The following is a 72,089-nucleotide window of genomic DNA, read 5'->3' on the forward strand; positions in this document are numbered from 1 at the left end:
TATTTCAGGCATGGAAAGCCAAGACACTCTGGCAAAAAAAACAAACAAACAAACAAACAAACAAACAACTAAATGAATGATCTCTGTGAGATCCCAGTGGAAAGAACAGGTCTTCAAAGAAGGAGGTACCTTTCTCTGAAGGGAGGAGAGAACCTCCACTTTGACGATGATCTTGTCTAAACAAGATAAGAGTCAGAGAGCTCAAGGGGCTTCCATAGCCTTGGAAACTCATGACTGGTGCATAGGGAGATTACTGATGCCATAAACAAGAGTGTCAATTTGTAAAGTCAACAACAGGAGTCACTGTGCACTTACTCCTCATGTAGGATCTCTGTCCTTAATGTGCTGCACATTGAGAGTTAATGCTATAACGAGTACTCAAACAGTATATTTCACTTTGTGTTTCTATGGGGGTGAAAACTGTTGAAATCTTTACTTAATGTATACTAAACTGATCTTCTGTAAAAAAAAAAAAAGAGAAGAAATTATCAATTCCCAACTTGACTCTCACTGGGATTAAACATGACAATAGGTCTGATCTGATTTCATCATCATTTAAAAAATCATCTATTATTTTTCACTTTATGCTTCTGTGTGGGAGCAAACTGTTGAAATCTTTACTTAATGTATGCTAAACTGATCTTCTGTATATAAAGAGAATTGAAAATGAATCTTGATATGAATGGAAGGGGAGAGGGAGTGGGAAAGGGGAGGGTTGCAGGTGGGAGGGATGTTATGGGGGGGAAACCATTGTAATCCATAAGCCGTACTTTGGAAATTTATATTCATTAAATAAAAGTTAAAAAAAAGATTATGTTTCAAATTCTGACTGCATAAGAAAACTGGGTAGAAATTTAACAATTGCCTACACAAACACAATGTGGAATGCTTTTACTCTATTTTTATAGATTGGATTTTACAAGTACTAATTTGAACAATATGCAATGATATTTTAAAAGCTAACTTTAATGACAATATTAAATTATTTTTTTCCTAGCATTAATGAGTATGACTCTCCTATTAATGGGTCTGAGAACTCTCATATAATATCTAAAATGCTGTATCTACACAGTCTTTCACTGTATTTCAGTGAATAATATTCATAAGAAATAGTAGAAATACAGAGTTATGTATCATTTCATAATAACATAAAATTTGATGTTTTAGTTCTAGGACACTCTAGGTTTATCAATGGCATCTATTCTATGTGTTCTATTTTAACACGGCATCATCAATCATATTGTTTTGGTCAGTGATAAACCACATATTTTCATCCCTCTTATAATTTCTCTTACTATCTTTTCTCTTACTACTAACATTATATTTCATAGAAAATTTCAATTGCATTTTATAGTAGTGACTGTAGCCATAACTCTGGAAGGATTTAACTATCCAAAGCAGTGGTTTCTCTTATCTGGGAGATCCAAAAAGCAGGACATTTAGAACTAAAGGAGAAGGACATTTCAAATCAAATACCTAAACAAATTTTCTCAAATTTTCACAGGAAGGTGTGAAAAGGGAAAAAAAATGTAAACACAAGCAACTTAAACAGCTCATTTAAGTTTTGACAACGGGGAGATTTATAATACAGTGATCAGATGTTAGTCTTCCAATGACTCATATTTGTTCATCTTTCTCTTTTTATAACTGATTTCTTTTTTTTTAACTTTTATTTAATGAATATAAATTTCCAAAGTGAAGCTTATGGATTACAATGGCTTTTTCCTCCCATAACTTCCCTCCAACCCGCAACCCTCCCCTCTCCCTCTCCCTTTCCACTTCCGTTCACATCAAGATTCATTTTCTATTATCTTTATATACAGAAGGTCAATTTAGCATATATTAAGTAAAGATTTCAACATATAACTGATTTCTTACTGAACAGATTTTTATTATATGGTAAGAAATTGTCTATATGGTAACCAGTACTTAGTTATTCTGAATACCTTTGAAGCCAGTTGATTTTGTAGATTTTTTTTGATTTATAAATTTTTTTAACTTTTATTTAATGAATATAAATTTCCAAAGTACAGAATATGGATTACAATGACTCCCCCCCCATAACTTCCCTCCCACCCGCAACCCTCCCTTTTCCCTCTTCCTACCCCCTTCCATTCACATCAAGATTCATTTTCATTTCTCTTTATATACAGAAGATCAGTTTAGCATATATTAAGTAAAGATTTCAACAGTTTGCACCCACATAGAAACACAAAGTGAAAAATACTGTTTGAGTACTAGTCATAGCATTAAATCACAATGTACAGCACACTAAGGACAGAGATCCTACATGAGGAGTAAGTGCACAGTGACTCCTGTTGTTGACTTAACAAATTGACACTCTTGTTTATGGCATCAGTAATCACCCTAGGCTCTTGTCAGGAGTTGCCAAGGCTATGGAAGCCTTTTGATTCATCTTTCTCTTTTTTTAGGTTTTTATAGTCTTACAATTAATTTGAAAGGCCTAGTTATAGAGAAATGTAGAAGAGACATTTCACTGCAACTCTGGCTCCATGTGCATTTTTCTTTAATAATTCATTCAGTAGTAGGTACTGACAATATTTCTGGTTATTTTTCCTCAGTTAAGGCCTGTGTTTTGCTTATTTTCCATTCTAGTCTTCTTATTCATCTCACTGCATCTATCCTTGGCCCTCATTCAGAATTTAGAATAATATATTCTCAATGAAAATATGACCATTAGCGATTATTTAAAACCTTAACTTTGAAGCATGAAACATTATGTGTTATGCTTTTAAAATCTATATTCTGTCCAACTCTACTTCTTATTCCTTTCCTGCCTACCCACTGCTTTGCCATTACTGATCTGTTTATTATTACCCTTCTCAGTATCTATATTTTATTTTGTCCATATATAAACTAATATTCTACTTAACATTATACAAATTTGAAAATTAAATAACAAAATGAAAATGTGTACCTTTTACAAGTGTGAGATTAATTAATTAAAATTAAAATTTAAGAATTTGTTTTCTTGAGTTTAACTTATTTGACTGCTAATAATAAAAATAAATTTTTCCTGTTAGTAAACTTTAGAAAAATGCCAAAGTGAATTGTGAGTACTCATTATTAAGGATATGGTGAAATAAAGTATTTTAAAGTGAAGAAACTATTCTTTTCTGTTCTAAATATTTTATTATTTTTGTAATAAGGTAATAAAATAGTGTGTCTACATTAGGAAAATGGAAAATGCAAATAAGTAGAAAATAAGGCATTCATAACCCCACCAGTAAGAAACTCTCTATTTCAATCCTTCATAAACCTTCTTATTTCTGTATCTTCCCCTATGAATGTAATTGCCTGTATTATAGATTGTCTCTTCTTTTCTAGATTCAAAATATGATAATGAGATTTGAATAAGAGAATAATGTAGCAGTGGTAAGAGCATCAGGTTAAACATATAAAGATGACAAAGGTATGTCAGAAAAATGCTACTTCAAAAATTTTCTAAGCAATATACCAGCATTAAAGCCATATCAGAACAAAACAACAAATGATTTCTTCAGTTAATATGCCTAGACTGAGTTTAGTCCTCAGTGTAACAATTAAAGTTGGATATGGATCAAGAAGACATTATGACTACATTCATTTGAATACAAAGATCAAGGAGGAACATGCTGATAGTGTTGTTATAGGCCCATAATCCCTTGTCCATGCTGTTTAAATCTGAAAGACCCTGATAGTGTGGGCCTTTGGCACAGTGGTTAACATGTCACTTGGGAACCCACATCTCATATCTGGAATTTCTGAGCTCAAGTCCTGCCTTCAGTTTCAGCTTCCTTCTAACATCCTTTATCTGATGGTTTAAGTGTTTGGCTCTTGCCTACTATACATGAGACTCAGATTGAGTTCCTAGTTCCTGGCTTCAGCTTAGCCCAGCCCATTTCCATCTGCCAAGCAGCCAGAGAGTAAAGTAGAAGATAAAAGATCTCTGTAGATCTCTCTCTCTCTCATAAAATGAAAACAAATAAACATTTAAAGCCCTGAAAATCTGGTTTGTCAAATAACTTTCAGTGATTAAATTGCACCCCAAATGACCTGATATGAGCCTCCATGTGATTCATAAAGCTACTAATATGATGCTATAATCAAATATTATATAACTGAAACCATTTTAAAGTCAACAATTATTATGAAATAAAAAGTAATTTTATAAATGACAAAGCTATCATTGTTATGTCTTAATTAATTGTGATTGATCAAGGCAATTGATTGACAATAGATTTTGACAGTTTTTTTTAGACAGTTAAGCCCTAGAAAAATAAAATGCAATCTCTGCTGTGCTAGGCTCTCTCATACTAATGTCAGAGAGCAGATGATTGGCCCATTCTCACAAGGTGTGTGGATTGTTCCTTGTGTTTCTTTTGTGGAAATACCATAGAGTAAGGTGTTATCCCATTTCTCTTCCCATCTTTCCATTCTGGTAGTTTGGAATTGGTCACAGGAGCCATATTCATGTAGTTCTTTTGACCCCATTTCATGTGAATATTTAGGCTTTGCTGCAAAGGTCAATGTGCTTGGCTATGGAAAATTAACTGTGTTTCCACTTGGGGAGAGACATATTTACTACCTTTCTAAAACTGAAACAATCTGAATACCAGAATCACTGTCTTAAGAATTTCAAAGAGATTATAGGCTGATATTATCTTCAAAAGAAAGAGAAAATATGATGTTGCAGATGTATCATTTGAGTAGATAGAAAACAGTATTCTCAAAAGGATATGTTTAACAACCCACTGAGACTGGCCAACAACCAATCAAGGGGATTTTCTGCCTTTAGTAGTTCACAAGTATCCAAGATATTTCACTATCAGATCAAGCTATAAAGTATATTCTCCACTCTAAATTTTCACTGAGAGTTGATTGGGTAACAAAAGACTTGCTAAGGTAAACTGTTCATAACTTGTAATTGATTGCTCATGGAAGCAACAAGTCTGGCCATTAAAAGAAGTGTGGTGAACAGTGTAATAAAGTAGAAACATAAGTGATGTGAATATGTATGCTAGTCCTTTTCCATGCATGATTGAGCCTCTCCCCAAAAGTGTTGCTGAATGTACCTATTTATCACCAAACTGAGAAAGATGGGATGAACTTGCCACAGTTCTCTCACTCTAATACAGTGTGGAGGAAAGCTTAGCACTTAGTCCTATGAATAAAAGTCTGGATTTGTATACCAGCTTTGCTTCTCTGTTGTATGTAAATGAATCTCCCTGGATGTTAGTAACTTCATTTGTAAGATAAAAAAGCTGAGATTAGCTCCTTTCTGAGATTTCTTCCTGCTGTAGCATTCAATTATACGCCATTATCAATGTCATACATTAATTTGAACACAATAGAGAACATGCTGTGAGGGCCATATTACTTCTGAGAACTTAATCATGGACTCTAGATGTTTGAGCCTAAGAATGTTTTACAATACATTTTGAGCTAAGTTTTGAGAGTGTGAACATTTTGTTAAGACAGTAACTTAGAGTACACATATTTCCATAGCTGACTTTACAGAAAGGTACATGAAATCTGTTCTTGTTTTAGCAAGGTAGCTTCTAAGCTGCAGGAATCAGCCCTGGAAAAATAAAATGCAATCTCTGCTGTGCTAGGCTCTCTCATACTAATGTCAGAGAGCAGATGATTGGCCCATTCTCACAAGGTGTGTGGATTGTTCCTTGTGTTTCTTTTGTGGAAATACCATAGAGTAAGGTGTTATCCCATTTCTTTTCCCATCTTTCCATTCTGGTAGTTTGAAATTGGTCACAGGAGCTGTATTCACACCAGGGAATTGGCAAATACTAAAAGTCATGGCTTGATTTATTATTTTGTTGATTGTCTTAGAGTAATGAAGTGATATTAATCATGCAAATGAAACTTTAAAACTTAAAATGTGTTGTGCTGTAGCCATTACATGTTGAATTGCTTCTTGAGGTCATGCTTTTTCAATATTTGCATGGTATTATATGATTCAATCACAAGATTACTGTGTTGTTGACAGATGAAGTTAAACTATGTAACTCAACTCACTCCTGTTTCAGTCAGTAACATAGACAAATGTTAACATTCATGCCACAAATACACTCATTTCTAAATGACATAAACAGTGTCTTTACTTAGTTGGGTAATTATCAGCCATTTATTCATAGTCCTTAAGGATAGTGACTCCCAAGTTTTAGTGTGCTTAGGATTCATCCACAGAAATTTCCAATTAGCAGATTTCAGAACCTCATCCCAGGCATTCTGAATGTTACTAGCATAAAGTCCAGAAATAACTTGCTAGTCAGTTTGAACCTTATAACTCCAGTAATCTTAGGCTGCAGTGTCTGGGAATGCAGAGACATGTTGCCTATTTACTTTGGAAGTTCACATAGACACACTCCTTCCTAGAATACCCTCAGATATATACTAGGATATCTTGTGTTAGCATAACTTAAGTTAAAAAAACTTATTTGGGAGAAAAAAGAGATAGTATTTTTACATTTCAAATTGATGTTCATTCTTTGAAAAGATTTGCAATAAGTGTCCATTAAAAGATCCAGAAACCCATCAAAGTCTTGAAAATTGGATGTTATTTTAAATATCATTTACATTAAAGTATTCTGGAGCATTGTTGTTGTTATGTTCCTTAAAGTTCACATTCATATATAAATTGCCCAAAAAAGTAACATTAATTCCATGGTAACATTAAAATACTGAGGTTTATCATATCACAATGGTAGTTTATCAATTCTGATCTAATATTACATCATCATGGTGTTTATGACATCACAATTGATTATGAGACAAAAATGGTAGCTTAGGACATCACAGTGCTTTATAACATCAAAATAGATTTTGATTTCACAATGATTTCTCTGATTTTATTGATTATAACACAATAATAGTTCATGGCATCACAATAGCAGTTTATAACATCGTAATAGTGACTTATGATATTGCAATTGAATACTACATCACAATGGTAGATTTGTAATGCCACAATGGCTTTTATGGCTTAAAAATTCAATCAATAATAACAACACAATACCTGGTTTGTGAAATCACATTTTCCATTTATCACAGTAGAAATCGTAATATTGGTATATGTCATCACAGTGATTTTATAACATCAAAATTGATTATGACATAACACCCGATTATAAAATCACAATGGTGATTTATGGAATCAAAATTGTGACATCACAGTGTTAGGTTTATGATGTCACAGTGGTATTTATGGCATAATGCTTGATTATGACATAACAATGATTGGTTTGTGATATGACAATTGCTTGTTTATTGCATCACAATATTGGTTTATGAAAAAACAATGTTTTTTTTGACAGGCAGAGTGGAGAGTGAGAGAGAGAGAGAATGGTCTTCCTTTTGCCATTGGTTCACCCTCCAATGGCTGCCGCAGCCAGCGCCACACAGATCTGAAGCCAGGAGCCAGGTGCTTCTCCTGGTCTCCCATGTGGGTGCAGGGCCCAAGAACCTGGGCCATCCTCCACTTCACTCCCAGACCATAGCAGAGAGCTGGCCTGGAAGAGGGGCAACTGGGATAGAATCCGGCGCCCCAACCGGGACTAGAACCCGGTGTGCCCGCGCCACAAGGTGGAGGATCAGCCTATTGAGCCATGGCACTGGCAAAAACAATATTTTCATTATATAAATTATCATGAAATCATATGGTAGATTTATGACATAACAATGATCATTTGACATATCCCAATCGATTATGCCATCACAGGGATGTTTATAATACCACAATTGATTATGACATAACAATGGTTATGTGCTTCCTGGAAACACAATGGTATATTATATCATCACATTATTGTTTTATAGCATCACAATATATTTTATGACAACACAATTGGTTGTAACATGATAATGGTGGTTTATGGCATAACAATTGGTACAACATCACAATAGTTTATATGGCATAAGAATTGCTTATGATATCACAATGACAGTTTATGGTACCACAAACTGATTGTGACTTTATATGTATGACATCCCATTGGTTATTTTTTTGTTAATTGATTATGACATCACAATGATAGGTATATGGGTTATCAATCCTAGTTGATTGAGAAATTACAAAGATTTTTATGAAATCACAATTAATTAAGACATAGCAATGATAGTTTTATGTCATTTATAAAATTACTTTTTATTTCATAATAATTGTTGACTTTAAAATGGTTTCAGTTATATAATATTTGATTATAGCATCATATTAGTAGCTTTATGAATCACATGGAGGCTTATGATATAAAATTATTGATTCATCATTTCAGAATTGATGATAACACCACAATGAAATTTCATGTCCACACAGTGGTCATTTTTGGAATCATGAATACACATATATTTTCATCATGAATATACAATGTTTGGTCTATGACATCACAATTATATATTTATGGCAGCACAATATTAGTGCAAGGCATCAAAAAGATTTTCACAATATCAGAATTGCTTATAACATCAGTATTATGGCTTACAACATCACATTTTATTATGCCAAAACAACAATGGTTTATGATATAGTAATTGACTAAGACATCATAATTATAGGTTTATAACATCACAATGCTTTTTATGAATTCACAATTGAATATGAAATAATAATTATTAGTTTATGGATTCAAAATTAATTATGATACTACAATTGTAATTTATTAAGTCCCAATTATTTCAATGACTTCACAATTGATCATAATACAACAATGACTGTTTATGATGTCACAGTGGTCATTATGACATCCCAAAGGTCATTTATGGCATCACAATTGATCATAATATAACAATGATAGGTTTGTGACACCAGTATGATTGGTTTATGTCATCATGAGTATTTTATGATATCACATTTTATTATGACATAAAAATGGTAAGTTTTTTGCAGTACATTGTTTTTATGACATCACAAAACTGATATTTTTATATGTTGTTTTTGTATAATGTTTGTATGATATCACTGTTGATTATAGCAGCTCACTGTTAGCCTATAACATCTCAATCTATTATGATGCCACATCTGAATTGTGATGTCAGAAAGGCTTTCATGACTTGACAATAGATTATGACATCAGTTATTGGTTTATGATCTGACAATAATGGTTTGTTAACTCTTGGTTTATAATGATATCACCAGGGTTTTGACAATGTCCCAATTGATTATATCATAACAACAGTAATTTTGTAAAATCACAATGATTTTACATGTCACAACTATATATTTAAAATTCACAATCATTCTTACCATTTTACAACATTGAAATTGACTACGATATGATAATATTGGTTACTGACATGAAAATTTAATATGACATCAGAATGCTCATGACAGCACAATATTGGTTTTTGATATAATAATTTTTGACATCATTATTGATTTTGATATTGCATGGAGGTTCATAACTTCACAATCAATTATAATGTCACAATGGTAAGTTTTGATGCCCAGTTCAATGTTTTCACAATTTATTATGAGAACACAATGGTAGTTTTATAGCATCATAATGATCATCATGAGACAACAATAGTTGCTCATGACATCATGATTCAATATTACATCACAATGGTAGATTGATGACACACAATGGATTTTACAAATTCTCTGTTGATTATGACATCACAATAGCAGACATTGTCACAGTTTTGGGCATCATAATAGTGGCTTATGGCATCGCAATTCATTATGACTTCATAATGCCATGGTTATAATGTCACAGTTTATTTATGATTTCACAATTGATTATGACATCACAATGATAGTTTAATGATAAGAGAATTGTGGTTTATCACATCCAAAGATAAGATATCACAAGGAGTTTTCAACCTAATAATTTATTAATAAATAAGAATGGTAGCTTTATTTATGTCATACTATTGTTTTATGAAATTAGTGGGATTAATGACATCACATCAGAATATAATATAATAATTGTGTTTTATGACATCATAATTTATTATGACATCCAAATCTATTACAACTGGTAGGTTAATGATACACTAATGGTTTTGATGACTTCACAATTAATTTTAAAGTTATCATGATTTTTATATCCCAATAGATTTTGACTTCACCATGGTTTTGATAGCACCACAATTATGATATTACAATGTCAGACTTATTATTTCACAATGGTTATTTGTTGCATTCCAAAAAGTTATGGCATGAAGAGGATCCTTACATTATAAATTACTGTAACATAACAATGGTAGCTTTATGATATCACAATGGATTTTATAACCTCACTGTAGACTTTGGGATAACAATTAGATGTCAATGTTAAGATGTCACAATTTGTTTTTTTTCTTTTTTCTTTTTTTTTTTTTGACAGGCAAAGTGGACAGTGAGAGAGAGACAGAGAGAAAGGTCTTCCTTTGCCGTTGGTTCACCCTCCAATGGCCTCCGTGGCCAGCGTGCTGCGGCCGGTGCACCGCACTGATCTGAAGGCAGGAGCCAGGTGCTTCTCCTGGTCTCCCATGGGGTGCAGGGCCCAAGCACTTGGGCCATCCTCCACTGCACTCCCTGGCCACAGCAGAGAGCTGGCCTGGAAGAGGGGCAACCGGGACAGAATCCGGTGCCCCGACTGGGACTAGAACCCGGTGTGCCAGCGCCGCAAGGTGGAGGATTAGCCTAGTGAGCCATGGCACCAGCCAAGATGTCACAATTCATTTTAAAATCATAGTGGTGGCATGGGGCCTGTGCTATGGCTCACTTGGTTAATCCTCTGCCTGTGGTGCCAAGATCCCATATGGGCACCGGTTCTAGTCCTGGTTGCTCCTCTTCCAGTCCAGCTCTCTGCTGTGGCCTGGGAGGGCAGTGGAGGATGGCCCAAGTGCTTGGGCCCTTGCACCCACATGGGAGACCAGGAGGAAGCACCTGGCTGCTGGCTTCGGATCAGTGCAGAGCCAGCCGTAGCGGTCACTTGGGGAGTGAACCAACAGAAGGAAGACCTTTCTCTCTGTCTCTCTCTGTCACTGTTTATAAATATACCTGTCAAATAAATTTAAAAAAAAATCATAATGGTGGCTTATGAGATGACAACTGATTATGATATAACTATGGTGGCTTTATAATATGAAAATAGTTTTATGGTATCGCAATTAACTATGGAATTACAATAGTGATTCATGAAATCATAAGTTATGATATAACAAATTTAATGAGTCCTTGATTGAGTGATATCAATTTACATATATGACATCACAATGGTCAATTATTGGTTTATGTCACCACAATTATTGTTATGACATCAAAATTGATTGTGATGTTACAATTGGAGCTTTGTGATATCACAATTGCTTTTATGTCATAATGTTTATGAAATCACAATGGATTTTATGCTAACATAATTACAAAACCCTATTTGTGGCTTATGACATCAGAATTGGTTATTGCATCACAATGAGGGATTTATGGTGTAATAATTGACTTATAACTTCACAATTGGTTATGACAATAAAATGGTTGGTTATCACATCTGAGTTAATTTTGATATCACAAATGTTTGTCAATATATCACAATTGATTATAACATGGAAATAACAGCCTATGATGCCACCATGTTTTTTGCATTATAACAATTTATTTTTGACCTCAATCATTTTCATGAAATCACAGTTCATAATAACATCATAATGGCTGCTTTATTACATCACAATGGAAGTCTATGATGTGACAGTTGATTGTAATTTTAGAGTTGTTGGTTATGTTGTCATAATAGTTGTATAACTTTGTAATCCATTATGACAGCACAATAGTTTATGACATTGTTTTAGTACTTTAAGGCCTTATAATATCTGTAAGGCATCAGAATTGATTATTACATCATAATACTGGTTTATAAATTCATAATTTCAACATACAACATACATCATTATAACATCATACATCATTACATCATACATTACATCATACATCATTACAACATACATCATTATAGTTTATGATATTATAATTGAATATGATGTTCAATGCCAAGTTTATGAACTTATAATGGTTTTATGAATTTACAATTCTATGAATTCACAATAGTGTGTTTCTGATGTCACAGTGATTTGGTTGACTTCACTGTAATTATGAAATCACAATTGTGGATTTAAATCACAATCACACTTTATCACATCCCAATTGATTATGATATCACAAATGGTTTTGCATCACAATTGACTAAGAAAAAGGATAGCTTATGACAAAACAATGCTTTATGACAGCATAATATGTTTTTAAATTACTGTAGTTGTTGAGACCACAATTACAACATCATAATGATAGATTTATGACAACATCATTATTGGTTTATGACATCATAGTATATTTTCAAAGCACAGTTGCTTTTGCCATCACAATTATTGGTTTATGACAGCACAATAGTACACTAATTACATCACAATATGGGTATATGATGTCACAATGGCTTTCAAGGGATCACAAATTGATTATAAATTCATAATGATGGTTTTTGACATTCAACTGATTATGACCTCACAATGGTGGTTTATGCATCACAATTGATTATGTCACAGTAGACTTAAGATTTTGATTGTGATGTCATAAGCCTACTCTCATGACATCACAGTGGTTGGTTTATGGTGTCACAATAACAGTTTATGAAATCACAATGGATTTTTATGATATTACTATTGAGTATGATATCACAATGGTGGTTTATGAAATCAAAATTACTTTGTAATGATATATTTATGATATCACAAGGTTTTAATATATTTTTCAATTGATTATTACATCAGAAATATAGGTTTTTGATACAATTGTGTTTTTTATTATCCCAGTTGATTATGACATCACAAGTGTTTACAACATCACAATTGATTATGACATGAAAATGATAGATTTATAAGAACACAATGGTTTTCAAAATAATCAAAATATTGGTTTATGACATCATAATTGATTTATGATATCACAATTGATCACATCATAATATATGTCTATAACATAACAATTGATTATGAGAGGTCCTGTGATTCTTTTTTTAATTCCTTCCTGTAGCTACTTCCATTAGTGGCTGAGCTTGGCTCATCTGGGCACTCAATAGTAGATTTGGTGTCACTGTTTGCAAATTTGTTCTTGGAGATCATATTGGCAGCTTGAAATTGGCCTTGGGTGGGGATATTTACACCAAAGTAATGGTCTGGTGTTGTATCCCAGTGGCTCTTCTCCACCTATGGAACAGATTTATCAGCATGGTACAGCACTAATCTTTGGTCTTGTTTCTCACAAAGGCCTATATTTTCCTATCCACAGAGTATATTTAATTTTCTATTTCTGTTTGTTAGTCAAAAGCTAGTTTAAACTTCAATTTCTAGACTGGGGATAGAGTATTCATTTCTGCCTGTCTCACAGGTTCAGACCCTGTGCAGATTAAGCATTATCTGCCAAATCAGCAACAGGAGTCGCTGTGCACTTACTCCCCATGTAGGATCTCTGTCCTTAATATGTTGTACTATGTGAATTAAAGTTATAACTAGTACTCAATAAATTTTTCAACATTTCTCTTTACCCCCCAACTAGGATCCTTTACCATGATATTCAGAAAAGAATCTCAGTTGAAAACAGTTAATTCTCCAAGTACAATGACCAGGAGATGGAGGAAACACTGGTTTCATTGTAAGAAGTGTTTCCCCTTCTGATTTTAGAAAGCCATATTTCCTTCCAAGTATGTCTTTCTCTTTGAGGCTGAAGTTTAAACCCAGAACAGAACCCATTCAATGCCTGCAGAGACCACGGAAGTACTGAATACAAGTACCAGTTTACAGCTTTGTCACCTAAACAGAAATAAAACAAAAGGGAGCAAGAGATTTTTGTCAATTCATATATAGCTTGCCAGCAAAATAGGACAAATGGAGGTGAATTTACAGACCTCCTTCTTAATGTTTCTGCTGTGGCCCATATATTTGGTACAATGTATTGTCTTCATTTGTGGAATGAAAAGTTTTGTAATTATCAGTTAAATCCATTTGATTCATAGTGTAAATTAATTCTGTTGCATCTTTGCTGAGATTCTCTCTATTTGATCTGTCCATTTCTGAAGGAGGGGTGTTGAAGTTCTCCACTGCTACTGTATTAGAGTGTATGGCTCCTTTTAGATCCATTAACATTTGTTTAAATAGCCAAGTACCCTGCCATTAGGTGCACATACATTTATTATAGTCACATCTTCCCACTGAGTTGATCCTGTAGTGATTACAAAGTGTCTTTCTTTATCTCTTTCAACAGTATTTGTGTTAAAGTCTATTTTGACTGATATTAATATGACTACAGCTGCTCTTTTATGTTCTGTTATCATGGAATATATTTTTCAAACATTTCACTTTCCATCTGTGTGTATGTTTGCTAGTGAGATGTTTTTCTTTTATGCAGCAAATAGATGGAATAGATTGTTTTTAATCCATTCAGCCAACCCATATCTGTTAACTGTAGAGACTGGATTGTCAAGGTGATTAACATTCAAGGTTACTGCTGATAAGTAACAACTTTGTCCTGACATTTTCCATAAATACTCCTATTATTTGGATTTTTTTCAACTTTTATTTAATAAATTTAAATTTCCAAATTACAACTTTTGAATTATAGTGGGCTTTTCCCCCCTTAACCTCCCTCCCACCTGCAACCATCCCATCTCCCATCCCTCTCCCATCCCATTCTTCATCATGATTCAAATTCAAATTAGTATATATTACATAAATTTCAACACACTGCACCCACAAAGACACACAAAGTATAGAGTACTGTTTGAGTATCAGTTTTACCATTAATTTGCATAATACAACACATTAAGGACAGAGTCCTACATGGGGAGCATGTGCACAGTGACTCCCATTGTTGGTTTAACAACTGAAACTCTTATTTATGATGTCAGTAATCACCTGAGGCTCTTGTCATGAGCAGCCAAAGCTATGGAAGCCTCTTGAGTTCACCAACTCTGATCTTATTTAGACAAGGCCATATTCAAAGTAGAAGTTCTCTCCTCCCTTCAGAGAAAGGTACTGTCTTCTTTGATGGTCCGTTCCTTCTGCTGGGATCTCACTAACAGAGATCTTTCTTTTAGGTCATTTTATTTTTTGCCACAGTGTCTTGGCTTTCCATGCCTACAAAACTCTCATGGGCTTTTTAATCAGATCTGAATGCCTTAAGTGTTGACTTGGAGGCCAGAGTGCTATTTAGGGCATATGCCATTCTGTGTATCCTGCTTCCCATGTAGGATTATTATCTCCCTTTTAATTCTATCAATTATTATTTGCAGGCATTGGTCTTATTTATGTAATCCCTTTGACACTTAATCCTAACTTTTTGATCAATTATGAACTTAAACTGATCACCTTAACAAGTAAGATGGCATTGGTACATGCCACCTTTATAGGACTGAATTGGAATCCCCTGGCACATTTCTAACTCTACCATTAAGGGTAAGTCCAAGTGAGCATGTGACAAATTGTACATCTCTTCCCTCTCTTATTCACACTCCTATATTTAACAGGGATCACTTTTCAGTTGAATTTAAATGACTAAGAATAATTGTGTGTTAATTAAAGAGTTCAAACAATTGTATTAAGTACAACAAAAATACTAAAAGGAATAAAATAGTCACTTGGTCCTCGAACAGTCTGGACAAATGCTGATCAAGATGTTGCTTCTCTTAGTGTCCATTTCACTTCTACATGTTTCCTTTTAGGTGCTCAGTTAGTTGTCACTGACCAGGGAGAATATATGATATTTGCCCTTTGGGACTGGCTTATTTCACTCAGCATGATGTTTTCCAGATTCCTCCATTTTGTTGCAAATGATCGGATTTCATTATTTTTACCACTGTGCAGTATTCTATAGTTTACATATCCTATAATATCTTTATCCAATCTTTTGTTGATGGCCATTTAAATTGATTCCATGTCTTAGATATTGTGAATTGAGCTGCAATAAACATTGAGATATAAAAGAGATAGCTCTTTTATTTGCCAATTTAATTTCCATTGGGTAAATTCCAGGGAGTGGGATGGCTGTGTGATGTGGTAGTTCTATATTCAGGTTTGTGAGCAGTCTTCAAACTGACTTCCATAGTTGCTTTACCAGTTTGCATTCCCACCAACAGTGGGTTAGTGTCCCTTTTTCCCCACATCCTCGCCAGCATCTGTTGTTGGTAGATTTCTGAATGTGAGCCAATCTAACCGGGGTGAGGTGAAACCTCATTGTGGTTTTCATTTGCATTTCCCTGATGACTAGTGATCCTGAACATTTTTTCATGTGTCTGTTGGCCATTTGGATTTCCTCTTTTGAAAAATGCCTATTGAGGTAGTTGGCCCATCTCTTAAGTGGGTTGTTTCTTTTGTTGTTGTGGAGTTTCTTGATCTCTTTGTAGATCTCGTTATTAATTCTTTATGTTTGCATAATTTGAAAATATTTTCTCCCATTCTGTTGGTTGCCTCTTCATCTTCCAGACTGTTTCTTTAGAAGTACAGAAACTTCTCAATTTGATGTAATCCCAATTATTAATTTTGGCTGCAAAAGAAACAGGAGAGTGAAGAGACAACCGACAGAATGGGAAAAATATTTGCAAACTATGCAACAGATAAAGGGTTAATAACCAGAATCTACAAAGAGAGCAAGAAACTCCACAAAAACAAAACCAACAACCCACTTAAGAGATGGGCCAAGGACCTCAATAGACATTTTTCAAAAGAGGAAATCCAAATGGCCAACAGGCACATGAAAAAATGTTCAAGGTCACTAGCAATCAGGGAAATGCAAATCAAAACCACAATGAGGTTTCACCTCACCCTGGTTAGAATGACTCACATACAGAAATCTACCAACAATACATGCTGGCGAGGATGTGGGGAAAAAGGGACACTAACCCACTGTTGGTGGGAATGCAAACTGGTCAAGCCACTATGGAAGTCAGTCTGGAGATTCCTTAGAAACCTGAAGATAACCCTACCATTCGACCCAGCCATCCCACTCCCTGGAATTTACCCAAAGGAATTTAAATTGGCAAACAAAAAAGCAGTCTGCACCCTAATGTTTATTGCAGCTCAATTCACAATAGCCAAGACCTGGAACCAACCTAAATGCCCATCAACGGTAGACTGGATAAAGAAATTATGGGATATGTACTCTTTAGAATACTATACTGCAGTAAGAAACAATGAAATCCAGTCATTTGCAACAAAATGGAGGAATTTGGAAAACATTATGCTGAGTGAAATAAGCCAATCCCAAAGGGACAAATACCACATGTTTTCCCTGATAGGTGACAACTGACTGAACACCAAAAAGGAAACCTGTTGAAGTGAAATGGACACTATGAGAAACGGTGACTTGATCAGCATAGCCCTGTTAATGAACAACTTAATACATTATCCTTCTTAGTAGTTTTTTTTGTCTGTTCTACTTAATATGACTGGTTTAATTCTGTAATTAATACACAGTTATTCTTAAGTGTTGAAATTTAACTGAAATGTGATCCCTGTTAAACATAAGAGTGGGAATAAGAGAGGGAAGAGATGTACAATTTGGGACATGTTCAAGCTGACTTACCCCAAATGGTAGAGTTAGAAACATACCAGGGGATTCCAATTCAATCCCATCAAGGTGGCATGTACCAATGCCATCTCACTATTCCAAGAGATCAATTTCAGTTCACAATTGATCATAATGAAAGGACTAAGAGTCAAAGGGAGCACATAAACAAGTCTAGTACCTGCTAATACTACCGATAGAATAAATAAAGGGGAGAGTGATCCAACATGGGAAGTGAGATACTCAGCAGACTCATAGAATGGCAGATGTCCTAAACAGCACTCTGGCCTCAGAATCAGCCCTAAAGGCATTCGGATCTGGCTGAATAGCCCATGAGAGTATTTCAGGCATGGAAAGCCAAAACACTCTGGCAAAAAAAAAAAAAAAAAAAAAAAAAAAAACACCACCACAACTAAATGAAAGATCTCTGTGAGATCCCAGTGGAAAGAGCAGGTCTTCAAAGAAGGCGGTACCTTTCTCTGAAGGGAGGAGATAACCTCCACTTTGACTATGACCTTGTCTAAACAAGATAAGAGTCGGAGAACTCAGAGGGCTTCCATAGCCTTGGAAACTCATGACTGGAGCATAGGGAGGTTACTGATGCCATAAACAAGAGTGTCAATTTGTAAAGTCAACAACAGGAGTCACTGTGCAGTTACTCCTCAAGTAGGATCTCTGTCCTTAATGTGCTGTACATTGAGATTTAATGCTATAACGAGTACTCAAACAGTATATTTCACTTTGTGTTTCTATGGGGGTGAAAACTGTTGAAATCTTTACTTAATGTATACTAAACTGATCTTCTGTAAAAAAAAAAAAAGAAATTATCAATTCCCAACTTGACTCTCACTGGGATTAAACATGACAATAGGTCTGATCTGATTTCATCATCATTTAAAAAATCGTCTATTATTTTTCACTTTATGTTTCTGTGTGGGAGCAAACTGTTGAAATCTTTACTTAATGTATGCTAAACTGATCTTCTGTATATAAAGAGAATTGAAAATGAATCTTGATATGAATGGAAGGGGAGAGGGAGTGGAAAAGGGGAGGGTTGCAGGTGGGAGGGACGTTATGGGGGGGAAGCCATTGTAATCCATAAGCCGTACTTTGGAAATTTATATTCATTAAATAAAAGTTTAAAAAAAGTCAATATTTCTCTTTTTAAGTAAGAACCTTGAATACCTGTTGAATTGACTCTTTAAATTTGTAGATCCATTCTTTTGAAATGATTGCATGATATTCTCCTTTCTTGTGTAATTCCCCCTATTCTTCCACCATGCAGTCATCATCCTCACCCTTCACCTGCAAGGGACACCCAGTGCCTGCAGGGTTTATCTGTGAAGCTGGGGATGAAAAACTGACTTTTAGAAAATAAATATCCTGTGTGTTTGTTACAGATGTAGCATTAAAGTCCATGCTAGTCTGATACTGTGTCTTTTTAGAAATGATAAATGTTTCTGTCATTTATTTAATCCCAGGCACTATAAGATTTAAAAATGGTGACATATGATGTATTATTGCTTAATTCTGGTGTGAGCAGGGAAGCCATGGCCAATCCAGTTGGAAAACTTGGTGCTGAGGAAAACCATGGTACCTGAAATCTAGTCACACAGCCTGCTCCATGGCCCTCATTTACTGAACTCTTATAGCACTCCTGGGTCTGGAATACATTTTGTCAGGTGTATGATAGTTAAACAGAGAGAGTTCACTTGACACTAGTCCTTGACTTTAGATTTGGACAGGGACCATTCATGCACGTGCCATCAATATATGAGAATTTTTTAGTTTAATCCATTTAAGAGAAATGGCATTATTAACATTATAATGAAGATTAACAGAAAAAAGAATCATACCCACTTTTATTTCCTACCTTAGCATTTAATAAGTGCTTACTATGCACTGGGTGAGTCCTTCATTGGGAATCACTCTTTTGTAAGATTTATTTATTTATTTGAAAGTCAGAATTGCAGAAAGGGAGACACTGAGATGAATCTTCCATCCACTTGTTCATTCTCCAAGTGGGTGCAATGGCCAAGGATAGGTCAGCCTAAATCCAGGAGACATGAGCTTCTTCCTGGTCTCCCACATGGATGCCCAAGCCCAAGTAATTGGGCCATCCTCTGCAGCCTTCCCAGGCACATCAGCAGGGAGCTGGGTCAAAAGTGGGGCAGCTGAGAATCAAACTGGTGCCCATATGGAATGCTGGCAATACTCACTATGCCACAGTACCAGGCCCAGAAATCACCCTTAAATTCACACTAACCCTGAGAAAGGACCATTATCTTGTCTACTGCTGAGATGAGGAAACTGGGTTGTGGAGAGGTTAGGTGTGTCCTAGACATCATACATTAGTCAACAACACAGCTGGCATATTTAAATGAACCCAGGTCTTATGCTCTGTACTGCTAAACTATTTGAATTGCATCTTGTGCTATGAGCTCCTTGTGTTATACATAGCAATCAGTGAGTCATAGACGGTTGGGCTGGAAATGACATAAAATTCTCCTTTAGTTCACTGAAGTTGGGCTTTCCCTTAAATGTCCTTTAAGACAAAATCTATAAATTCTTACTTGAAAAGAAAATGTCAATAATGAAAAATAATTAGAAGGGGCTGGCACTGAGGCATAGTGGTTAAAGCTACTGCCTCCAGGGCTGGAATCCCCTATGAGTGCCTGCTGGAGTCCCACCTGCTCTGCTCCCTGTCCAGCTCTTTGCTAATTTGCCTTGGAAAGCAGTGGAAGATTGCCCAAATTCTTGGGCTCTTGCATTTGCATAGGAGATCCAAAAGAATCTCCTGACTCCTGGCTTCAGAATGATCCATCTCTGGCCATCACAGTCATTTGGGGAGTGAACGAATGGATGGAAGATATCTCTCTCACACTCACAAACATACACACTCTCTCACTCTCTTTCTCTCTTGCTCCCTCTAACTGTGCCTTTCAAATAAATGAAAAAAATCTACACACATACACACATGCACATACATTCATACACACATATATATGGGGGGAGGCTAGAAGCAAATGACTGTTTTCAAATTTCCTTAACTAATCACCTGGAACAATCTATTTGTTGAATATATACAAGTGTCCTTCAAAATGCCTTTGAAAAACTGAAATTTAAAGATAAGTTTATTTTGTTACAAGAAAAATATAAATCTATGCATAGTTATTTTCACCGCAAGCCATCCAGGAACTTTTTGAAATCCTTTCATAAGCAAGGATTTCAAAAGAATTCATGCAGTAAGATGAACTCACTTTTTAATTTTTTCCCATGAACATTTTGAAGCACTTCTTAGAGTGGGGTAACTCAAGCCAGTTTACATCCCCCAGTCAATACCATCCCCAAACTGTTTATCTGAGGTTCATAGTGTATTTAAAAATTATTTTAAAGATACTTTAAAAAGAATTGTAAAAATTCCAATGATTTCTTTAACATTTTTGTTTATTTTATTTCAAAGAAAGAGTGAAAGATGAAGTTAGTTAAAGAGAGTTCATCTAACTGCTGGTTCACTCCCCAAATGCCTACAATAGCTAAGGCTGACTAGGATGAAGCCAAGAGGCAGCAGCTCAATCCAGGTCTCCCACATGTGTATCAGGAACCTAAAAACTGAAGGAATCACTTTCTGCTTCTCAGGAGCACCTTAGCAGAAAGCCAGAATCTAGAGCAGAGCCAAGACTCAAACTCAAGCATGCTGATATAAGATTCAGGTATCCCATGGAGCATCTTAACCACTGTGACAAATGCTTGCTTTGAATATATTTTAATACATCTGTTCATCATAACACATTTAACACCAAAAATTGTAATTTAGTACAGTTATGCTAGTCACAAAATAGAATATTTTGGGGGAAAAATGTATAGATGCAGTTCAATGATGGAATAAAAGCTTAAATTTTTATGATGCTTATCTATATTAACTTATTTGGAGACAACTTCAAAAGTCCAAATTAGATCCTGTAAAGCCTGTGTTTACTTGTTCATTCAACATTTATCAAAATCTGTGCCAGACACTGTCCATGGGGATGAACACAGCAGAATGAACAGCTCCCCATGGAGCTTACAGGTTGGATTTCATGAGAGGTGGGCCCCTCTTGGGAATCTTGAGGGCATTCCATGCCTAAGAACTGACACTAAACTGTAAAGTGGTCAAGCTATGATAACTCTTGATTGAATCAAGAATGTGATAATATGAGTCGAAGTGGTCCTGTGGTGAAGTATTGTTGATTAAAATGATGATATTGATATATCAAAGGGTCTTGTTTTATTTTCAGGGCCAGAATACACCAAGTTCTCGTTCACCTTGTTGCTCTGTCCTCCCAAAACGTCATTTAACTGAAATCTCTATGATCCTTTAAGTTTAATTTAATGCTCACCTACTCCACACAGCTTTTGTGCTTGTCTAGCTAGAATTGACATAAATTTTTGAATACAAAATATAGTTATTTTCTTATTTAATTTTATTTCAGCAATTTTTTTCTTTCTTATTTATCTTAGTACCAATTTTTGAGTCATTAAATATTTTAAAGGTTTGGTGAAGGCATTTCTTCTTCTTTTTTTTTTAACTTTTATTTAATGAATATAAATTTCCAAAGTACAGCTTATGGATTACAATGGCTTCCCCACCCATAACGTCCCTCCCACTGACAACCCTCCCCTTTCTCACTCCCTCTCCCCTTCCATTCACATCAAGATTCATTTTCGATGCTCTTTATATACAGAAGATCAGCTTAGTATACATTAAGTAAGGATTTCAACAGTTTGCTCCCACACAGAAACATAAAGTGAAAAATACTGTTTGAGTACTAGTTGTAGCATTAAATCTCAATGTACAGCACACTAAGGACAGAGATCCTACATGAGGAGTAAGTGCACAGTGACTCCTGTTGTTGACTTAACAAATTGACACTCTTGTTTATGGCATCAGTAATCACCCTAGGCTCTTGTCATGAGCTGCCAAGGCTATGGAAGCCCCCTGGGTTTACCAACTCTGATCATATTTAGACAAGGCCATGGTCAAAGTGGAAGTTCTCTCCTCCCTTCAGAGAAAGGTACCTCCTTTGATGACCCATTCTTTCCACTGGGATCTCACTCGCGGAGATCTTTCATTTAGGTTTTTTTTTTTTTTTTCCCCCAGAGTGTCTTGGCCTTCCATGCCTGAAATACTTTCATGGGCTTTTCAGCCAGATCCGCATGCCTTAATGGCTGATTCTGAGGCCAGAGTGCTGTTTAGGACATCCACCATTCTATGGGTCTGCTGTGTATCTCACTTCCCATGTTGGATCGTTCTCTCCCTTTTTTATTCTATCAGCTAGTATTTGCAGACACTATTCTTGTTTCTGTGATCCCTTTGGTTCTTAGTCCTATCATTATGATCAATTGTGAACAGAAATTGATCACTGGGACTAGTGAGATGGCATTGGTACATGCCACCTTGATGGGATTGAATTGGAATCCCCTGGTATGTTTCTAACTCTACCGTTTGAGGTAAGTCAGCTTGAGCATGTCCCAAATTGCACATCTCTTCCCTCTCTTATTCCCACTCTTATATTTAACAGTGATCACTTTTCAGTTAAGTTTCAGCAATTAAGAAGAATTGTGTATTGATTACAGTATTCAACCAAAAGTATTAAGTAGAACAAAAAAAAATACTAAGAGGGATAACATATTAAGTTGTCCATCAACAGTCAGGGTGAGCGCTGATCAAGTCACCATTTCTCATAGTGTTCATTTCACTTTAACAGGTTTCCTTTTTGGTGCTCAGTTAGTTGTCACCTATCAGGGAAAACATGTGGTATTTGTCCCTTTGGGATTGGCTTATTTCACTCAGCATAATGTTTTCCAAATTCCTAACAGGGATCACTTTTCTACGGCCATACCACCCTGAACGCACCCGATCTCGTGTGACATTTCTTCTTCTTAGATAAATTGTAAACAATAACAAGAGACCATGTTTATACTTCTCTTCATAATGAATGTTTCCTATAACACAAATCTATGTGTGTAAGGTGTGGAGGAACAGAAAAAACACTCAAGTAGGAAAGAGGAGATGATGGAGAAAGCCCCACTCAGGACTCAGAGCATGGCTTGCTACATCAAGGGCAGCAGTTCACCTCCTCGGTTTTGGAAACTGTTTCCAGAAACAAATGGAGAGTGGTTTAATCTAAGACGCATGCATGAATGAGTTTGATGAATAAATTCAGAACATCAATCTGATAATTCACAGAAAGAAGTGAACTGCCATAAATAGTCCTATGTGCAAATCCCAATATGATCATAAGCTTGCTGAGAGAGGCCAAAGTCAGATCAAGGGAAACTGCTAAGTGATTTGAATATTTAGTGGCATCATGGGAAGAGAGTTTGATGCAGTTATCTCTGTACTCATAATGATCCTGATAATGGAATAACACTCCTGAGCATATTGTTCTCAGGCTACTGTGTAATGTGTTTATCCAGAGTTTTATAATCTGGGATAATACTTTCCTTTTAGTAACCAAATAAAATACTCCATGGGTCCGATATGGCCTGACTATTGACAACTCAGCACCTCTCAGGTATTTATGAGTTTCTCCTCCTGCTTCTCCTGTATGATCTCTTTTTTTTAATTTTTATTTTTTATTTTTTTGACAGGCAGAGTAGACAGTGAGAGAGAGACAGAGAGAAAGGTCTTCCTTTTGCAGTTGGTTCACCCTCCAATGGCCGCCGCAGTCGGTGCACCACACTGATCCGAAGGCAGGAGCCAGGTGCTTCTCCTGGTCTCCCATGGGGTGCAGGGCCCGAGCACTTGCGCCATCCTCCACTGCACTCCTGGGCCACAGCAGAGAGCTGGCCTGGAAGAGGGGCAACCGGGACAGAATCCGGTGCCCTGACCGGGACTAGAACCCAGTGTGCTGGCGCCACAGGAGGAGGATTAGCCTATTGAGCCGTGGTGCCAGCCTTGTATGATCTCTCTATTCTGCTGCTCCCAATCTCTGCTTACCATCTCACAATTCCCTCTGTGTTGCTTCAGTTCTCACTGGTCTACTTTGTCTCTTCACTTGTCTCTAACATTTTCTGAATTCTCCAGGCCAAGAAGATACTTGACATAACTAACTAGATTGCTATATATCTGTGTTACAAGGAAATTTGAAAAGAGTAAAGGAAAAAGTAATCAATCCAATCCCATTCTCCTGGAGTTTATTATCCATGATTCATAGCAGATTATGGCATTTCTCCAGTGTTGTTGGGAAACCACTGGTCTATTCAAGTCAGAGATCTCTTTTTTATGTTATCTCTTGCTCATTTTGGCCCCCAAACTTATAAGCTACCTTGTCCAATCCATGTGGAAGAGGCATAGCCCTCATTATATGATTAGAATATCATTTCCAGAAAATACTTACTGAGTCCTTACTAGATCCCAAACATGTTCTCAGAAGTATTAATCCACATACTGACACAAATGAGAACATAATTATAAAGTGAGGTTAATATTCTGAGATAATAAATGTGTTATTTTCCATTTACATTTAAAACATGTATTTAACAATGGTATCTAGTCTATGCTAAGCATCAGAGAGGTCCTCTGTCAGGGAGTCATGAAGACACCATCCATGGGCAATTAAGATATGAAGATAGAGAAAGTAATTGAAAGGAGCCCTCAAAAGTACACTGATGCCTGTAGGTTACTACATTTTCTCCAACTTCACATGATGATATTTAAAGGGGCAAGAATTACATGTTAAGTTTTATGTTCACTTGAGATTAGGATAATGCCAAGTTAGACAACTAAAAAACTTCTTACGCACTTCAAAATTAGAAAGCTAGAAAACAATGGACAATCCAGTGCCAGAGATATTATATGTCAGACAACAAATTAATAACAGGTATGAAAGAGGCAGGGAGGACAGATTTGCCAGAATGATATTGAAAACAGTTCAAGACATTATGTGTGTGTGTGTGTGTGTGTGTGTGTGTCACATGGAAAAAGTGGAGTTAATTATGGTGATTGAGCTATCTCTAAAAAATAATTTTCAGTAGCATTGTGGCTAAAGCCACTGTCTGTGATGGCAGAATCCCATATGGGTTCTGGTTCAAGTTCTTGCTGTGCCACTTCCAATGCAACTCTCTGCCAATGCACTGGGGAAAGCAGTGGAAGCCATTCCAAATACTTGGACACCTGCACTCACATGGGAGAACATGAAGAAGCTTCTGGATCCTGGATTCAAACTGGCCCAGCTCTGGCCATTGGGTCCATTTGAAGAGTGAACCAGTGAATTTTTCATGTAGAGGTGATACTAGCTGCTCCAAAAGTACTGAATCACAAAGGTGAGCACAAATAAGGGGATGCAGTAACTCCAGGGTGATGGTGGCACACACTCTGATACACTAAAACTGTTCTCTCTCCAGTTTGTTCCCCTGCTGCAGATCCAGATACAGAACAAGATTGTAAAATTTGAGGAAGCCTATTTCTCTACACATAAGCTAAGGTAAAATAAGTGTTCTTCTGCTGAAGAAAACATATTTATCATCAAGGCATTACCACTTACTGGGAGAGAATTCAGAGGTCATATTGTATATCCTTGTAGGTGGCAAAGATTGCCATGGTACTTTACACAATTTAAGAGAGGTGGAGTAACTTGCCTAATGGATTTCATTTCAAATGGCTTTGGTGAGGAAGTATAGTTCAAACATGCCAATAGAAAGCTGTCAGAAAAAAAAAAAGTTATTGAAATTTTTTGATGTAATATGACACCTCAGAACAGTATCTATCTTCTTTGAAGTTTTGTTTTACTTTTTACAATCATTATTTCCTTATGTTAACTATATAAATATTTCAATATCACATAATTTCCCAAAGAAGCATGACTCCTTTTATACTGATAGAAAGTTTTGGGGGATACTGCTTGGTTATAATTTTAAAAGAAAGAATTCTACTCCTGACTCAGTGGTGCACAAATTAAAAATACATTTTGCTGTATGGTGGCATTATTTTTGCAACCATCTTCACATCCTATCATCTCTCTTCTTCCATACTATATCCACAGGTAACTTTTAAAGTAGCTAAAACAGGAGTTCTGAGCTATCTTAGAGTCAAAATATTTAGAAAAAGCAAGAACTGGGACCAGTATTTTGGCATAGCAGGTTAGGCCTCCACCTGCAATGCTGTCCTCCCATATGGGCACCAATTTGAGACCCAGCAGCTGCATTTCTGAGGTAGCTCCATTCTAATGCACCTGGAAAACAGAAGAATATGGTTTAAGTGCTTGTACCTCTGCACTCGCATGGGAGAGTTGGAAAAAGATTCAGGCTCCTGGTTTTAGCCTGGCCCAGTCCTTCCTGTAGTGGCCATATGGAAAGTAAACCAGTTAATGGAAGATCTCTCTCTCCTCCTTTTCCTTTCTTTGTAACTCTGCATTTCAAATAAAAAAATAAAGAGAATAAATATTTAAAAAAAACAGAAAAATAATATGTGACTCTTGTCAGGGGGGTTTATTGAAGAAATCTGCAGTTCTAAATACTTAGATTTGTGTTTCCTGACCACAAAGAATTAGGTGTATAAACAAAGAATAATATGTAGTGCATAAGCTGAGTTTATTTGAAAAACACAGAGAAAAATGTGTCAGAGGAAAATGAAAAATCACATTCAGAGGTAATCTAATCAGACTCACCCTGGACTTCTCATCACAAACCTTACAGGCAAGTTTTAAAAAAACACTGCCAACAGAGAACACTGAACCCTGCAAAGCTATCATTTATGAATGAAGGGGAAATAAAGATATTTCACAACAAACAGAAACTGAAAGAATTTGTATCTTTGCATCCAGCCCTACAACACTGGCTCAAAGGTGTGCTTCATGCAGAAACACAGAAACAGGAACTTTACTACAAAAGAAGACCAATGTAGAAAATGACCCAGCTAAAATACAAATACCAAAATACATAAACAGCTCTACTTAAGGAAACATGGCAGGAAAAAGACAGTATTTAAGAATAGTCACACTGAATGTAAATGGTCTCAACTCTACAGTCAAAAGACACAAACTAGCTGAATGGATTAAAAAAGAAAACCCATCTATCTGTTGCCTTCAGAAATCACACCTCACCAGCAAAGATGCACACAAACTGAAAGTGAAAGGATGGAAAAAGATATTCCAAGCTAACAGAAACTAAAAAAGAGACAGTGTGGTCATCCTAATATCAGACAAAATAGACTTTAACACAAAAGCTATTATAAGAGACAAAGAAGGATACTAGGTAATGATTAAAGGATCAATCCAACACAAATATATTACTTTTATAAATGTATATGCACCTAATTACAGGGCACCTGGCTATTTGAAAATATTATTAAAGGATTTAAAGGGAGATGTAGACTCAAATATAATAGTAACAGGGAACTTCAATAGCTCACTTTAAGCAATGGATAGATCAACCAGACAGAAAACCAACAAGGAAACAACAGAGCTAATTGACACTAAGATCAAATAGACCTAGTAGATATCTACAGAGAATTCCGCCCCACAGCCACAGAGTACACATATTTCTTCCCAGTGCACAGAACTTTCTCTAGGATTGACCACAGGCAGGGCATAAAGGGAGCCTCAGCAAATTCAAAAAAAATTTTGAAATTATACCATGCATCTTTTCAGAGCACAATACAATGAAGCTTGAAATCAACAACTTAAGAATCTCTTCATCATAGGCAAACACATGGAGAATGAACAATTTGATTCTGAATGAACAGTTAGTCATAAAAGAAACAAAAAGAGAAATCAAAAGATTCACAGAAACAAATGAAAATGACAATGCAGCTTATCAAAATTTGTGGGATACAGCAAAAGCAGTGCTAAGAGGAAAGATTATAACAACTGGTACCTAAATCAAGAAATTGGAAAGGTACCAAATAAATGATTTCTCTATGCACCTCAAGGATCTAGAAAAACAGCAGCAAACCAACCCAAATCTAGTAGAAGAGAAGAAATTATCAAGCTAAGAGAAGAAATCAACACAATTGAAATCAAAAAAACAATACAAAAGATCAGCAAAATGAAGAGCTGGTTTTTTGAAAAAAAAAATTAACACACGATTGGCCCAACTAACCAAAAAATTGGAGAGAAAAGGCTCAAAGCAGTAAAATTAAAAATGGTTATGGAAATGTAACAAAAGACACAACAGAAATAAAAATAATCATCAGAAACCACTACAAAGAGCTGTATGCCAACAAATTTGGAAACCTAGAAGAAATGGATAAATTCCTGGACACATACAAGTTATATAAATTGAGTCATGAAGACATAGAAAACCTAAACAGACCCATAACCATGAAAGAAATTGAATCAGTAATAAATGTGCTACTGAAAAAATAGAGCCCAGGACCAGACAGCTTCACTGCTGAATTCTACCAGACATTTATAGAACAATTAATCATAGTTCTTCTCAAATTATTCAAAACAATTGAAAGGGAGGGAGTTCTCCAAAATTCTTTCTATGAAGCCAATATCACTTTATTTCCTAAACCCAGAAAAGATGCAGCAGAGAAAGAAAAATATAGATCTATCTCCCTGATGAACATAGACTCAAAAATAATCAACAAAATCCTGGCCAACTGAATCCAATTACAAATCAGAAAGATTGCCGGTGCCATGGCTCAATAGGCTAATCCTCTGCCTGCAGCGTCAGCACACCAGGTTCTAGTCCCGGTTGGGGCACCAGATTCTGTCCTGGTTGCCTCTCTTCCAGTCCAGTTCTCTGCTGTGGCCCAGGAAGGCAGTGGAGGATGGCCCAAGTCTTTACACCCTGCACCCACATGGGAGACTGCATAGCTCCTGGCTTTGGATCAGTGCAGTGTGCTGGCCATACTGGCCATTGGGGGGTGAACCAATGGAAAAGGAAGACCTTTCTCTCTGTCTCTCTCTCTCACTGTCCACTTTGCCTGTCAAAAAAATAAATAAATTAAAAAAAAAGAAAGACCATTCACCCAGAACAAGTGGGGTTTATCCCTGGTATGCCGGGATGGTTCAACATTCAAAAATCAATCAACGTGATACATTACATTAACAAATTGAGAAACAAAAGTCATATGATTATCTCAATAGGTGCAGAGAATGCATTTGACAAAATACAACACCATTTCATAATGAGAACTCTAAGAAAATTGGGTTTAGAAGGAACATTCCTCAACACAATTAAGGCAATTTATGACAAACCCATGGCCAGCATTATATTGAATGGGGAAAAGTTAGAGGCATTTCCATTGAAAACTGGCACCAGACAGGGGTACCCACTCTCACCATTGATATTCAATATAGTCTTAGTGGTTTTAGACAAAGCTATTAAGAAAGAAAAAGAAATCAAAGAGATACAAATGGGAAAGGAGGAAGTCAAACTATCCCTATTTGCAGATGACATGATTCTATATTTAGAGGACCCAAAGGACTCCATTAAGAGACTGTTGGAACTCATATGAGTGTAAAGCAGCAGGATACAAAATCAATGCACAGAAATCCACAACCTTAATATAGGCAGACAATGCTGTGGCTGAGAAAGAACTTCTAAAATCAATCCCATTCACAATAGCCACAAAACAATCAAGTACCTTGGAATAAATTTAACCAAAGATGTCAAAAGATCTGTATGATGAAAATTACAAGATATTAAAGAAAGAAATAGAAGAAGACACAAAAAATGGAAAAATCTGCCATGTTCATGGATTGGAAGAATCAATATCATCAAAATATCCATTCTTCCAAAAGCAATTTACAGGTTCAATGCTATACCAATCAAAATACCAAAGACATTCCTCACAGACCTAGAAAAAATGATGCTGAAATTCATATGGAGGAACAAGAGACCTCACATAGCTAAAACAATTCTATACAATAAAAATAAAGCTGGAGGCATGACAATACCAGGCTTCAAGACACACTACAGGGCAATTCTAAGCAAAACAGTCTGTTACTGGTACAAAAACAGACGGATAGACAAATGGAACAGAATAGAAACACTGGAAATCAATTCAAACATCTACAACCAACTCATATTCAACAAAGGAGCTAAAACCAACCCTTGGAACAGGGACAGCCTCTTCAACAAATAGTGCTGGGAAAACTGGATTTCCACATGTCAAAGTATGAAGCAAGACCCCTACCTTACAACATATACAGAAAGCCACTCAACATGGATTAAAGATCTAAATCTATGCCACAATACCATCAAATTAATAGAGATCATAGGGGAAACACTTCAAGACATTGGAACAGGCAAAGAATTCCTGGAAAAGACCCCAGAGGCATAGGTAGTCAAAGCCAAAATGAACAAATGGATTACCTCAAATTGGGAAGTTTCTTTACAGCAAAAGAAAGTTAGGAAAGTGAAGAGGCAACCAACAGAGTTTTTTATTTGCAACTACACAAATTATTTGCAAACTATACAACTGAAAAAGGATTAATAACCAGAATCTATAAGATGATCAAGAAACTCCACAGTAACAAAACAACCCAATAAAATGATGGGCCAAGGATTTTAACAGGCATTTTTCAAAAGAGGAAGTCCAAATGGCCAATAGACACATGAAAAAATGTTCAGGATCTCTAGCCATCAGGGAAATGCAAATCAAAAGCACAATGAGATTTCACCTCACCTGAGTTAGAGTGGCCCTCATACAGAAATCAACAAACGACAAATGCTAGAGAAGATGTGGGGAAAAGGGCACCCTAACCCACTGTTGGTGGGAAGGTAAACTGGTAAGGCCACTGTAGAAAACAGTATGGAGATACCTCAAAAATCTGAATATAGACCTACCATATGACCCAGCCTTCCCACTCCTGGGAATTTACCCAAGGGAAATGAAATCAGTAAATAAAAGTACTATCTGCACCTCCATGTTTATTGCAGCTCAATTCACAATAGCTAAGACATGGAAGCAGCCTAAATGTCCATCAAACGAAGACTGGGTAAAGAAATTGTGGGATATGTACACTGTGGAATCCTATACAGCAGTAAAAAAGGATGAAATCCGGTCCTTTGCAACAGAATGGAGCAAGCTGGAAAACCTCATACTTAGTGAGTATGATCTTTGTCCCAAAGAGACAAACACCATATGTTCTCCCTGAATTGGGAGAATTAATAGTGCAGATAAAATGAAAGCTGTAGAAGCAAAATTGTCCCTTTTAGAACCAATGTCTTCAAGAACCCTTGACCTGATTGTTGAGAGGCAGTTTACCATTGTTACTTTTACTGTGTATATCCTTTTTGTTTTGTTTTGTCAGTTTTTTCTGTTTTATTTCTTTCTCTCTCACTTCTCTACTTCATACTAAATGCTGAACTCTCTATGTAACAGAGAGTTAATTATATGTATTTTAAGGCAATTGGAAAAAGATCCCAGTTAAAAATAAGGGAGGGAATAAGAGATGGAGGAAGTAGTATAAAATTATAAAATTGTATAGTTCTGCATACAGACATATAGACTTCCCTCTCAGGGTAAAGCCTAGGAACTAGTCATGGGGCTCCAAACCCATAAGAATTGATGGTATAAACACCATCTTCACTGTTAAAATGATCATATTATATGTTAAAGGCAACAGATAGCTCAGTCCAAGTTTAAAAGGGATAATATAAATAACATCAAGTACACAGTAAAAATAATAGAAATAAAAAGGAAGGAAGGACCAACATGGGAAGCAGACCACACAGCAGACTCCTAGAATGACTTTCTCAGTAAATGACACTCTGACCTCAGAATCAACCCTTAAAGGCTTCCTGGTTGGGCTGAAAGGCCTGCCAGAGCATTTCAGGCATGGAAAGACAAGACTCTGTGACAAAAATTACCCTACGTGGAGGATCTCTGTGAGACCTCAGAGGAAAGAAAGGGTCATCAAAGAAGGAGACAGTCTTCTCTGAAGGGAGAAGTGAACATCCACTTTGCTTATGGCAGTGTCCAAATACCAATAGTCTGTGGTCACAAAAGGCTTACAGAGCCTTGGCAGCCCATGGCAAGAGGATGATCACTGATATCATAAAAAAAGAGTGTTAATTGTTAAAGGAACAACAGTAGTCACTGTGCACTTGCTCCCCAGGTGGGACCTCTGTCCCTGTTGAATTGTAATATGAGAATGGACTTGGGGGAAGAACCACTATATTCCTAAAGTTGTATCTATGTAAAAATATATTCATTAAATAAAAATTTTTAAAAATTAAAAAGGAAGAAAAGAAAAAACACAGAGAAATCAAAATCAAAATATTCCCTGTAGAAGACAGCCATTAATGAGTGATTTCTAGCTGTTTTTTAATAGGTTGTAAAATGGGAAGTTCTTGACTGTCAGGGAGAAGGACAGTTTTGATTGGTTAATTGGGGAAAAGCTCCACTTGAAACTCAACAGACACAACAGAAAATGCATGAAACTTTCCCCCAAGATGTGTAGAATTCTCATTATCTAAATCAGTTATGACACCACAGAAAAACCTTGATTACAAGGACTAGCACAAGATATCAACATCCTTCACAGCACCCAGCTATTGATGTTTTTAAATAGTTGTTCTGAACTTTGTTTTTTTTTTTTAATCCTTATTTGAAGGAGATACAGAAAAAAAGGGTGAGACAGAGTGAAAGATACATTCCATCTTCTGGTTCATGCCCAAGGTGGCCAAAATGGCCAGGGCTGAGCCAGGCCCAAATCAGGAGCAAAGTGCTGATGTTGCAAGTGGCAGAATTACCTGCTATGCCATAACAGTGGTCCCCATGTTGGTTGACATTTCTCAGGTCCTGAGACTCTTCTCCAGATTGGGAGAGTGGGAGACAGGAGGCTAGCCAGGATTCTATCAGTTTCTGGTGCTCTACCACCACACTACTATGAGAACATTTTGCATACTAAGATTGAGAACTAACCAAGTTATTGCTTATTATCTAACTTGCTGTATGTAGCACTCCAATATGGGAGGTTTAGGCCCACAGAATTCTACACCAATACATGTACTTTCTATTCATTTGGGATCAAGGAGAGGGGAGAGAGAGTACGCCTTTCCAATGTTTCTCCCACCAAATGCCCACAATGGCCAGGACTGGCTGGGCCAAAACCAGGGACCACAAACTCAAGCATGGTATTACAAATAGGTGGCAGGTGAAATCATTTACCACAAGAACTCTTTTTAAATCTTATCTTTCTCACCAGTTTAGAAATTAGGAATGTAGGGGCTGGCGCTGAGGTGCAGCAGGTTAATGCCCTGGCCTGAAGAGCCAGCATCCCATATGGGTGCCGGTTCAAGACCTGGCCACTACACTTTTGATCCAGCTGTAGAAGATGGCCCAAGTCTTTGGGCCCCTGCACCCATGTGGGAGACCCAGAAGAATCTCCTGACTCCTGGCTTCAGATTGACACAGCTCCAACAATTGCAGCCATCTGGGGAGTGAACCATAGGATGGAAGACTTCTCTCTCTCTGCCTCTCCTCTCTCTGTGTAACTCTGACTTTCAAATAAATAAATAAATCAATTTTTAAAAAAAGAAATTAGGAATGTGGCTGAAACTGTGGCATAGTACGTTAAGCATCCCTTACGGGCAAAGATTTGAGTCCTGGCTGCTCCATTTCCAATCCAGCTCCCTGAAGAAGACCTTGGAAAGCAGTAAAAGGTCCAAGACCTCAGGCCCATGCCCCTATGTGGGAACCTAGAGGAAGCTCCAGGTTCCAGGATTCAGATTGGCCTGGCTCTGGCCATTGTGGCCATTTAGGGAGTGAACCAGCAGATGGAAGACCTCTCTCTCTGTCTCCCCCTCTCTTCTGTAGTTATATCTCTTAAATAAATAAATAAATAATTCAAAAAAGGAAATTATGAAGAAGCGTTGTTATTTCTGAGAAAGCGAGTTATAAAAATGAATTCTCTTAACCAAAAAGCAGGAGAAGATATCTTAGTGACAGCAACCAACAGAGGAATGCTGACCAATCCTGATTTGGCCTTAAACTTTTTAAAGTACCTGAAATGTCTTAAGTTTAAGTAGTAAGAGAAGTCCTATGCACAAAATACCACCAATGTTACAGAGTCTTTAGTTGAGGTTAATACACAAATAAATAACTCTATAAGTACAATGATGGCCTACTTATTGTGCTTTAAATAATGCAAACTTACACACAACTGGAAATATTAAAGAGCTCACAGAAATCAAAGTAGTACTAAAGAACTTACTGAGAACCTTAATATAACCGCACTTACATTAATGGGGCCATTATGAAATCTACCTGATTTAATCTATATAATTCATGCATGCATGCACAGTACCTGTAATTCAGTAAGATAAATGTTAACACTCACCAAAATATAATATCTGTTTTGGAAAGCTTCACAACTCAAGTTAGTCTCTCTCCAGACCATCAGTGTCTGACAAACACTAACCACTGACTAAATATCTGTTAAATGCAAGCATGTGATAGTTACTCTAGCACATTTCATGTTCTAGCAGAATGCCAACACAGGGTAAATGAGAAACAGCCACCCAAAGAAATGAGAACTGGAAAATGTCTTCTGGAGTCAAGACTTGTAATTACAGAAACAAAACTAGCAAAAGCCAACAGAGGCTCTGGATAAGCAATCCTATATTATTTCACTTAACAGGGCTACTCAGTATTCCAGTTCTTTTTTTAAAGATGTATTTATTTAAGAGGCAGAGTTAGAAACAGAGAGAGAGAAAGACAGAGAAACAGGTCTTCAATCTGCTTGCTCACTGTCCAAATGGCCGCAAAGGCCAGAGCTAAGTGGATTTGAAGCCAGGAGCCAGAAGCTTCTTCTGTGTCTCCTATGTGGGTGCAGGGGCTATATAACTTGGGTCATCCTCCTGTGCTTTCTCAGACAGATTAGCAAGGATCTAGATCAGAAGTGGAGTAGCTGGGCCTCAAAGCTGCGCTCTTATGGGATGCTGGCTCTGAAGGCAGACTGGGCCCACTACATGACAGTTCTGGCCCCAGTATTTCAGTTCTTGACTCAGCAAGAAATTATTATCAAGTAGTATTAGGAAAGGAGGTTGAGAAATACTTTAGTTGAGCACCTTTTTCTCTTAAAATATTTTTGAAGGAAAATAGGCAGCATAGAAAGAAGTGCAGTGTACTGGAATAATGTAGTCTGAGAGGAATCCTTCTTCCACTGCTAAATGGCTTGTGTGCTTCACTCCACCACCACCAAATAAACCACATGCACTAACTCACTCCAAATTCAGCAGGTCCAAAATACACTGGATATTATAGCCACCCAAAGCTCCAATAAGTTGAGAAAAATGTGCTTCTGGCTACTGAATCCTACATAAATGCTGAAAAATAAGGCAATGACTTACTGATATCAACATCTTCCCATTAAAACAATAGGTAGAAAACCTCAAAAAAAAAAATAGACTATTCCAAGCATTTAAAAATTAGATGGCATAAACTTTCTTCCATAAAGTTCACCCAAGATAAATAACTCTTTTTATTCTGAAATTGGCCCTCTAAGAAAGAGAAGAAAAATGTGACCTAAACATTTTTTCTAGGGTGGACCTATGGTGTAGTGGTTAATACATAGCTTGGATGCCTGAATCATGTATCAGTGTGCCTGGGTTCAAGTCCTGACTCAACTCCCAATCCCAGCTTGTAGCTATTGTAGACCCTGGTTGCAGCAGATGATGGAAGTGGTTAGGTCCCTGCCACCCATGCAGGAGACCCAGATTGAGTTCCCAACCTCTAGCTTCATCGACCTGGCCCAGCTCCAGCTGTTGCTGCAATTTGGGGACTGAATCGGTGGACGAGAGATCTCTGCATTGTCACACTTTCACATAAATGTATTTTAAAAAATTCTTCCATAACTCAGAAACCTATAGTACAACCTACTAAATTATTCAGATGTGAAATTACAACTTAACAGTCAGCCTGTGGTAAGGCTTATTTTATTGCTTTTCAATGAATACCTCCTAGGATGACTGCAGAGCTGCCCAGCAGGACCAAGCCCAAGATTCTGAGGATACTGATTCTGCCCAGGCCTCCCACCCAGTCACATCAGGTGATTTCTGGCTGCTGCACAACCACCACTACCAAACTGTGGTGACAATGACTTCAAAAATACTCTATATTGCAAGACATTCCAAAATGCTTGTGACTGTTTTACAGTAAAACATTCATCTTTGTATTTGAGGCAGCTCACTCTGAAACTGGTAAATGATGGAGCTCCTCTATAATAAATAGCTCCTCTATAATAAATTAGAGTGAAATGAGAATCATATGGTGAATATTTCTAGAAAGCTTCCAATTATGAAGAAAATGAAATAGTAGCTATTTTTCTCAAATTCTTGATTTTCAGAGAAAATGAGTACAATCCATTTTACCTTTTATATATTGAATTTAAAAAAAAAATTAGGGTCTGGCACTGTGGCATAGCAGGTAAAGCCACTGCCTGCAGTGCTGGCATCCCATATGGGCACCGGTTTGAATCCCAGATGTTCCACTTTAGCTCTCTGCTATGTCCTGGGAAAGAAGCAGATGATGGCCCAAGTCCTTGGGCCCTGTACCTGCGTGGGAGACCTGGAAGAAGCGCCTGGCTCCTGGCTTCAGATCGGCACAGCTTGGGCCACTGTGACCAATTGGAGAGTGAACCAGTGGATGGAAGACTTTCTCTCTCTCTCTCTCTCTCTCCCTCCCTCCCTGCCTCTCCTTCTCTAAATGTGTAACTCTTTCAATTAAATAAATAAATCTTTAAAAAAAGAATTTTCAATTGGGTGGTTTGATCAGGAAATGTTTAACTCATGTTTGAATGTAAGAGCACTCAAATCCTGGTAAAAGCATTTAGCCAACAAGCTGCAATTGATTTTCATGTCTGTAGCTTATAAAAACCCAGTTCATTCATTCAACAAATTTTAAGTGAGTCACTTCTATACATTAGACAACACTCTCCAAGCTAGAGATAGAGCAGTGACCAAAGATCCCCATCATCATGAGATTAGAGACACAGAACAAACAGAAGACAGGGAAAATCATACTTAGACCATTTGTGATAGCTGCCCAGGGAAAACACCACACAGAGCAAGGGGAGCAGAGTGACTGTGTGTGTGTGCATGTGTGGGCTTGTGCAACTATGTGTTCTCTTCTGTTTAGCATAGTCAGGAAAGATCTCCCTAATAAGCAGAGACCTGGAAAAATGGGGCTCAGAACCATAAAGATTACAGGTGGACAAGTCACCACTTAGAAGGAACAGCAGGGTCAGAGGCCTGAAGGAGCTCAGCCTGTGAAGAAAGGCTGGGGAAGCAGCCAGCGACAGATCTGCACAAGCAAAGGAAGCATAGAAGGGGATGGGGTGGTGCAAATTACATCCAACCTCATAGAATGGCATGGACACCACTGGAGGTTCTGTGCAGAAGAGTGGCAGTCCATGCCTTAGAAAGAACCCAGAGCTATGTTGCTCCACTGTAAGCAGGAGTGCAGCAGAGAGGTCAGCTAGAAGGTACCACCACCACTCAGGCAAGAGGGTGGGGAAGAGCAGCACCCAGAGAGGCAGGAGGATCATAAGCAAAGTCTGAAGACAGAACTCACAGGGGGTGCAGGGTTTAAAGAAAGTCCAGAGGACACCACATTTTGGGCTAAAATACCCAGAAATATAGAATTGTTGCTGACTTAGATAGAAAATACTGCAAGAGCACATTGAGGTGAAATAGAAAAATGGATACTCCAGAAATGTTAGGCTTGAGATCTGTATGAGGTATTCAGTGGGAGGTGGTTCAGGCAGTGTCTGGAGAACACAGAGGAGGTTTAGAGGCTCTTTGTGCCTTGGTCCATCTGTCAGCAACATGCCCTACTCATTATTAGCCCATGTGATACATGCAGCCCAAGCAATTACCACCAATAATTATTATTCACCAACTAATTCAAAAGCAGCAGGCAATATGAGACAAAGAGGGAAAGGAGAAAAAGAAATAGACATGAAGCTTACCCAGATGTTTTGGGTCAGAGGGTGTAGTGACAACACCACCATTTTTCCCCAAGTGCAGCAATGGCTAGTTCTGAAGCCATCTGTACTTCAGTATTAACTTTCCCCTTGAAGGTACCAGCACCCTGTATGAAGTCCAAATAGTCTGTTAGTAAACACAGTGGCCAAAACCAAATTAATGGCACCAGGCTTCCTTTCTGTGTTTTCCCTCTAAAGTTCCTGTAATAAAAAATATTTTCTATTTTAAATATCTGTGCTTTAGAGGCCAGCATTGTGGTTCAATAGGTTCAATTTCTGCTTGTGATGCTAGGATCTCATAAGAGCATCCACTCAAGTCCTGGCAGCTCCATTTCTGATCCACCTCGCTGATAATGTACCTGGAAAAGCAGCAGAAGATGGTCCAAATTCTTGGGCCTGGGCTACCTACATGGGAAACTTGGACAGAGTTCCAGGATCAAGATTTGAGAATGGCCCAGTCCCAGATTTTGCATCCCTTTGGGGAAGGAACCAGAGGATGAAAGATATTTCTCTGTCTCTCTGTATCTCTCTAACTCTGCCTTTCAAATAAGTAAATCTTTAAAAATTAGTAAACAAATACAGAAATATCTCTGCCTTGAAATGCTATCATTGTTTTTACATTTGTTCAGGATACTCTATTCCACAAATCTTCAGTCCTTGGAAGTACAATGGACTACATTTCCATTCCATTTTATGTACTCAGTAGACACAGATTCTTGGTCCTTCAATAAAAGGAATGTTCAGGCTTCACAACAACCCTGTGACAGGATCACTGCTTTATCAGCTTCATAGACAGGGACACTGAAGCACAGATTAAGTACTTTGCAGGGGGTCACAAAGCTGGGATTCTACTCCAGCACTCAATTCACAACATTTGTGTGAACACATTTGTGTGTTCTTAAAACACATTGCACTGCATGATGTAAATGAGATGTATTCTTACTTATCCTGCATCAGTAAGAAAAGTTGGTAAGAAGAGGTTGATGAGGTAGAGAAGTAAGCTGGAACAGCAGGAACAGAATTTGAAACTGAACTTCAGAGGACAGAAAAAAAAAAACCAGAAGACAACAAATAATCATCTTGCATTCAATACTTTTATTAAAGTCTCAAAGCTGAAAATATTAGAAATGCCAGGAATGTCCTTATGTCAGTCATGTGGATCTTTGTGAAATTTCCTAAAACTTGGTGGGAAAAAGCCTGGAAGAACTACCCACATTTTCTCTCAAACACAACCAGTTATTTCAATATATTTTGTTGAAAAATTAATTTTAACTTATATGAAATGTCATATTACCTTCTAATATACCTGTTTCTCTCATGTGGGCATGGAGATTTTTTCCCCATCGAATTTAACTCTGTTCCAGAAGTAAATCCAAATATCTAGGGGTTTGCATTATTCTACTTTACATTATTTTAACTACAATACCTGAGAAGAGTTTCTTTGGAAAGAAAGGATTTGTTTCAGCTTATGGTTGGAGGCTACAGAATCTGGTGGCTCCATAGTACATCGTGGATAGACATTGCTCATGGATGTGGAGGCATCATCATATATTGTCAGGAAGGGGAGATACAACAGTTAGGCAGAGCCTGAACTCAAATGATCAAATCTCTCTTGAGAACTGCTATCTCTGTGTGCTGATATCACAGTTTCACACATAGAAAATTCTAAAGACTCTATCAAAAATATATTAGAACTTACAAACAAGTTCGGTAAGTTTTAGGATACAAAATCAGCACACAAAAGTCATTTCTATTTCTATACATTAAAAACAAACTGAAAAATAAAATAAGAAAATAATCCTATGATGGCCTTAATGCTGGTAACAATGTCACAGGTATATGCTTATCACCAACAGAGCAAGCTGTGAATACCTATTTTTATATCAATCATACCACAGTAAAGTGTTTTTTAAAAGTTTTGTGTAAGGTAAGGTCCAGAGCTGTGGCGGGCAAAGCTTCTGCCTGCAGTGCCAGCAACTCATATGGGCACTGCTTCAAGTCCTGGCTTCTCTAATTCTAATCCAGCTCTCTGCTATTGCCTGGGAAAGTAGTAGAAAATGCTCCAAGTTCTTAGGACCCTGCATCCATATGGGAGACCTGGAAGAAGCTCCTGGCTCTGGATTGGCACAACTCTGACCATTGCAGGCATCTGGGAAGTGAACCAGTGGATGGAAGTGCTCTCTCTCCCTGCTTCTGCCTCTCTGTAACTCTGCCTTTCAAATAAATAAATAAATTTTTTAAAAAATTTTTTGTGTATGTCTGTACATGCATATATACATATGTATACATATATTTTTTAAATATTTATTTGAAAAGCAGAATGGAAGAAAGAAGGAGATAGACAAAGAGATCTTCTATTCACTGTTTTACTTCCAAAATGGCTCAAATCAGTTCTGGTCAGAACAAAGCCAGGACACTGGAACTCTATCTGTGTCTCCTAGATAAGGGTCAGGGGCCCAAGCACTTGAGCCAACTGCTGCTGCCTTCCCAGGTGCATTAGCAGGAAGCTGGATTAGAGGCACACCAGCCTGCATCCTAACTGACTCACTGATATGGGATGCCAGTGCTGCAAGTGGCAGCTTAACTTGCTGTGCCATAATGCTGACTCCTAAGTATGTATTTTTGAAATCCCCTCTGTGGAATAAGAGTAATGGTGCAACAATGCCAGCATCCGTGTCAGTACTGTCAGTCAATTTCTTTTTTTAACTTTTCAACTGTTTTCTTTTTGTAGAAAACTTTTAATAAATATAAATTTCAAAAGTACAACTATTGGATTATAGCAGTTTTCCCCCCATAACCTCCCTCCCATCTGCAAACCATCCCATCCCCTACTCCCTCTCCCATCCCATTCTTCATTAAGATTCATTTTTAATTATCTTTATATACAGAAGATCAACTTAGTATATATACTAAGTAAAGATTTCAACAGACTGTACCCACACAGACACACAAAGTATAAAGTACTGTTTGAAGACTAGTTTTAGCATTAATTGGCATAGTACAACAAATTAAGGACAGAGATCCTACATAGGGAATAGGTGCACAGTGACTCCTATCATATTGTAGAATACTCACAAACACTATTTGGTTCCATTATATTGCTCCTGGGCTAAAGTCTCTAGATGTGTCTAGGTGTAGTTTCATAATCAAGCCCAGTGTGGTCAGTGGGTATAGTTACCAATGAAGGTAGTTAAGCTACACAACTGGCAGGCAACTCATTGCACAAATCCTCTGACTACAGTGCCAGCATCCCATATGGATGCTATTTCCAGTCCTGAAAGCTCCATTTCTGATCCAGCTCTTTGTTCCATCCTGGAAAAACATAAGAAGCTGGCCCAAGTGCTTGGGTCCCTGCACCTATGCGGGAGACATGAAAGAAGCTTCTGGCTCTGGCTTCAGATTGGCCCAGCTCCAGCTGTTGCAGCCATTAGGGGAGTGAACCAGTAGATGGAAGATCTATCTCTCTCTGCAACCATCTCTCTGTAATTCTACCTTCCAAATAAGTAAATAAATCTTTAAAAATTTACTTTTCTATTTTAAATGAATTATTTATCTGAATGGCAGAGAGAGAGAGAGAGATCTTCCATCTGCAGGTTCACTCCCCAGATGGCCACAAAGGCCATGGCTGAGCTTGGTTGAAGCCAGGAGCTTTAGCTTTTTCCGAGTATCCCACATGGGTGCAATACCTAAGCACTTGAGCCATCTCCCACTGCTGTCTAAGGCACATTATCAGGGAGCTGAATCAGAACTGTACAGCTGGGATTCAAATTGGCAATGATATGGGAAGTTGGCACCACAGATGGCTGCTTTACTTGCTACACCACAATGCTTGCCCCAAGATCTATTAAGAAGGGATCATTTCATTTACTCATTAAAATGCCAGTACTTGAAGTCTGGCATTTTTGTTTATTTTTAGATTAATCAGTGTTTAAATTATGTTTTATTACGAAAGCACATTTTTAAATTAATTTTTGAAACTAATTACATTGTTATGTAAACCAAAACTTCTCATTAAGTTGTTTTTGAATGTTGGGTGAATTTAGTGGGAAGAAAAAGTAAATATCTTTACTTTTGTTTATAAAAACATAGTCTACCAGAGTGTTATAAACTCTAGAAATCACAGTAAATCTTTAAACTTGAGAGACAACATTTAAGTAGAGAAGCAATGCTCTAAGTAAAAGAAACAGAAACCTACAACTTGACTAGTTCAAGTCTCTATGAATTTATTCTTTTGTATGATCTAAAGTAACAGTTTTATAAATCTGTCAGCTTTCTTTAATCAGAATTTTTTAGTTTGTTCATTTCATCAGAAATCTGTATTTATAAATACTTGATAGAATCTTCTCTGTTTGTAAATGTTTTTAGCAAAGAAACAGCACTATTGATGGCAAAAAAAAAAAAAACTTAAAATCACCATAATTAAAATTTGAGTAACAATTTACTGGAAAACAAGGAGACATAGTTACATGTATTGTATATAGGATTTTGATAAAGACAGAAGTGTTTTTACAAACTCTTTTATGTTTTTTTAGGCCAGCATAATCTGGGTGTGAATTTTCTTTTGCAGAATTCTGATAGGTGACAGGCAAAATGCTCAAAAGCAAGAATACACAACAAACTAACAAGAGTATTACAAATCAAATTGTATCTTAAACACAACAAGCAATATAATTGTAGGCATATTATTGCTGTCTGTATAAGTACAGTAAGAAAAGCTTATTTGTTACAAGATTAATCTCAGATTTAGAAATTTTTCAATTTTCCATTTTTATGTATTAAAATATTATATTTAGTATTTTTAAAGCACAATAGTATTTTCAAAACTATTTAATTTTTGAGGTCTCTATTGTGAAGGGAGGGGCAACTCCAAGGATTTTTACAGACTCCAGTCTTTTATTAAGAAGATACAATCATGAAAGATAACATTGTATCAGAACTACCAGACATTATTGTCATATAACCTATAGAATACTTACATCAATAATGTATCTATGTGAAAGTAACTTTAAATTTAGCATGAATCTACAATTCAGCAATGCTCCATATATATCACTAGGTGTCTAATTAGCAATCATCTCTACTGAATGACAGATAGATTCTTTGAGGACCCTTGGGCTTCCAGCTGGAAATCACAGTCAAATGACTTAACTTGAAACAACTAATTTTTCAAAATGCATATTAATAATCTTAACTCTTGAAGTTAAAGTGAATTAGCAGGAAGCTAATGTAGCCTTCCAAGCCTCAGCTTAACCCACTGTGTCATAGCACAAGCCACTATCTGAGGCTTTTAAGATAAGCATTTTTAGGGTCTGGTCATAACAGAGTCAGGAGCTCCCTCCAGGTCTCTCATGTGGATGGCAGAGTTCTAGCACTTAAGTCATCTGCTGTTTCTTAGGCCATTAGCAGGGAACTGGATCTGAAATGAAGCAGCTGGGATTCAAACTGGCACACATATGGGTTGCCAGCATTACAGGCAGTAGCTTTGCCTGCTACACCAGGACTACCCCATTACTAACAATGTTTTAAGAAAACCTTGTTATTTTCACACAGGGGACTAAATTTTAGGGTTTTTTTTTAAAATTGTATATCTGAAAGACAGAGTTACAGAGAGAGGCAGAGACACAGAGAGAGATGTCTTCCATCCGCTGGTTCACCCCCCACTGGCTGCAATGGCCAGAGCTGAAGCCAGGAGCCAGGAGCTTCCCCAAGCTTCCCCCAGGGCTCCGATGTGGGTGCAGGGGCCGAAGGACTTGGGCCATCTTCCACTGCTCTCCCAGGCCACAACAGAGAGCCAGATCAGAAGAGAAGCAGCCAGGACTAGAACCGGTACCCATATGGGATGCAGGCCAGGGATTTAACCTGCTATACCACAGTAGCAGTATACTACTAAATGTTAGGTTTTATAAACATAAATCATTTTAATCTAGTCTCTGTCAATGCAATCTCTCAAAAGATTTCATTTTTTACAAACTTTTAAAATTTTTTCCTTATTTTTAGGATAATTGTCGCTCCCCCTCTTCGTGGAGGAACGACACAGGACCCTGCGCTGTTCTTTTGTATGCTCGGCCCTCCCCGGGTTTGCTGCTGGTTCTTCCCAGGTTGGCTACTATCCCTTCCACCTCCGTGGAAGGGCAGTTCCCCCTGGCCACATTCCCCACTTCCGCAGGGGAGCAGCACACCGCCAGCCGGCTCTCTCGGGGGCTGCACAGGTGTTCCCTTAGATGTTCCCCTTAGATGTTCCTGGTGAATGCCGTCTCTCTCCTTCTTTATAGTCCTCCTCTGCCAATCCCAACTCGGCTGCCCACATGCCGAGCACGCCGCTCTCCTCCAATCAGGAGCAAGTCCTACAGTTTATTGATTGAACTGGAGGCAGCTGTGCGGAAGCTGTTTACTTCTCTCCCAGCGCCATATTGTGGGAGAGCAGATGCATAGAATAAGTCTTAATTCCAGTAACTCAGTCCAGTCCGGGCTGCTCCCCACAGATCCCCCTTTCTTTTTATTTTTTGGCGTTGATACGCGCCTGTCTTCGGTGTCCCGCGGCACACACTCTGCTCTACTTGCTAGAGTTGCCACAGGTTCTTACAAGTCCTATCAATCAGGCAAACCGAATCCGGGTCCTCTCTTCGCCATGTTGTGAGGAGGTTTTTAGGCGCTGATGCGTGCCTGTGTTCGGTGACCTGCGGCTCACACTCTGGTCAAGCCGCCTGCTGGTGCTTACCGCCTTAATCAGGCAGACCGAATCCAAGCCTCCTAATTGCTGTATTGTGGGGAGGCCTTACTGATGTTAATTCGTGCCTGTCTTCGGTGACCTGCGGCGCATAAGCTGCTAGCCGCCCGCAGGTGCTCATCGCCTCACTTAATCAGGCAGACCGAATCCAAGCTCTCACATTGCAGTGTTGTGGGGAGGCCTTATTGATGTTAATTCGTGCCTGTCTTCGGTGACCTGCGGCGCATAAGCTGCTAGCCACCGCAGGTGCTCATCGCCTCACTAATCGGGCAGACCGAATCCAAGCCTTCTAATTGCGGCATTGTGGGGAGGCCTTTCTATTTCTCTATTTCTCTATCTCCGGGCATTCCTATTTCTCCCATTTTACTTCTATCTTCCAGCATTCCTATTTCTCTCATTTTACTTCTAAACTTCTGTTTCTCTTATCCCCGCGGCTTCCTGGCACCCGCCCTGAGGCTGTTTCTCGGAGGCTTTCCGGCTGAGCCGCTTCAGCCCGCGTCTCTCTCATCTGCGCGGCTCGGCTTTGCGCGCACACTCCGCGGTCTCGCACTTAGCCCAGCGTTCCCTATCTACTTGTGCCCCGCACGCTCTCTCTGCGCACGGCAGCCTCCGCGAGTCACACAGCATAGCCTACGTCTCCGCCACTAGCATTCAATCTAAGTTCCCCGGGCTAACCTGGCAAATTCAACCCAGCTCACGTCTCCGCCCCACGATTTGGCTTCCCGTCCTTTGCTCCCCGGGCTAATCAGACGGATCCCAATCTGGCTTACGTTTCTGCTTCTGGTTTTTTCGCCCCCTATTCCTGGGCTAACTTGAGAATCCCAAAGTGGCTTTCGTTTCCGCCTCGGCCTGCCCCCCACGGCTTCAATTTCCCTAACATTTTTCTCTACCCGGTATGTTTCCCCAAGCTTTCCTCCAACAATACTCCTCCCTCATTTCTCCTGGCCTCTCCCCACAGTCCGCATCTGAGTCTGTTTGTTCTAGATTTCACTTTCGCTTTCAACCTTAGAGATTTCTCCCAGCTTCCCCCCGTAGTCCGTATCCGAGTCTATGCCTAGGCTTTCAACAGCTTCCTCCGGCACCCTTTTCGTCCGGCTTTTCCCTAGGCTGTTTGCTAGTCTCTCTCTCCGATATTTTCCCATTTCTTCCCGTTTCTTCCCTCCTAAGTTTTCTATCCGTCCTAGGTTTCCTAATCCGAGTCACGGCACCATTATGTCACTCCCCCTCTTCGTGGAGGAACGACACAGGACCCTGCGCTGTTCTTTTGTCTGCTCGGCCCTCCCCGGGTTTGCTGCTGGTTCTTCCCAGGTTGGCTACTATCCCTTCCACCTCCGTGGAAGGGCAGTTCCCCCTGGCCACATTCCCCACTTCCGCAGGGGAGCGGCACACCGCCGGCCGGCTCTCTCGGGGGCTGCACAGGTGTTCCCTTAGATGTTCCCCTTAGATGTTCCTGGTGAATGCCGTCTCTCTCCTTCTTTATAGTCCTCCTCTGCCAATCCCAACTTGGCTGCCCACACGCCGAGTACGCTGCTCTCCTCCAATCAGTAGCAAGTCCTACAGTTTATTGATTGAACTGGAGGCAGCTGTGCGGAAGCTGTTTACTTCTCTCCCAGCGCCATATTGTGGGAGAGCAGATGCATAGAATAAGTCTTAATTCCAGTAACTCAGTCCAGTCTGGGCTGCTCCCCACAATAATTATTATCATTAGTGAAAATATGTCTCTTTTATCCTATAGTTTTACTTAAGAAAAACACATTTTTATAATTTTAAAACATTTTTAGAAGCTATTGTAATCCATAAGCTGTACTTTGGAAATTTATGTTCATTAAATAAAATATAAAAAAATTTTTTTAAACTCCTTACCTAGTTTTCTTTTATATTTTATATGCTTCCATTTAATTTTTCTTTTATTATTATTAAAGACAGAGTTACAGAGAAAGGTAGAGATAGAGAGAGAGGTCTTCCTTCCGCTGGTTCACTCCCCAGTTGGCTTCAATGGCTGGAGCTGTGCCGATGCAAAGCCAGGAGCCAGGAGCTTCTTCTGGGTCTCCCACGTGCAGGGGCCCAAGGACTTGGGAATCTTCTACTGCTATCCCAGGCCATACTGAAAGCTGGATTGGAAGAGGAGCAGCTGTGATTAGAACCAGTGCCCATATGGGATGCTGGCACTTCAGGCCAGGGCTTTAAACCACAACACAGGCCTCTCCATTTAATTTGAAACATTCCCTTAAAAATATCTAAAAGCAAAACATTTTTAACAAAAGTATGATAGATTTTTTATTATAATTTATATATTTTTCCTTTTTCTTTTACTTTTTTTTGTTTTTTTTAAATTCATTTTTGCTTTACTTTTTCTTTTTTGTTTGTTGTTACATATAGAAATTTTGCCTTTCGTTACTTTGAAGCAGTCTTGAATTCTTTGTCATATATGAATAATTTTAATTAAATTTTTAAAATGTATATAAAGGGAACAAATTTCATGTATTTCTTATGCACATTTTTAAGAAAATAATATTTCCCACCTACCCTCATAAGCTTCCCTGCTCTTACCCTCCCTCTTCCTTCCTTATTTGAGTTCCTGTAATGACATATTTCTAATTTATTTTATAATCACAAGATTAACTTTCCACTAAATAAAGAATTCAATAAGTAGTTAGAAAAACCACAGTTCCTCAGGAGTAAAGAATATAAACAATCATCAAATCCAAAACTGTAAATTTCATTAATATAAATTACATTTTTGGATTCTGTATATTAATGCAAGTCAGAGAAAACAGCATTTGGCTTATTTCATTGAGCATAATGATCTCCAATTGCATCCACTTCTGTTGTGAAATCAGGGTTTCGCTATTTTTTATGGCTGGGTAATATTTCATCATGTGTATATAACACAATTTCTTTATGCAGTCCTAAGCTGATGGATATTTGGGTTGATTCCATATCTTAGCTATTTTGAATTGAGCTGCTGTAAACATGAGGCTACAGATAATTCATCATATGCTGTATATCAACAATGTATATAAGCATACTTGGTAACAGACCCAAAAATACTATTTTATACAATTTAAGAAGCCAAGGCATTAAACTGATATCAAAATATTTATTACATTTACATTCATCTAATTTATATTTTTTTAAAGATTTATTTTACTTTATTTCAAAGTCACAGCTACACAGAGAGAGAGTCAGAGAGAGAGTGAAGTCTTCTATCTGATGGTTCACTCCCCAGATGACCACAACAGCCAGAGCTGCGCTGATCTGAAGCCAGAAGCCAGGAGCTTCTTCTGGGTCTCCCAAATGGGTGCAGGGGCCCAAGGACTTGAGCCATCTTCTACTGCTTTCCCAGACCATAGCAGAGAGCTGGATGGGAAGTGGAGCAGCCAGTTCTTGAACTGGCACCCATATGGAATGCTGGCGCTTCAGGCCAGGGCGTTAACCTGCTGAGCCACAGTGCCAGTCCCATCATCTAATTTATATTTAACAAATTTTTTTACTTTAGTTATGGAAACTGAAATATCAGACAAGCATATTCTAGTTCAACTGCTATCCTTGAGACACAGAACACTATTGTATTTTGACATAATTTATTTATATTTTTATAATCTTAAACATCTAACAGATATAACTTTGATCCTAATTGGCCAATAAACACAGGCAAACATATGTTAACAAACTTGAAGAAATCTTTTTTATTTTACCAACAAACTTTAGCTATTCATCAGATTTATAGAAGTCCTGTGCCACACAGCTTAATTTAATAGTTTTAAATGTATGTAAATATGTATGTTTTAAATTTTAATGTTTTAAATTTAAATGTTTTAAATAGTTTTAAATTTATGTAAATATGTAATATCAGTAAACCAAGCAAAATACAGCTCTTAAGGGATTTTTAAGGGATTTTTAATAAGTAGACACAAAATACAACATGTTTATAATTTAACATATATATAACATATATCACAAGAAAAATCAAGCAGTTCTGTAGCAACTTAAAAAAAAAAACTATTACTGAGACTGGCGCTGTGGTACAGCAGGTAAGGCCACCGCTTGCGCTTGCAGTGCCAGAATCCCATACAGGTGCTGGTGCAAGTCCCAGCTGCTCCATTTCTGGTCCAGTTCTGTGCTATGGTCTGGGAAAGCAGTAGAAGATGGCCCAAGTCCTTGGGCCCTGTTCACCCACATGGGAGACCCAGAGGAGTCTCCTGGCTCTCGGCTTCAGATTGGCGCAATTCCAGCCGTGCAGAGGACCTCTCTCTCTCTGTAACTCTGACTTTCAAATAAATAATCTTTTTTAAAAAATCTATTACTTTCTTCTTTTAATAAAATTAATTTATTTCTTTCTCTTAGTTATGATATTTTTCACTAAAAATTGTGTTTAATTAAAAAAACAAAGTGATTTTAAACTATAACATCAACACCTCAACAGGAATATGCAGAGGGAAAAAATGTAACTTGAATATTTATGTCAAAAAAAAAAAAACAACCCTAATCCCAGCAAAGGAGCTGAACATTTTCTCATGCAATGAATACTACACCTGAATTTCCGAGCCTTTGACACTCTAATAGAGAGATGTTTTCTATGGCATATTCTTATGGGTCTTGTTCCCCACTGGCAACTGCACCAGGGGCTTCTGTGGGGAGCTCCAACTGGCTTTAAGAGAACAAAGGGAGTCCTAGACCTGAGTCTTTGGAATCTACTACATACATAATAAGACCATGCAGTATTTCCAGTTTTGTTCTCATACAACAATAATTACAGGGTGCACAAATCAGCTGGGATATCTCAGAGGACTTTCAGGTGAATTGAGTTGCCCATTTTTTTTTTTTTTGACAGGCAGAGTGGACAGTGACAGAGAGAGACAGAGAGAAAGGTTTTCCTTTGCTGTTGGTTCACCCTCCAATGGCCACCGCGGCCAGCATGCTGCAGCCGGCGCACCACGCTGATCCGATGGCAGGAGCCAGGTGCTTCTCCTGGTCTCCATGGGGTGCAGGGCCCAAGTACTTGGGCCATCCTCCACTGCACTCCCTGGCCACAGCAGAGAGCTGGCCTGGAAGAGGGGCAACCGGGACAGAATCCGGCACCCTGATCAGGACTAGAACCCAGTATGCTGGCACCGCAAGGCGGAGGATTAGCCTATTGAGCCGCGATGCCGGCAAGTTGCCCATATTTTACCAAAGATTAATTCTCACACAGTGTACTCATGGAAACCAAATCCTCCTTGCTGAGGGACTGGGACTAACTAGAGTCTTAAGATTCTTGTCTCACATCAACCAGAACTAAGACACATGACCTTAGTGAGGCCCAACTGGCAGGAAGCCCAAACAAATGGCACAGAAACAGGATTCCCAGTGTCCACTAAGTTCAACTTAGTTATTGAGCCCTGGGATTCCAAACAGTACCATTTCCTTGTACCAACAAAGTGCTTATAGGCAGCTGATGTCACAGAAGAACAGAAAGTAAAGTGTCCACAAAAATGGACTCAGCAGCTTCTGGAATATCCCTGAAATCCCAACCATGGGGTCAGCTCCCCAAGAGCAGCCTGGAGAACACAAGCAGTGCTTGCCTTTCCCCAGTAACATGTGAGGACTAGACCCCTACTGCTGACTGCCATTTGTTACCAGTCAAAATGTGGCCCAGGCTGCTCACCTCTGAACAGCCAGTTCACCAGAGATGATTGCTGATGCAAGTGCACTGCTTTATTTAAGACACCAGCATTCTTGGAGTAAAAGCAGACCTCTTTGATGCCAAATATGCTCTTTCCCAAGAATGATGGCTTCTTGAAGAAACCTGGTTCTTAAGGGAACCTGGTTCCTTTCACTGACTCTCATCTCTGATGAACTGTCTAGTGGTGGGCAGCCTGGACCTACTTTTGACCCCTAAAATACACCCTGGCACTCTGAAAAGAAATGTGGACATCTCAACCATTCACTTAACCACTAGCCCAAATGTCCATTCTTTTCTTAGTAAGTTTTGATAGCTCTTATTGTTTTTTTTCTTTGTACTATAACACCATCTGAAATAATTTTTTCATTACTATATATAAAAATATAATTCATTTTCTTACCTAAGAGAGATCATTTAATTCAAACAATAAGAACAACAAAAAATGCTTCTTGGAGGATTGAGACTTCAGTGACTCATGGGGGAACCAGAGCATTTGGTTTGGGAAGCAGAGGTAGGCAGCTGAGACACCTCCACTTGAACTGACCTACTGGCCACTTACCAAGGTGAACTGATGCAATGATTGTTGGTCCCTGGAAATACGTACGCCATAACACAGGAAACTTCACAACAGAGATTTGTTCATAGTAAGGACTAAAAATAATTTTCTCTACTAATATCGCAAAGAAATCACTTAAAACGCTGAAATAAATGTGTAGGGTTAGCTGACATGTGAGTCCTACCAATATATCATCAATTTAACACGTTTAGGTCCATAAAAATTCTCATTTAAACCAAGTCAAGCATGATAAAAGTACGAATAAGACGCCGTGTCCCCGCACAAGTCCCCAGATCGCCTATGCACTGTGGCGATCTCCTGCAGTAAAGCAGGGATTTCGCCCCAGCCCCTCCCCGTCTGACAAAGGTCTCTCAACATCAAGTCCTCCGGATTTCCTCACTACCTCTACACTTCTCAAGCTCGGGGCGCCCGGGCTCAGCTGCGGTCCCCCGTGCCCTTGGGGAACCGCACCACGTATTAGATCGGCAATGGAGCTGCTGAATAAACTAAATAGTAAGCGACTGAAAGACCTGGGCGGCAGGGGTTCCTCGAGCCCCGCGCTGAAATCAGTGGGGACGCTCGAGGAGAAATCCGAGTTCTCTTTTCCAACTGTTGAAAGGAGACGGGGAGCTGACCCCAGATCTGCACCCTGGGGTGAACCCCAAGGTGAACACAGCAACTGCCGCGCCCGCCTCCCCAGCCCAAACCTCCGGGCTTGCACAAACCAGTAGACTCTGGCCGCGAGAAACAGAGGAGCTTCTGGGACTGGCCTCAGGACGCGTTCTTCTCACACCAGCGCTGCAGAGTGGGCGACCAAGCCGGGCTCCGGGAGCGCCGTCCCCGAAGTCCGCCGCGACGCCCACCTGGAGGCGACCTCGCAGAGGGCCCCTGAGGCCTGGCGCAAAGGGCGGGTCAGCTCCGCCGCAGCCAATCCCGGCGGAGGGAGGAACTCGGGCTCTGTGACGCGCGGAGGGGGAGGGCGGAGCGTCAGTCCTGGAGGGGTGCGCGCGAGCGCACAGGGGGAGGCGTGGCCCGGGTTAGTGCGCATGCGTCGCACGCTGCGCGGGCCGGGGAGGGGGGTGGGGTCGGCCTCACGCAGCCTCCGATCGAGGCCTGGAGCCGGTTTTCTGCATTTGGCTTCTGACTCGCTGTCGGCCAAGCAGTTCTGTGTGTGGGGTGATACCATGTCTGCGCTGCTGGCCTTCTGCTCACAGCCTGGAAGAGCAGATTCGTTCCGGTGTGAGCACAGTAAAACAGCTCGGCTGTATAGAATGCAGTGTGCAGTTTTGTGTAAGCCTCGGGTAATTAGCCGTGGTTGGTGGTGTTTGTCGGATTCTAGACTTTGCGTTCTTATTTTCTTGGTATGTTTTCTTTCCCATGTGGACTAGTTATGCCTGCTACATTAAATATGAATGTGGTAGTAAGAATTTCCTTATTCAACAAGCACTTGTTAGTATTATCAGAAATGCTTGGGGCCGGAGCCGTGGCTCACTTGGTTAATCCTCTGCCTGCGGAGCCGGCATCCCATATGGGCGCCGGGTTCTAGTCCCAGTTGCTCCTCTTGCAGTCCAGCTCTCTGCTGTGGCCCGGGAGGGCAGTGGAGGATGGCCCAAGTGGGAGACCAGGAAGAAGCTCCTGGCTCCTGGCTTTGAATCGGCGTAGCTCGGGGTGTAGCGGCCATTTGTAGGGTGAATCAATGGAAGGAAGACCTTTCTGTCTCCCTCTCACTGTCTAACTTTATCTGTCAAATAAATAAAAATTAAAATAGAAATGCTGTTGTGTACACAGATTTTTTAATTAGCTATTTTTGAGTTGCGAAGAGACGATATAAGTTAACCTTACATATTTAAGTTCTATAGTTTAGACTTCTGAATAAATCTAAGTAGCCGTCCAGAGAGAGAAGCAGGAGAGAATGAGTGAATAGAAATATTGTGGGAAAATATATCCTGTTGATTGCTGGACCCATGTTGTGGTGTAGCAGATTAAACCTTCACCTGCAATGTGGTCATCCTGTATGGACACAGGTTCAAGTCATGTCGGCTCCTTGTCTGATTCAGCTCCCTACAATGTGCCTGGGAAAGCAGCAGAGTTGGCCCAAGTGATTGGGCTCCTGCCACCTGGGAGTCCTGGGGTGGAGTTCATGGTCCTGGCTGCAGCCAGGCTTAGCACTGCCTTTTGTGACCATTTGAGTAATGAGTGAGAGGATGGAAGATCTCTCTGTCTCTCTCTTCTCTGGTATCTTGTATTTTAAATAAATAAATATGTTGTCACAGAAAAATGGTTACTGTGCCATTTGATTGATAGTTCTTTTCCTACTCTAGCTCCTAGGCCTATTTTATCCTTTGGTTAACTATAGGCTTCAATGTAAATGGTCCATTCATGACCTTGATTGACTTGCCACTTCCTTGGCCTCTTCTCTCCATCAGGGACATTTCTCTTCCATCAGCCTGAGTCACCCGCAGTCATTCTTTGGGTCCTGTCATCTGGAAGTCTCCTACTTTCAAGGCCACTTCATGGAGCCCTGTTAAGCATTCTGACTGGGTATCCTCTCAGTTTGCTTCTCTGTATCTACACTGCTCTGAGACCTTGTCATGATGTTCACTCTGGATCTTCTTGTCCCCTCTACCTGTACCACCTATCTCCAACACATCCCTGCATTCCTTCTTTATCCACTTCAGATTCTTTAGCAACCTTTCCAAGTTTCCATCCACCCAGGCTTTCCTCTTTGCTGTTGCTGTTGTCTGAACAGCAGACAGTGGCTGAACATCACATTTACCTCCTTGGATTGCTACACCTGGGTGTCCCCAGAACCAGTAAATACTCATCCTTCGGAGAGGGAAGAAATGGCAGTTTCTGCACAGGGCAACAGTGTGATACAAGCAGCGGTGGTGGCAGTGATGACCTGCCATTCAGGTTCTGAATGAGATGGGATGGGATGGGATGGGGAGGGATTCCCATGCCATGACCACCAGACTGCAGCTCTTTGCCTTTTGCAATGACAGCCTCAGGATATGTGGCTTCCTGCCCTGGGTGTGGCTTCTCACTTCATCATCATCATTGAGTTCACTTCCCCTTGAAGAACTGCAGGGATGTTTCAGTTTTCCCAAGTGTGTAAGGATTCAGTGTCACAGTTCTTTCACTGTTCTCAGCTTGCTTGTCACCTCCAACCCATGACTCTCCTGCTAACAGAAAGGTGGCAGGGAGAAGCAATGGTGAGATGAAAAGATCAAGAGGCAGCTATATCCAAAAAGAAGCAGAACTGGGATACTGGAAAATGCTAGAGGTGTCCAATGCAGAGTTTAGAGAACAACATCCAAACCAAACATCTGAGACAGAAAAGGCTAATTTTGCTGCTGCAGTATGGTTTCCAGTAAACCAGTACACTTTCCTTGATTAACTATCCTAAGTTCTGTTCCTCTATCAATTTTAGTTAAGTAAGTAGAGCTTCAAAATGGAAATGAAAAACTGAACTTTCAATGTGTCTGAGGGAATCATTTACCTCACTCAAGCATATGAAGCTTTCCAGAATGTCATAATATTAGTAAAATTACTTCAGGGTGAGCGTATGGTGCTGTTGTTAAGTTGCCCCTAGGGACACCCACACCTCTTATCTAGAGTGAGTGCCTTTGAGCCTCAGCTCAATTCCCAATATCAGCTTTCTGCTAATACACATCCTTACAGGCAGTGGGTGATGGCTTAAGATATCAGGCCCCTGCCACTCATTTGGGAGAGGCAGAATGCACTCCACATCCTGGCTGTGTTCTGGCTCAGCCCTGGTCATTGCAGGCATTTTGGGAGTGAACCACTGAATGGGAGACATCTCCCTGCCTGTTTCTACCTTTAAAATTAGTAAAATTAAAATAGTGATTGGTGTGGTCTGTGGGGTTAGAGCCCTGGCTCTACCACTGCTGCTTGCTGACTGTGTGATTTACAAGTGGCTAGATCTCTTGGTGCCTTTGTTTCCCCATGTGTAAGATGGGGTAAGAGTAGTGGCTCTTCCTTCATAGAGAAACTGTGGGAATAGATGGCAATGATCCAGACCAGTCCTTGAGTACATAGGAGAAAATTACATTGGAGAAAGTTATACAAATCAGAAGATGCTCTGATCTTTTAATTTTAAGTACAATTTAAAGACCAACTTCAATTGCAAAAGACTTTTGCTCTGAATAAGCCTGAAATGGTCATTAATCACTAGGTGGATTCTAAATTCCCTGGGCTAAAACAACTATATGGTAGCAAGGTGTTCTTGTTGCACACAGATGTCTGGTCACATGACATCTTTGTATGGTCACTGTACAAGGGTTAGACAACCAGCTACCGGGAAATGCTTAATAAGGAGGCATTGAAATGATAGGAAAGGGATTGCAGATAATTTACTTTGTATCTTACCTCCAAGACAGGGCAGGTGATGGCTTTAGTCAGGGAGGTTTTGCTTGTTGATGGTTTCTACAGAGCCATAACAATAGCCATGGCTGAGCCAGGCCAAAGATAGGAACCTGGAACTCCATCATTGTCTTCCACAAAGGTAGCTGAGGTTTAAACCCTTTAGCTTCCTTCCACCACTTTCCCAGGGGTATCAACATGGAGCTGGATCTGAAGTAGGGCAGCTGAGACTCAAACTGGCTCTCATTTGGGATGCCCGTGTCCCATGAGGCAGCTTCACCTTCTCTGTCAGGATGTCATCTCTTTTGGTCTTTGGATCTTGATTTAGACTGTCTTGGTAATGAGCTCCAAGACAAGAATGCCCACCAGGCTAGGACAATTCAGAAAGACATGCTTTCTTGTGTCTGTTAGGATGGTCCTTTAGGTTGATCCTTTTGGGAAGAATGACTTTTGGTGTCTAAAATACATTTCTCAGTCTGCTCAGGGTATCTGTGAAATGTAGTCTGAGGAAAAGCATCATGATCTTTCCTTTCTTTCCACCATGATGGCAAACTCTCTGTGTTGGCATTTCTAGACTACTACTGTACAGATCCACACACTCCTCTGGCTGCCTCAATTTGTCAAAGGCAAAACTATTTTCAGAGTTAGATTTTTCAGGATATAATATGTTTCTAGCTTCATATTCCAACTGTGCACTGGTAGATGCTATACATTCATTGTTTTCTGATGAACTGAGCACCTCTTGAATGGGAGGATCTTCAACAGTAGTGCTAGTGCAGTCTGAAGACAATGTGGGTTTTTTTAAGGTACTGCTGGAACACTCATTGTGGAAGCAGTATCCATCACTCTTTTCAGTTTTCTATTGTGTATTAACAGAGCATGTTTGAAATCTATCCTTACTTTTCCTAATGAACAATCTGCTTTTAAACTGTGGTGACTCCAAACCCCAAATTCCAATGTAAATCTGTGGGGTTAGCTGTTCATTCCATTTAGGATTATAAGGACTACTGAATTTTGCTGGTTCTTTTCCCTCTATATACAACTACTCATATATATATATATATATATATATATATATATATATATCTTCCAAACTAGTTCTTTTTTCACTTAAACTTGGTGCTAGAAACAGTTCCCTGCAACTGCAACCTTCCACTGTCATTATTATTAATATCAGACCCTGGTAAAGCAGTGGCCATGTCCCAAAATTCAGCAGAAACTATGTATCAGGAAATGTAGTAGACTCTGAAGATGAAAACATGAATAAAACATAATTCCTTAGCATAATATAAAAATAACATGCAAAAGTCACATGCAGGAGTGGGAATTTAGTACAGGGAATTTAGTAAGCATGCACATGTTTGACATCGGAGTATGTGGGGTTGTTTCTCAGCTTTGGGACTTGACCCCAGCTCCCTGCTAATTTGGACCATGGGCAGGAGTGATGATACCTGAGGTGTTTGGATTCCTTCCATCCTCATTGCAGACTCAGACCAAGTTTCCAGCTCCAGGCCAAGGTCTTCTTCCTTCTTTTCTTCTTCTTTTCTTCTTCTTCTCTTCTTCTTCTTCTTCTTCTTCTTCTTCTTCTTCTTCTTCTTCTTCTTCTTCTTCTTCTTAAGGGAGGGAGGGAGGGAGGGAGGGAAAGAAAGAATACACTGGCAATCTGGGGTGACTGAAAAAGAACAAACATAAACATGACCCTTTTCTTAATGGAAAGATCCATGAAAAAATGGTCTTTCTTTCTATCTTCAGTTTTTTCAATACAATATCCTCATACTCTCAGGCAGGTGTTTTCAAAGGAATGCAGCCTCTTTTGGAAGTTATCCATGGTGTTGAATCAGTGGTTCCTCTTTGCTCCATCTCAGGAACACTTGAAACAGAATCAAGATTTCTTTTCTGATACAGCGACAGTAGGGAGCTGTTCATGTGATCTTCCATATTTGAGTCATCATCAGAGTAGCCTTCAGAAGATCTCAGTCCTTATCCTCTTCATATTGTCTTGCTTTTTTTGCCCTATTCTTAAAATCCTTCTCACTACCAATTATGCTAAAGGTATTTTCCCACCTTAATCCTAAAAACATTTCTCTTTTTTTGCTCATAATCTATACTGCACATTGCTTGTAAATCAGGTGCTCAGATTAGTGTCCACATATGTGCCACATTTGTTACTGGGGGGATAATGGATAATGTGATGGTTAGTTGATTATCTATGAAACCTGGGTCTGAGTTTCATCGCATCTCACCTTTATGATTTCTTTCTTTTTTCAATATTTATTTTATTTATTTGAATTGCAAAGTTACAGGGAGAGAAAGAAAGAGAGGGATGGAGAGAGAGAGAGAGAGAGAGAGAGAGAGATCTTCCATAAGCTGGTTCACTTCCCAAATGACCACAGGCCAGGGCTGGGCCAGGCTGAAGCCAGGAGCCAAGTGCCCCATCTAGGTCAAGTGCCCCATATGGTGCAGGGGCTGAAGATTTGAACCATCTTCCACTGCCTTCCCAAGCATATTAGCAAGAAGCTGTATCTGAAGTGGAGTGGCCAGGACTTGAACCAGTGCCCATTCAGGATGCCAGCATTACAGTTTGTGGCTTTACCAGTTAAGTCACAATGCCAGCCCCTCCAATTTCTTAATGTAGGCACTAACAGCTATAAAATTCCCTCTTAACACTTCTTTTTCTGTATCCCATAAGTTTTGATATATTGTGTTATTATCTCCATTCATTTCCAGATTTTTTTATTTTCCTTTTTATTTCTTCTATGACCCACAGTTCATTTAGGAGCATGTTGTTCAGTCTCTATGTATTTGCATATTCTCTAGAGTTTCTTAAGTTGTCAAATTTCAGCTTCATTCTGTTGTGGCCAGAAAATATATATGCTATGATTTCAATTTTTTTGAATTTGTTGAAACTTGCATTATGGCCTAGCCTATGATCTATCCTACACCTTCACAGGGTTAGGTGATTAAGCTATAAATTCAATAAGGAGATATGATTATAGTAAATGAATATACAGTTAATGTATACATTTAATGCTAATGGATCTAAAAAGAGATATAAACTCCTGTACAGTAGTAAAGGGGGACTTTAACACCCCACTTTCATCAATGGACAGATCAACTAAACAGAAAATCAACAAAGAAACATCAGAGCTAATCAATGCTATGAACAAAATTGACCTAATTAGTAATATAGAACACTTTATCTCACAGTTGCAAAATATACATTCTTCTCAGCAGTGCATGGAACCTTCTCTAGGATAGCCTTTGAATCAGCTGCTCCACTCCTGACCCAGCTCTCTGCTATGGCCTGGGAAAGTGGTAGAAGATGTCTCAAGTGCTTGGGCGCCTGTAATCATGTGGGAGATCAAAAAGAATCTCCTGGCTCCTGGCTTCAGATCAGCTCAGCTCTGGCCCTTGTGGCCATTTGGGAAGTGAACCAGCAGATGAAAGACCTCTCTCTCTCTGCCCCTGCCTCTCTATAACTTTGCCTTTCAGATAAATAAATAAAGTAAGTAAATCTTTGACAAAGTGTCTTGGCTTTCCAGGCCTAAAATATTCTCATGGGTTCTTCAGCCAGATCCAAAGATTAAAGGCTTATTCTGAGACCAGAGTGCTATTTAGGACATCTGCCATTCTATGAGTCTGCTGTGTGTCCCACTTCCCATGTTGGATCGTTCTCTCCCTTTTTGATTCTATCAGTTAGTATTTGCAGACACTAGTCTTCTTTGTGTGATCCCATTGATTCTTAGACCTATCAGTGTGATCAATTGTGAACTGAAATTGATCACTTGGATTAGTGAGATGGCATTGGTACATGCCACCTTGATGGGATTGTATTGGAATCCCCTGGCACATTTCTAACTCCACCATTTGGGGCAAGTTCGATTGAGCATGTCCCAAATTGTACATCTCCTCCCTCTCTTATTCCCACTCTTATATTTAACAGGGATCACTTTTCAGTTAACTTTAAACACCTAAGAATAATTGTGTGTTAATTACAGAGTTCAACCAATAGTATTAAGTAGAAAAAATAATACTAAAAGGGATAAAGTATTAAATTGTACATCAACATTCAGGACAAGGGCTGATCAAGTCACTGTTTCACATAGTGTCCATTTCAAAAAAAAAAAAAAAGAGGACCTAAATGAAAGATCTCTGTGAGTGAAATCCCAGTAGAAAGAACGGGCCATCAAAAAAGGAGGTGCCTTTCTCTGATGGAAGGAGAGAACTTCCACTTTGACTATGACCTTGTCTAAATAAGATGGAAGTCAATGAACTCAAAATGCTTCCATAGCCCTGGCAACTCAGGACTAGGGCCTAGGGAAATTTCTGACACCATAAACAAGAGTGTCAAATTGTTAAGTTAACAACAGGAGTCACTCTGTACTTACTCCTCATGTAGGATCTCTGTCCTTAATGTGCTGTTCAATGTGAATTAATGCTATAAATAGTACTCAAACAGTATTTTACACTTTATGTTCTGTGTGGGTGCAAACTGATAAAATCTTTACTTAATATATACTAAATCGATCTTCTGTATATAAAGATAATTGAAAATTAATCTTGATGTGAATAGAATGGGAGAGGGAGCGGGAGATGGGAGGGTTGCAGGTGGGAGGGACATTATGGGGGGAAACCATTGTAATTCATAAACTGTACTTTGGAAATTTATATTTACTAAATAAAAGTTTTAAAAAATTACAAAACAAAACAAAACAAAAAGATTTTCAAGTCTCCAAGTGCTGTTGTTGAATGGTCTATGCATACCTTTTTATTTTTTATATAACACTAAACATTATGGTAAACAAATATGTTATATATAATATGTATATAATTGTTGTTCTAAAAGAATTGTGTTATTCCTTTTTTAAAAGATTTATTTTATTTATTTGAAAGGCTGAGTTATAGAGAGAGAGGGAGAGACAGAAAGAGCTCTTTCATCTGCCTATTCATTCCCCAAGTGGCTGCAATAGCTGGGATTGCACTAAGCTGAATTCATTAGTCAGGAGATTTTTCCAGGTCTCTCACATGGGTGCAGGGACCCAAGTGCTTGGGCCATCTTCCACTGTTTTCCTAGGTACATTAGCATTGAGCTAGACTGGAAGTGGAGCAGCCAGGACTGGATCCAGTTCCCTATTAAAACCAGTTGTTTATGGCCGGCGCCGCAGCTCACTAGGCTAATCCTCCACCAAGCGGCGCCGGCACACCGGGTTCTAGTCCCAGTTGGGGCGCCGGATTCTGTCCCGGTTGCCCCTCTTCCAGGCCAGCCCTCTGCTGTGGCCAGGGAGTGCAGTGGAGGATGGCCCAGGTGCTTGGGCCCTGCACCCCATGGGAGACCGGGAAAAGCACCTGGCTCCTGGCTCCTGCCATCGGATCAGCGCGGTGCGCAGGCCGCAGCGCGCTGGCCGCGGCGGCCATTGGAGGGTGAACCAACGGCAAAAGGAAGACCTTTCTCTCTGTCTCTCTCTCTCACTGTCCACTCTGCCTGTCAAAAAAAAAATAAATAAAAATAAATAAATAAAACCAGTTGTTTTATCCGGATTGCTTGAAGCCTCCATTACTGTGAAATGTCCCCATTTATCTCTATTTAACATCTTTTGTTTAAGTATTATTCTGTTCATTGTTTAGATAGCCAGCCAATATAACCATCTTTCTTACATGTGGGTATGTCACTCCCCCTCTTCGTGGAGGAACGACACAGGACCCTGCGCTGTTCTTTTGTCTGCTCAGCCCTCCCCGGGTTTGCTGTTGGTTCTTTCCGGGTTGGCTGCCTTCCCTCCACCTCCGTGGAGGGGCGGTTCCCCCTGCCACTTTCCCAACTTCCGCGGGGGAGCGGCACACCGCCGGCCGGCTCTCTCGGGGGCTGCTCAGATGTTCCTCAGGTGTTCCTGGTGCATGTTGTCTCTCTCCTCCTTTATAGTCCTCCTCTGCCAATCCCAACTCTGCTACCCACATGCCGAGTACGCTGCTCTCCTCCAATCAGGAGCAGGTCCTACAGTTTATTGGTTGAACTGGAGGCAGCTGTGCAGAAGCTGTTTACTCCTCTCCCAGCGCCATATTGTGGGAGAGCAGATGCATAGAATAAGTCTTAATTCCAGTAACTTAGTCTAGTCTGAGTTGCTCCCCACAGTTCCCCCTTTCTTTTTATTTTTTGGCGTTGACAGGTGCCTGTCTTCGGTGCCCCGTGGCACACACTCTGCTCTGCTCTGCTAGAACTGCCTGCAGGTGCTTACAAGCCCTACCAATCAGGCAAACCGAATCCGAGCCTTCTCACTGTCGTATTGTGGGGAGACTTATTGATGATGTTGATTCGTGCCTTTCTTCGGTGACATGCGGCGCATACTGCCTGCAGGTGCTTATCGTCTTACTAATCAGGCAGACTGAATCCAAGCTCTCTCATTGCCATGTTGTGGGGAGGCCTTATTTTTCTCTATTTCTCTATCTCCAGGCATTCCTATTTCTCCCATTTTACTTTTTTCTGCCAGCATTCCTATCTCTCTCATTTTACTTCTAAACTTCTATTTCTCTTATCCCCGTGGCTTCCCGGCGCCCGCCTCAAGGCGGCTTCTTGGCGCCTCACCCCACGGCAGCTTCCCGGCTCTGCGCGGCTTCAGCCTGCACTTCTCTTATCTGCGCAGCTTCCCGGCTTCGCGCGCGCTCCGCGGTCTCTGCACCCTTCGTGCCCGCACCAAGGCCTCCGCGCCAGCCCCACATTCCCTATCTACTGGCGCCCCGTGCACTCTCTCCATTTGTGCCCCGCACGCTTTCTCTGCACGTGGCGGCTTCCGCAAATCACAGCCTAGCTCACGTTTCCGCTTCTCAGTTTTCAGTCTAAGTTCCCCGGGCTAACCTGATGAATTCCAACCTAGCTTACGTCTCCGCTTCTGGTTTTAGATTTTCGCCTTTTGTTCCCCGCGCTGACTTGACGAATCCCAACCTAGCCCATGTCTCCACTTCGGCCTGCTCCCGCGGCTCCATTTTCCCTAACATATTTTTCTCTACCCGGTATATTTCCTAACTTTCTTCCAACAATATTTCTCTCCCATTTCTCCTGGCTTCTCCCCACAGTCCGTATCCGAGTCTAAGTTTCTTGTAGCTTTCACTTTCGCTTTTAATCTCCTAGCTTCCCTGCCATAGTCAGCATCCGAGTCTATGTTTCCTCCAGCCTTCACCTTCGCCCTCAATCCTAACTTCTTCTGGCACTTTTTCCGTCCAGCTTTTCCCTAGGCTCTTTGCTAGTCTCTCTTTCCGGTATTTTCCCACTTCTTCCCGCTTCTTCCCTCCTAGGTTTCCTATCTGAGTCATGGCACCATTATGTCTCCTAGGCTTCCTATCCGAGTCATGGCATGGGTATACTTTTTTAACTCTTAATTTTTATCTTTTTGTATTTTTTAATTTAAAATTTCTTTTCTCATATAAGCAGTGTATTGTTTGATCTTTAATTTTTTTAGATACTTATATGATTTATTTGAAAGGCAGGGTTACAGAGAAAGGGTGGGGAAGAGAGAGAGATTCCATGTGGTGGTTCACTTCCCAAAGGACTGTAATTGCTGGAGCTGGGCCAGACTGAAGCAAAAAAGTTCATCTGAGTCTCACAAGTGAAAGCAGGGGCCCAAACACTTTGCCCACTATACCATAGTGCTGGCCTCTTGGATGGACCTTCCAGCTTCTGGCTTCAGCCTGCCTTGGCCATAGATATGCAAATTTGAGAAGAGAAACAGCAAAATAAAGGTTTCTCTCTTTCTCTCCCTATGTCTCTCTCTCTCTTTTAAATAAATAAATTATTTTAAAAAGTTAAAGGTTTTCATAAGGATTTAAGTAACAAAGGCGGGACTGTAGTTGTGACATAGTGAGTTAAACCACTGCCTGCAATGCTAGCATCTCATATGGGCACCAGTTTGAGTCCCATTTGCTCCTCTTCCAATCTGCTAATGCTCCTGGGAAAGAAGTGAAGATAGCCCAAGGGCTTGGGCCCCTGAACCCATATGGGAAACCCAGAAGGAGCTCCTGGATCCTAGCTTCAGACTGGCCCAACTCCTGCCATTGCAGTCATTTAGGGAATGAACCAGCGGACGAAAGTTCTGTTTCTCTGTCTTTTTCTCCCTCTCTTTCTCTGTAACTCTCCCTTTCAAATAAATAAATAGATCATTTTTAAAAGTCCAAGTGCTTGTGTTTCTGTGTCTGTCTGTCATTAATGATATTCATCCTGCAGTTCTGAAATTTAAAAAATTATAATAAAGTATCATATTTTTACCTGGAAAAAAAGTCCATCTGAGTCTCCCACATGAGTAATAAGTAGCTAAGTTCTTTCTTTAGCATCCACTGTTTGCCACACAAACATAAAAAGCTGGATTGTGAGTACAGAATAGTGGGAACTGACACAGGCACCACATCATGGGCTGTGAGTATCCCAAACAGTGGCTTTATCTACTATACCACAAGGTCTGCCCCAATCTTTACCTTTTAATTTTATTTTTAAAAGATTTTGTTTTATTTATTAGAAAGGCAGAGTTGCAGAGAGAGAGAGAGAGAGAGAGAGAGCCATTCATCTGCTGGTTCACTCTGCAGATGGCCATGATAGCCAGGCTGGGCTGGGTCATCTTCTGCTGCTTTCCTAGTTCCTATTAGCAGGGAGCTGGATTAGAAGTGGAGCAGTTGAGACTCAAACCCATGTCCATATGTAATGTCAGTAACACAGGTTACACACTTGCTGCCTGGCATTTTGCTCTTACAAATTTTAAGATATTCCTCTTATGTTTCACTTTTGAAAATTTGACTCTAATGTGTCAGGGCAGGGGTCTTTCCTTATTGTATCTATTTGAGGTTCTATGCATTTACTGTATTTGGATATCTATATATTTCTCCAAAATACAGAAATCTTCTACTGTTATCAATAGATTTTCCAAGCCTTTCTTTTCCCCCTTTCTTCAGAAATTTTTGAGACTTTTATATTTGATATATTTGATCATTTGATGGTATCCCATAGATCTTGAAAACTCTTTTTGTTTTCTTTGTCTCACTGAAATATTTCAAAAGACCTATCTCATGGATCAGATATTCTTTCTTCTGCCTCATCTAGTCTTTTAAGGCTTTCAACTGTATTTTTTATTTGAGTTATTCAATACACTTCATTTCTAATATTTATGTTTAGTTCTTTTCAATAAATCTGCCTCTAGTAAATCTATCAGCATCATGTATTGATTCCTGATTTCCTTTAATTGTTTCTCTGTCTTTTGAATTATTTTCAAGCATATTGGTTATCTCACTTTTTTCATGGTCCAATATTAATGCATTATTGTGTTCCTTTTGGGTGTTGTATTGACTTCCTTGTTCATGCTTCCTATATTTCTACATTGATTTTTGAATGTCTGGGTTATTCATTGCCAGCTTTACTTCTGGAGATATTTCTCCACATATTGGTTTGGTGGGGTGCTTTATATTTAGTTTCAGTTAGATTTTGTGGTGTACTCTCCCTATGCTTTTATTTGTTATTGTTGACATAGCCATAGCAGGAATCTGCATTTTCCCTGTGGCTCAGTGTAGTCACCGAGACTCCTGTTATGCAGGTCTGCAGCCATCTCTTGAGGGCAGGACTGCTATAATGAGCTTCCTAGGTATTGGGAGCAGACCTTACTGGTGTTGTGGGTGTGCCTGGCAGATAGATTCCCAGCCAGTATATCAAATCAACTGGAACTATGAGGTGAGTGCTTGATCTAGGATCTGAGTGCATTTAGAGACTGTTGGCCAATATCCAGATGCAGAATTGCAAGAGTTGCACTACTGGTGGGTGGAGGAGTTTAATACTCACAGATGCTTGCTGAGAGAGTGCTCAGATGTGAGGGTGACTTTGGCTTTGTATCAGCAGGACAAGATATCTTGGGCCACTCTGTGCTGCTTACTGGTTTGAGTTGGGTGCAGCTATCCAGGAACCAAGTATCAAGTGAGCAGAGTACCAAAATTCTGCCATCTTCTATGGAAGTGTTAGAGCTGGGAGCTATGAACTTCATGCTTTACCTATACAAAGCACAGATTCTTTATGCCAGAGATCCTGGCAAGCCATAGTGTTGTATTGTTTTAGGCTCTGCAAAAAGAGCACTGTCATAGTCCTGTTGGTAAGGTATTAGGAAAATTTTCAAAGTTCTCTCAGAGTTTGGGTGTGTGTGGCATACACAAAAATCTAAATTTCCTTCTATTTCTATTATGTTTCCAATATAAATCAAGGAATTTTCATCCCATCTCCCAAGTAAGACTGTGTGACCCCAAGTGATGGAGAGAAAGAGGAGAAAATAATATCCTGATATACATCTTACATTAGGAAGTGGCACCATTGAGTCAGTCTCAGGAGACAGAAAATAAAAGAATAGGATAGTATTATTGAGAAACAATGGGTGTTAAAGTTAAAAGGTACATGTTATGAGGCTTCAGAGAGGCAGGTAAGCAAAAATAGAGGAGCAATCAATGTGATGATTAGCATAAAGTGCACCTAGCATTTCAGTCACATAGAGTTGAAGCAGAGACTCAGAGAACTGTACAAAATAAAGCAGAATGCAAGGACTATAAATAGAATAAAAAGAAACAAGATGCCTAGTATTTCAACTGTTGGCTCACAGAGATAATTAAATTTAACTTATGATGTTAATTTCTTTTGGAACAGCAGCATGAGTCACTCTGTGGCCTTGCAAGAGTAGTCAGCTTTTTCCTCAAAAGCACTGGAGTTGTCCTTCAGAGCTGGACCAACGGTCATTTCAGAATAGTGGATGCAGGATGTTAATCCAGACACTTTTACTGCAGTGAGGATATATAAACTTGCTGTTTAGGGTCCCTCCTGGGTTTCTGATAGTGAATGAGAATGACTGGAAATGGTTTTAATTTAAACAAAGTCTCCAGGGTTAAATTTTGGAGTCCTCATGATTTGAGGCTGTTTCCCTGGTAATTATAGAAGAATCTGTTGAAATTGAGCCAAGACTGTCATTTACTTAACTAAATCAAAGACCTCTTTATCCCCAATCAGATCCTAATAAGGAAAGGACATCCACACAGCACTTGGAAGGCTTAAATCTAATTTTGAAGGGGAGGGTGATTCTGATTCATATTAAAACTATAGGCAATAAGGTGGTCTAGGGAAGGTGTGTTTCTTGGGATAACTTTCTTAGTGATCTCTTGAGGAAATAGTCTTTTCTCCCATACCCTAAAGACTGAGATCTTCAGGCACAGTGGAGATGGTATTGTATTTATAGTGCCATAGAAACCCTTTGAGTGACAGCTGACTTGAAAGAGAGACTATGGTAACTTTGCAGGATTTCAGAAATGTCTTCAGAACTGAAGTTCTGAGAAGAGCTTCATTTGTGGCCATCTCAGTTCTGCAAAGAAATGTTTCTACCTAATTATTAAAGGCTTCTACCCAAACTAGGAGGTACTGAATACCTTTAACTTTTGACATGTATATGAGTTTAACTGCCTGACTTCCCCTGGGTAGCTTGCCCATCTTTAAAGGAAGTGGGAGTCCCTGGTTTACATGATTTTTTTTTAAACTTTTATTTAATGAATATAAATTTCCAAAGTACAGTTTATGGATTACAATATCTTCCCCCCCATAACTTCCCTCCCACCTGCAAGCCTCCCATCTCCTGCTCCCTCTCCCCTTCCATTCATATCAAGATTCATTTTCAATTTTCTTTATATACAGAAGATCAGTTTAGCATATTTTAAGTAAAGATTTCATCAGTTTGCACCCACACAGAAACACAAAGTGAAAAATACTGTTTGAGTACTAGTTATATCATTAAATCACAATGTACAGCACATTAAAGACAGAGATCCTACATGAGGAGTAAGTGCAACAACTCCTGTTGTTGACTTAACAAATTGACACTCTTGTTTATGGCATCTGTAATCACCCTAGGCTCTTGTCATGAGCTGCCAAGGCTATGGAAGCCTTTTGAGTTCACCGATTCTGATCATATTTAGACAAGGTCATAGTCAAAGTGGAAGTTCTCTCCTCCCTTCAGAGAAAGGTACCTCCTTCTTTGATGACCTGTTCTTTCCACTGGGATCTCACTCGCGGAGATCTTTCATTTAGGTTGTGTGTTTTTTTGTTTGTTTGTTTGTTTTTTGCCAGAGTGTCTTGGTTTTCCATACCTGAAATACTCTCATGGGATTTTCAGCCAGATCTGTGTGCCTTAAGGGCTGATTCTGAGGCCAGATTGCTGTTTAGGACATCTGCCATTCTATGGGTCTGCTGTGCATCTCACTTCCCATGTTGCATCTTTCTCTCCCTTTTTTATTCTCTCAACTAGTATTTGCAGATACTTGTCTTGTTTATGTGATCCCTTTGGCTCTTAGTCCTATCATTATGATCAATTGTGAACATAAATTGATCACTGGGACTAATTAGATGGCATGGGTACATGCCACCTTGATGGGATTGAATTGGAATCCCCTGGTATGTTTCTAACCTACCATTTGAGGTAAGTCAGCTTGAGCATATCCCGAATTGCACATCTCTTCCCTCTCTTATTCCCACTCTTATATTTAACAGCGATCACTTTTCTGTTAAGTTGCAGCACTTAAGAATAATTGTGTATTGATTGCAGTATTCAGCCAAAAGTATTAAGTAGAACAAACAAGCAAAAAATACTAAGAGGGATAATGTATTAAGTTGTTCATCAACAGTCAGGGCAAGGGCTGATCAAGTCACCGTTTCTCATAGTGTTCATTTCACTTTAACAGGTTTCCTTTTTTGGTGCTCAGTTAGTTGTCACCGATCAGGGAGAACATATGATATTTGTCCCTTTGGGACTGGCTTATTTCACTCAGCATAATATTCTCCAAATTCCTAACAGGGATCACTTTTCAGTTAAAATTTAAAAACCTAAGAATAATTGTGTGTTTGTTCTACATGATTGTTTTTAAGACAAAGTTCACCAACCCCCAAAATATTCTTATTTGTCTCTTGACTGTCACTTCCAGTAAATAAATGGTGAGGTGTCTGTAGAGTTTTATCTCTCCCCAGGTGGAAGGCCTAATGAAGTGTTTGAAGGAGCTTCCACTTGCTTGGGGCTAGCAGAAGAATTTTATCTTCCTTAGATTCAAGTTATCTGGAGGCTGGATAACCTCAGAAAAGTGTCCATTCAGGCTCTTCAGGTGAATATTGGGGTTTGATCTCTTGTGGGGGTTCTCCCCAAAGTAAAGAAGCTTCCAAAGCCTCAAGTGATGGGGTCCTTTTAGTTGCTGATTGAGTTGCTAGGTTTTTTTTTTTTTTAAGATTTATTTATTTACTTGAAAGTCAGAGTTACACAGAGAGAGAAGGAGAGGGGGAGAAGAGAGAGGTCTTCCATCCAATGGTTCACTCCCCAATTGGCTGCAATGGCCAGGGCTGCACCAATCTGAGGCCAGGAGCTTCTTCCAGGTCTCCCATGCAAGTGCAGGGGCCCAAGCACTTGGGTCATCTTCTACTGCTTTCCCAGGCCATAGCAGAGAGTTGAATTGGAAGTAGAGCAGCCAGACCTTGAACTGATGCCCATATGGGTTGCTGGCACTGCAGGTGGCGGCTTTACCCACTATGCCACAGCACCAGCCCCATGACAGTATTTCTTTATCAGAGCCCGAAGGCAGAGAATGTCAGTAAAGCTCAGCACATGGGCATATTATTTTCCATGAGTGTGGCATGCTTCACACTCCTGCCTGTATGTAATGCAAGATGTCATTCAGTGTCCCTCATGAATGTTACCTGTCATGGTGAAAATGCACTAATGTTGAACGGAAACATTCCACTGATGATTCAGAATTCTAGGTAGTAAATGTATTCTTGTGTGAATGTGATCAAATTGCCTGACTTTTGTGAACTCTCTGATAAGGTCTTTTGGCATCATCTTGGTGCTGTTTCATTTTTTACTTCAATCAAGTTGTGAATCATTTCTATTAACTTTTTTAAAGATTTATTTATTTATTTGAAAGAGTTACACAGAGAGAGGAGAGGCAGAGAGAGAGAGGTCTTCCATGAGATAGTTCACTCCCCAATTGGCTGCAATGGCCAGAGCTGCACCGATCCAAAGCCAGGAGCCCGGAGCTTCTTCCAGGTCTCCCATGTGGGGGCAGAGGCCCAAGGACTTGGGCCATCTTCTACTGCTTTCCCAGGCCATAGCAGAAAGCTGGATTGGAAGAGGAGCATCCAGGACATGAACCAGCATCCATATGGGATGCCAGCACTTCAAGCCAGGGCTTTAACCTGCTGCACCACAGCATTGGCCCCCTTATTAACTCTTCATATATTAAAGATAATAACCTTTTGTGTGCCACATTTGAAATATCTTTCCTAGCTTGTTTGTCTTTTGAATACTTAAAAAAATGGTTGTTTCGGAATTTTAATTTCATCTGGGGGCCGGCTTTTTGCCTGGTGTTCTGACACCGGAGTCCTACAGTGGAGTACCTGGGTTCAATTCCTGGCTCTGGCTCCTAACTCCAGCTTCCTGCAGATACAGATCCTGGGAGCAGCAGTGATGGCTCAAGTCAATGGTTTTCTGCCACCCATCTGGGAGACCTGGTGGAATTCCTGAATACTAGGAATTTGGGGGAGTTGAGCCAATGAATGAGAGCACACTCGCTTTCCTTCTCTCTCTCCTCTTCTGTCTCTCAAATAAATAAATTAGTTATAAATATTCATTCAGTACAATATACTGATATTTTTATGATTTATTTCAGAGCTTTATAAAAACAGTAACATTGTTATTTTTCTGAATGCAGAGAGAATAGAAAGAATCACACAGCGGTTCTCCACCCATGTAACTTTAACTAACAACAAGAAGGTGGTATCTGTGTGTAGATAGCAAATGTAGTAGTAAAAATGCCTCCAACTCTTTTTCTCTTCTGTGAGATATTCTTTCTGATTTCTCCCAGAGAAAGCACAAGGTGTATTTGCAAATAGTTTCACCTGTCCTGCACCTTGCATTTAATCATTAAAAACACATTTTGAAGATACTACTTCCTTATGGACAGTGTACACCTGCTGTGTACATATGCCATAATTATCTACCACTGTATGTGTTGTTTTTTTTTTTATTTTTTTAGATCTATTTGTTTATTTGAAAGTCAGAGTTACACAGAGAGAAGAGAGGTGGGGGGGGGTCTTCCATCTGCTGGTTCACTCTCCAATTGGCCACAATGGCTGGAGCTGCACCGATCCGAAGCCAGGAGCCCGGAGCTTCTTCTCGGTCTCCCATATGGGTGCAGGGGCCCAAGGAGTTGGGCCGTCTTCCACTGCTTTCCCAGGCCATAGCAGAGAGCTGGATTGGAAGTGGAGCAGCCAGGTCTCAAACCAGCACCCATATAGGATGCCAGTGCTTCAGGCCAGGATGTTAACCCATTACACCACAGCATAGTCCCCTGGACATGTTTTATAGCTACACATGCACAGACAGACCTTCAGTCTTTTCCAGGTAGTTCTATAAATTTTAAGCTAAGTTTTCCACATCCAGAGGTTTAAGAAGTACACTTTTTTTCCCTTTCAGGGTGCAAAATCCCTCTTTGTGCCCAGGACACTTTTTTTTTTTTTTTGACAGGCAGAGTTAGACAGTGAGAGAGAGACAGAGAGAAAGGTCTTCCTTCCATTAGTTCACCCCCCTAATGGTTGCTACAACTGGCGTGCTGTGCCAATCCAAAGCCAGGAGCCAGGTGCTTCCTTCTGGTCTCTCATGTGGGTGCAGGGCCCAAGCACTTAGGCCATCCTCCACTGCCCTCCCGGGCTACGGCAGAGAGCTGAACTGGAAGAGGAGCAACTAGGACAGAACCGGTGCCCCTACTGGGAATAGAACCCGGGGTGCCAGCAGGTGGAGGATTAGCCTAGTGAGCCATGGTGCCAGCCCCAGGACACTCTTGAGATGTAATTAGCAGAAGACAAATGTCTGCATCAGAATGGTGGGACATAAAAAGGGCTTGGGAATTGTGAAGACTTAACTTTGTGTTTTAAAACAAGGGTGATTTTTAAAATTGTCTTTTGGGAAACATGTTGAAATACCATCGCTTCCTCATAATTGCACATTTCACAGCTTAATTCATCCAACATCCTGCAAGGCAATGTTTAATCATAACAAGAATCACAAATCTTACAGACAGGTAAAAGCACCTCAGATCAAAATGAGACTGGCAGTGAAGATAGTGCCATGGCATGGAAGAAATGCATGGAGAATAATCGATGATAAACTATATCTCACAACCCCAGCTGCCCTCCAGATGGGCATCTGCCAATACCAGTGTGACAGTTTCCATTTCTGTCCTGTAATGAAGCCCTTGGCCTC

At 39.4% G+C, this 72,089-nt stretch overlaps 1 long non-coding RNA gene across 3 annotated transcripts; it reads right to left on the reverse strand.

Annotated features, from left to right (window-relative positions):
• Positions 1–38,439: 38,439 nt before the first annotated feature.
• On the reverse strand, positions 38,440–52,405 carry LOC149127920 (uncharacterized). Of its 3 annotated transcripts, none has more exons than XR_016230113.1 (3): positions 52,143–52,396; positions 47,060–47,307; positions 38,440–38,576 (listed from the first exon to the last, which is right to left on the reverse strand). It is a non-coding gene; the product is annotated as an uncharacterized LOC149127920 (long non-coding RNA). The 3 variants fall into 3 exon arrangements; XR_016230114.1 differs by lacking the exon at positions 38,440–38,576 and adding an exon at positions 51,421–51,481 and having other exon boundaries at positions 47,118–47,307; positions 52,143–52,398; XR_016230112.1 differs by lacking the exon at positions 38,440–38,576 and having other exon boundaries at positions 47,118–47,307; positions 52,143–52,405.
• Positions 52,406–72,089: the final 19,684 nt, after the last annotated feature.

Source organism: Oryctolagus cuniculus, chromosome 2 (genome assembly GCF_051225735.1).
Source record: "Oryctolagus cuniculus isolate XC-2025 breed Fujian yellow rabbit chromosome 2, ASM5122573v1, whole genome shotgun sequence".
In the NCBI taxonomy this organism is placed as follows: Eukaryota; Metazoa; Chordata; class Mammalia; order Lagomorpha; family Leporidae; genus Oryctolagus; species Oryctolagus cuniculus.